The sequence below is a fragment of the Pinus tabuliformis genome, chromosome 3_1 (assembly GCF_031772625.1).
Source record: "Pinus tabuliformis cultivar Carrire ecotype Pingquan chromosome 3_1, CPIR1, whole genome shotgun sequence".
Classification (NCBI taxonomy): Eukaryota; Viridiplantae; Streptophyta; class Pinopsida; order Pinales; family Pinaceae; genus Pinus; species Pinus tabuliformis.
The window spans coordinates 840,235,439-840,307,527 of NC_142301.1; the positions used below are offsets into that span (position 1 = coordinate 840,235,439).

The 72,089-nt window shown below is 33.4% G+C and overlaps 1 protein-coding gene across 1 annotated transcript; it reads right to left on the reverse strand.

The window, feature by feature from the left end:
* Nucleotides 1–21,198: 21,198 nt before the first annotated feature.
* On the reverse strand, nucleotides 21,199–39,731 carry LOC149190136 (serine carboxypeptidase 3-like). Its single transcript, XM_089410435.1, has 9 exons — nucleotides 39,443–39,731; nucleotides 39,237–39,322; nucleotides 29,290–29,318; nucleotides 23,045–23,164; nucleotides 22,696–22,839; nucleotides 22,310–22,460; nucleotides 21,681–21,769; nucleotides 21,308–21,566; nucleotides 21,199–21,233 (listed from the first exon to the last, which is right to left on the reverse strand). Exons 1-9 carry the CDS (start codon nucleotides 39,715–39,717, stop codon nucleotides 21,199–21,201), a joined length of 1,188 nt encoding a protein of 395 aa, XP_089266561.1. The 5' UTR covers nucleotides 39,718–39,731.
* Between the last annotated feature and the right edge of the window lie 32,358 nt (nucleotides 39,732–72,089).

The window sequence follows — 72,089 nt, forward strand, 5'->3', positions numbered from 1 at the left end:
CTTAATGGATAAATGTGTTTTCTACCACACCCAAATGATTCCTACATGCTTCAAATTTTGCCTTTCTAAGAGGCTTTGTAAAGATGTTAGTCACATTTGCATCAGTATTACAATAAATTAAATCAATTTCCTTGGATTGCATCTTTTCACTAGCAAAATATAATATATCAATATTTTTTGATCTTGTGTGGTACATTGGATTATTGGCTAGCTTGATGGTGCCTAGATTATCACACTTTATAATAGTTGGTGTTTTTTGTACTTCTCCTATGTCTTCAAGAAATTTCCTCAGCCTAATTACTTCAAACGTAGCACTGCACAAAGATTTGTACTCAACTTCAGTGGATGAGAAAGAAACAATTGGATGTTTCTTACTACTCCAAGCCACAATCCCAGATCCAAGACCAAATGTATAACCTGAAGTTGATTTTATGTCATTATGATTTCCAACCCAATTTAAATCATAATAGCCTACTAACTCAACATAAAAGTCATTAGTATATTTAATACCAAAGTTAATTGTTCATTTCAAATACTAAAGAACTCATTTCCTTGCTTTCTAATGGATTTCAAGAGGTTTCTCCATAAACTGACTTATAATGCTATAGAATTCACTATGTTTGGCTTGGTTTTAGTGAGATAGTTTAAACTTCCCACCAAATGATGATATATTATACCATCCACCTCTCTTATCCCATCACTACTATAGATTTTGGCATTCTCCTATAATGGTATTAGTGTTGCCTTACATTGGTCCATTTTGAATCTTTTCAGTAACTCCATGGTATAATTACTCTAAGTAACCAATGTATGTCCACATTCTCTCCATATCTCAAGACCTAAGAAATAATGCAATTCACGAAGGTCTTTCATTTCAAATTCCTGTGACAATTGTCATTTAACTTTAGCAATTAACTTAGAAACATTTTTTGTTATAATAATATCATGAACATGTAAAGAAATCATACTAACATTCCACTTTTGATCTGACTTGATATACAAATTAGGGTCACTTTTTCTTTTCATAAAACCTTTCTGAAGAAAGAAAGAATCAATCTTCACATACCATGATCTCGGTGCTTGTTTCAAGGCATACAATGCTTTCTTTAACTTATAAATAAGCTTCTCTTGATCCTTTTTAACAACCCCTTTTGGTTGAACAAGAGATACTTCTTCTTTTAGTTCCTTATTCAAGAAGGAAAAGTTAACATGTAGATGATGTAATTTCCGTTTATGTTTAGTGGCTAAAGTGTTAGGTCCCTATAATACTAGTGATTACCCCATTACTATTGTAGTTGTATCCCTTATTAATATTGTTGTGCCCCTATTGTCCCCATATTGTTATTATTGTGCCCCATAGAATCCCTCTATTGTTATTTTTGTGGCTTTATATTATTATTGTTAGGTCGGTTGGGTTATATTGTGACTCCTTAGACTCCTATATATAGAAAGGAGGTTTTGTCATTTGCATCATCCAAGAATTGTTCATTTATGTAATGTAAAGGAGGTTGCCCCCTCAAAGAGGCTGAATTCTAAGGCGTTGATCTATCTTTTCTATCTTTTTGTGAGCTGGTTTCATAACATTTGGTATTAGAGCTTTAGATTCTAGGGTTTTTCTGCTCCAAATAGGTCATTGTGGCATTTTCGCTATAACTTTGTTTCTGCGACATTTCAGAAGATAAAAAAAAAACCCATTTGAGACGAAATCACACTGAACCTCGGGTCTGAATTTTAGAGCTTTTAACATATATTTATGGAGATATGATCAGAGGAAGTTGGTCTTTGTGCAAACTCCTGAATTACATTCCAAACAGGTGACCTGGGGAAAATCGTCATAACTTTCTCCGAGCATCGGATTGAAATTTCGTAAAAAGGTACAGAAACAGGATGGACTGTAGTTTCTTGTATATATGTTTCAAAGCCAAAGGTCGAAATAGTGACTCGTGGCACGTCGTACAAGTTCGCTCTACTAAACTAGTCTATAATCAGGTCACTGTGGGAGATTTGGCATAACTCTTCCCTGGAGAATCCAATTTGGATCAGACTAGTGGAATTGGAAGGAGGATGCAGAGGGATACTGCAGATCACAATTTTAGAATTAGATGATTTGAAATTACAAAGATACATCAGATTCAATATCAAGCTCCTACAAAGTGAAAAAAGGTGTATAGTTGTTTTTTAATTTTTGCATAAGCTTGGTTTGAAAAATTAGTTTGAAGGAATTCAAAGGGCATAGTAAAGCATTATTATCGGTAATTGATGCCCTGAGGAAAGAAAATGAAAACACCTAGTAGGCAACCTGAAAGCTCTAGCATGACTCATGAAGAAGAGGAAGAAATGCAACATGATATATCAAAATTACGAGACCAAGTGCAACAAGTGTCACTTGCATAAAAAGCAATAGAATCTAAGATGGATGGTTTAAAGAAAGATGTAGAAGCTAAGATGGATGGTTTAAAGAAATGCATAGAAGCTAAGATGGATTGTGTAAAGACAAGCATGGAAGATTTGATGACAGACATGGAAGATTTGAAGACAGATTTGACAAAGTTTCTACAAGAACTGCTTACTAATGGTGAAAGGGTAGTAAAGGAAACTCATGATGAGAACAAAATAAATGTTAATCATGATTTCATAGACTCTAATGTTGGATTGAAGACCCACCATATTCCAAAAATCGATATGAGGAAGTTTGATGGCAAGGATCCCGCAACATGGATATTACAGATGGAGCAATTTTTCGATCTCAATAATGTGCAAAACACACAAAAGGTACGTATTGCAACTTTATATTTGGAACCAAATCAGTTTGTATCATACACTGGCTTTGCTCTCGTAAACAAATTATCACTTGGGCAATTTTTACGGAAGAATTGACAACACATTATGAGGATACAAAAAGCAACACATTTTTTAGCCAATTGATAAGTCTCAAACAAAAGGGTTCAATAATGGAGAACATTTAGGAGTTCCAAAAATTGAACATAAGGGTAAAAAATATTCCAGAGGAGCATAGGATTGATGTTTTTATAGGGACTTTAAAGGATAATATCCAACATGATGTTGCCTTTGGGAACCTGATTCATTAGAGAAGGCATTCAGGTTAGTAAGAAAAATGGAAAGCAAAATTATGGCAACCAGGAAGCATACCACTCACAACTATAAAGATGGAAGTGTTGTTGCCCCTAGTCTTCCAAAACCTATAAGGTTGACACCACAAAAATTGGAAGAAAAATGAGCAAAAGGGATTTGTTATAGTTGTGATAGCAAATACACTAAAGGTCATAAGTGTGATGAGAAGAAATTATTCTACATAGATTGTGAAGAGGAAGAAGGAAAGGAGAAAGAAAGGTAAAAAGAAAAGGATATACTCCAGAAACAAAGCCAGATAAAGAAGAAATGAATCTGACCATATCTTGTAATGCATTGGCTAGAATTACCACTCCTCAAACCATCAATATAGAAGGACAAATCAAGAAGAAAAAGGTAATAGTGTTGATTGATTTAGGAGGTACCCACAATTTTATTCATTGTAAGGTAGCAAAAGAATTGAATTTCTTCCTATATCCAGCACTAGAGTGTCAAGTCATGGTTGCAAATGGAGGAACGATAAATTGCTCTGGAAAGTGCCATAATATTAAGCTATCCATGGGAGAATATGTATTGACTAGCCCAATGCTTTCCATTCCAATGGGAGGTGTTGATGTTGTACTAGGAGTCCAATGGCTACAATCCTTGTGTATAATATCTTTTAATTTTCAAGAACTTTTCATGAAATGTTATGCAGAAGGAAAGGAAGTTGAATTAAGGGGTATTGCAGGGAAACTAGGAAAGATAATAAGCTCTAACGGTATGACAAAGCTTCTAAAAAATGAACAAAGAGGTGTAATTACACAATTGTGTTCACTAGATGTTTCCACATCGGAATCATATATTTCTCCAGATCTCCAAAAAGCCTTGGACAATCATTCCAAGTTATTTGAGACTCCCAAAGGTCTCCCACCTATTCGTGATCATGATCATGTTGTTCATCTGATTCCAGGAAGTGTTCCTCCAAACATCAGGCCGTATAGATATCCCTATGCCCAAAAGAGTGAAATTGAATGTATGGTTGTAGAAATGCTAGACGCTGGTATAATTCAACCTAGTCAAAGTTCTTTCTCTGCTCCAGTAGTATTGGTGCACAAGAAAGATGGATCATGGTGCATGTGTCTGGATTATATGGAGCTCAACAAGCTCATTATTAAAGATAAGTTTCCCATTCCTGTCATTGATGAATTACTGGATGAATTGCATGGATCAATTTACTTCACCAAGTTTGATCTTCGTTCAGGATATCATCGAATCAGAATGAAGAACAACATTTAGAACTCATGAGGGTCATTATGAAGTTTTGGTCATGCCTTTTGGCCTTACCAATGCACCTTCTACATTTCAAGGTTTGATGAATTCCATTTTCAAACCCTTCCTTAGAAAATTTGTGTTAGTATTTTTTGATGATATACTAATCTACAACAAGTCTTGGAAGGATCATGTTGAACATGTTGACAGGGTGCTACAACTATTGGAGGAGAAACAATTATATGCAAAAAGATCCAAATGTTTCTTTGGAGTACAAGAGGTGGAATATTTGGGTCATATTGTATCTCATGAAGGAGTTAGGGTAGACCCTAGCAAAATTAAAGCCAGTAAGGAATGGAAAATCCCCACATCCATAAAGCATCTGCGAGGATTTTTCGGGCTAATAGGGTATTATCGCAAGTTTGTTAAGAATTATGGGAGAATAGTAGCACCTCTAACAACATTATTGAAGAAAGATGCATTTTCATGGACTCTAGAAGCAACAAAGACCTTCGAACATCTTAAAGAGGCAATGTGCCAAGCACCAGTCTTAGCTACACCGGACTTCACAAAAACCTTTATTGTGGAATGTGATGCTTCAGGAAATGGAATTGGTGTTGTTTTAATGCAAGATGAAAGACCCATTGCTTTTGAAAGTCGTCTAATCAAGGGAAAGTTTTTACATAAAGCTATTTATGATAAAGAAATGTTGGCAATACTACATGCACTTAAGAAATGGCGACCCTACCTAATTGGAAGACACTTCAAGGTAAAAACGGATCATGATAGCCTTAAATACTTTTTAGAACAAAGATTATCCTCTGAAGAGCAACAAAAGTGGGTCACAAAGATGTTGGGTTATGACTTTGAAATCATCTACAAAAAAGGGAAGCAAAATGTTGTGGCAGATGCACTCTCAAGAAAGGATGAGGATGTGGAAGCATTGTTGTGCGCCATTTATATTGTCCAACCAGATTGGATAAATGAAGCAAGGGAGGAATGGAAGAATGATGAAGAACTGTGGGCACTTATTCAAAAGTTACAACAAGATTCCAGTACATCTGATACATTTAGTTGTCAAAATGATTCGTTATGGTACAAAGATCGCTTATACCTCTGTAAGAATTCCCAACTCAAACAAAAGATTCTTATGGAATTGCACACTTCTCCCTTAGGAGGGCACTCAAGATTTTTAAAAACTTACCACAGGGTCAAGAAGGAATTTTTTTGGGATGGCCTTAAATTGGACATTCAAAAGTTTGTGGTGGAATGTTTGGTTTTCCAACAAAATAAAGTTGAAAGAATTAATACCCCGGGTCTATTACAACCTTTATCCATTCCAAGCCAACGTTGGGAGGATGTTTCAATGGATTTTATCACAGGTTTACCCAAGTCTGAGGGAAAGAGTTTCATCATGGTGGTAGTTGATAGACTTACCAAGTATGCACACTTTTGTGCATTATTACATCCATTTAAATCCAGTACAGTTTCTACTGCATTTATGGAAACAATTCAAAAGCTACATGGAAATCCAAAGATTATTGTAAGTGACAGAGATCCCATATTCACTGGAAATTTTTGGATAATTTTTTTTTCTTGTCTTGGTACTTAGTTAGCTCATAGCTCATCTTATCATCCTCAATCTAATGGGCAAATTGAGATAGTAAACAAATGTTTGGAATGATATCTTTGTTGCTTTGTCTATGATAAATAGACACAATGGGTCAAATGGTTGCCTCTGGCTGAATGGTGGTATAACACATCATTCCATACATCAACAAAAATGACCCCATTTATGGCACTTTATGGATATCAGACACCATCCATCACATCATATTTAAGAGAAAATTCTAAGGTTCAAGCAGTGGAATATCACATCGAACATCAAAAACAAGTCCTCCAACTCTTAAAGGATAACCTTGTGTTGGCACAGAATAGAATGAAACAACAAGCAGATCAACATCGCAGTGAAAGAAGTTTTGGTGTAGGTGATTGGGTATTCCTATGGCTACAACCATATAAACAAATGTCCCTGAAGCAAGCTAAGAAGGATAATAAATTATCACCAAAGTATTATGGTTCGTACAAGGTGTTGCAAAAGATTGGTACTATGGCATACAAATTGGAGCTTCATGCAGCTTCTCGAGTGACCCAGTTTTCCATGTTTCATGTTTAAAGAAGGTTATAGGCGACAAGCTCCCAGTTCAAACAATATTGGTAGAACTTGACGAGGAAGGAAAAATTATGTTGGAATAGAAAGCAGTCACAGAGACAAGAACTCGACAGCTACGAAATCGATCAATTTCGGAGTATCTCATCAAGTGGAAGAACTTATCCACTAAAGATTCCACATGGGAGGATGCAAATTTCATACAAAAGCATCTAGAACTACTCAAGCGTTGAGGAAAACACTTTTTTGAAGGAGAGGGGCATGTTAGGTCCCTATAATACTAGTGATTACCCCATTACTATTGAATTTGTATCCCTTATTAATATTGTTGTGCCCCTATTGTCCCCATATTGTTATTATTGTGCCCCATAGAATCCCTCTATTGTTATTTTTGTGGCTTTATATTATTATTGTTAGGTCGGCTGGGTTATATTGTGACTCCTTAGACTCCTATATATAGAAAGGAGGTTTTGTCATTTGTATCATCCAAGAATTGTTCATTTATGTAATGTAAAGGAGGTTGCCCACTCGAAGAGGCTAAATTATAAGGCGTTGATATATCTTTTCTATCTTTTTGTGAGTTGGTTTCATAACATAAAGCAATTAATCTCATTGTATTTAGCGTAGCTATAGGTGCAAAAGTTTCTTCATAATTGATCCCCTCTTTTTGTGAGTATCCTTTTGCAACTAACCTGGCCTTATATTTATCTATACTTCCATCAAATTTAAATTTAGGTTTGAATAACCATCTATATCCTATGGGTATCTTATTTTCAGACAATTTTGTCAATTCCCAAGTATCATTCTTAATTATAGAATAATATTCTTCCTTCATTACATGTCTTCGCTCTTTATATTCATTAACTTCTTTGAAATTCTAAGGTATTATGAGATTCATAACTTTAGTCATTAAGGCATAATCTTTAAATCTTACTGGTGGTTGAGTTTGACAATATGACCTTCTAGGTACTTTGATGTTTCCATCTCTTCTTCTTCTTCATTGTGAATCATCTGTTCGTCTTAGTGTGATGCGACGACTAGAGGTGTCCATGCCATTGGATTGTTCCTCCTCTTTCAGTTCATGCTCATCATATACTTCCTCTTTGACATCATCATACTCATAAAGGATATGTCATGCATCATATTTTTCATTCTTATGGCCTTCAATTGTTAGCTCATGGAATAATACATCTCTACTTGCAAATATTTTATGTATGCAGGGATCAAACAACTTATAAGATTAATAATCATAACAGTAACCTATGAAAATACACTTGTGGGTTTTCCATCAAGTTTCCTCTTTTCTTGTTTCAAAACATGAGAGAATTCTTTGCTACCAAAGATTCTTAAAGGACTTATTGTTGCTTTATAACCATAAAATGCTTCAAAAGGAGTACTATGATCTAAACTTTTAGTTGGACTTCTATTTTTCAGGTAAACAATACTATTAGCAACTTCTACCCAAAAAGAATTGGTAATGTTTTTACCTTTTAATATGCTTCATGCACAACTACCAGGGTTATGTTCCTCCTTTCAACTACTCCATTCTATTGTGGAGTATATGGTAGTGTATATTTTTTTACATTACCATGGGATTTGCGGTGTTTCGACATGAATTCATTTTCAACCTCCTCGACATGATCAGAGGATTTTGATGTTTTTTCCTATTTTCTTTTCAACCATAGTTTTGAACTCCTTAAAATATTCAAATACATCAATCTTCTTTCTCATGAAGTATACCCATGTATATTTTATACAATCATCAATAAAGATCAAGAAATAATATGCTCCACCTAATGATCTAGTCTACATAGGACATGACATAGGACCACATGTATATGTATGCACAATTTTTAGAACATGCCTTTGACATATAATACTTAAGACAAAAAAATATTTATAATAATATAAAAACAAGTCATCTTTAAGTGTGACTTTTTGAAAATTTTTCTGGTTTATTTTATGATCTAATTTTTTTAGAATCCGACAAGGATTCATTGAAATCACAAGTTTCAAGAGTGAAGTCTTCACGATCGAGGTGCCCCAATAGTTTTTGAGGGTGCTCAATCCATATATGAAGTCAAAAAACTAGTTTAAAGAACATAAATCAAGATTTGACCACAACTTTTTTCATCAGATTCCCGCTAGAAATCGGTGGAAAACTCCAAAATGTCACATTTAAAGAGTACTCCATGTAAAAATATTTTAATGAGCCCTAAGTAATATATATCAACCATCTGGGTCCAGATGATGAACCACATTATGTGGTTTGAAAGGGTCGATGTGAAAATCATCAATGTAATTTATTTGAAATAACTCATCATAAACACTATAAATCACAGAAGTTTACACTCAAAGATACTTTTATATATTTCAATATCCATATTAAACAACATAATTTTATATTTCAAATATAACTATTACTTATATTTTTATAAATAAAAATATAACTTTCATTTATATAATATGATTTACAATATAATACAATATTATAATATTATATTATATCTTAAATCACATTCCAAAATATACACTTATTTACATAATTAAAGATATTAACAACTTAATTTTATTTAAATTATAATTAATTACTATAATATTACGGTATGTTTGTTTATTTATTTTAATATTATAAATTTTGATAAAAATAATTCAGGATATATGAATATATATATAATTTTTTTTATATTATTCTTAAAAAATTATATATATATATCTACATCTATATATATATATATATATATCTACATCTATATATATATATATATATATAGTTTATATATATTTCCCTTGGAAAAAGTCGTAATTTCTATTAATGATGAGAAATTACATTCTGTAGATGCCGTAGCATATGCATATTGAGGTTGGTTGGCCTCACCATCTGTTTAACAAAAAACAAAAAATCTAGATTCTCCACGCAGGGAGTACATTTGAAAATCTCAAAATTGAACTGTCACTTAACAGTTATAGCTATAAACCGTCAAATTGTCTCTATGGAAAGAGATCTTGCAGGACTATATGTTCAAATTAAAACAACATACATAATACTAGAAAAGACAAAAATATAAACAGTGTGCTTATATCCCCTGTGGCATATGAAGATCTATGAAAGGTCTGTGATAATACTGATGGAAAGTTCCATCAATTTCTTCTTGAATTAACCAGTCCTCTTCCTGCCGGTGCGCTGCCTCCTTTGATAGGAAGTCTGCCCCTGTGTTGCGCTCCCTGAAAATGTGATGACAGACAAAATTATCAAAGGATGATATAAGTCTGTGAGCCTCAGCCAAAATGTGCCTCAAAGAGAATGCAGAGCAATGAGATGTTCTATTTAACCAATTGCAAACTAGTTTGGAATCCCCAAACAGTTGGAGATGAGTGCAATGTTTTTTAAGAGAAAAATGGAGGAGGTGTTTGGCAGTGGCTAGCTCAGCATAGTTGTTTGTGCCTCTTCCCAGATTCATTTGGATTTTGTAGCAATGGGATTCGCTCAGGAATAGAATGGCCCCCCCTACAACCCTCCGCTTGGGCTGATCCATCAAAATAAGCCCAAGGGATTGTTTTATCAATATGCTCAGGTTGAATGTCCCTTGAGGGAGGGTAAGATTCTTCCTCAGGTAATAGATCAAAATCTGCTATCACTCTGGATCTAATAGAGAGCCAATGGGGATCCTTGTGGTAAAAAATGGCTCAGTTTTGAGTTGTCCAGAAAGCCTAGCACATCAATAACGACATATTCCTGTCCTTTCCCCTATGTCCACTGAGCCAGTTGTTCTAAGCCTTAGATAAGTTTCTCCCTCGCCAGGCTTGAAGTGAGGGGTAATGTGCAGAGATGATGTTCCATTGATCTGTGATGATAGGGTAGTCAAGGAAGAGGTGTTCAGTACTTTCCTCATTGCTTCTGCAAAGGTGACACCAAAAAGGTCCGTGGAAGGATTGCTTCATCAAGTTTAGACCTGTCGGGATTTTGTTGAAAAGAATGGACCACATGAGCAAACGCGTTCTAGGAGCAGCTTTTAGTTTCCAGAGAGCTTTCCACCAAGGCTCAATATGCTCTGGTTTTGCATAGTCCATAAGCTTTAGATACCCATCCTTAGGCGAATATCTTCCATTTTTTGCATAAGCCCACACTATTTCATCCTCTCCCTCTGATATCCGAACATGTGCTTGAGTAAGAGCCTCTGTAAAATCATGCCAGGCCTGATGCCATTGTGCCAGAAGATGAATGTCTAGGGCCGATTTCTAGGCCTACTGAAAAAGAGAAGTGTTTATTGAATCAACTATATGACTGAGATGAGTATAGCCTTGATCAGTTAAAAGACCAATCACTTCAGCTGGTAGCCTATGAGCATTTCCGCAACCTATCCAGGGATCAACACTGATACGAACTGCATTACCCTCATGAATCCTCCATGTTAGACCTTCTCGAATGAGGGGGATAGAGTTTAACACCGCCTTCCATATGATGGAGATGTTGTTGTTGTTCCGATGGTCCAGCCGGATCCAATCCATCATATTTGTAGGGGAGATATACTTTGCATGGGTGACCTTTGTCTAGAGACTTTGAGACGTAATTAGCTGCCAACCCAGTTTTGCAGCCAGTGCTTTGGCGAAGATGTCCAGTTTTTTTATGCCCCAACCCCCCATTTCTTGGGTCTTGCAATAGTATCCCATTTTACCCAGGCAAAGAGACTCCCTTGTTTGTTACCTTTCCATAGAAATCTGTTGCAAATATTTTGTAATCTAGCAAGAATTCCCCTAGGGATCCATGCCAAAGTCATCCAGTACACAGGGGTCGCTTCCAGAACTGCTTTAATGAGGATAAGCCTGCCCGCTCGAGAGAGGTATCTATGGTACCATATGTTCAAACGTTTCTCAACCTTTGAGATGAGCCAGGTCCAATCTGCTATTTTGTAGCCTTGGGGTTTCAACCTAAAGCATTATTATAATATTATTATATACATTTTTTAATTTAATATTATATATATTTTTTCAAATATAATTTTAAGATATATATATATATATATATATATATATATATATATATATATATATATATATATATATATATATATATATATATATATATATATATATATATATATATATATATATATATATATATCATTTATATTTTCTTAAATGAAAATATAACTCTTGATTTATACTATAATGTTATATTGTACTATATTATAAATCATAATTCAAAATAAACATCTATTTATGTAATTAAAAAAATTACTATCTAGCCTATGAGACTTACAATAGATGATTACAAGGCGTTATGTTAAGCACTCTATGGTGTAAAGGTCACTGGTTCGTATCTCCATAGGCAAAAATCCAACCATGTTAAGGGTTGGTGTGGCCCAAGTCAAGTGTGATCCCTAGATGATTTTGATGCCTTATATGCCCCTCGGTCGTAGCTACTCAAGCCATAGGTTAGGTGTTCCACTCATCTCAGGACTGACATTACATAACAAGAAAAGAAAATCTGTCTACCTAAATATAATTGAATTACAATTAATTATTCTAATATTTTATATATTTTTATTTTAATATTATTTTTTCCATATATATATATATATATATATATATATATATATATATATATATATATAGATAACTCTCATTTATATAATATGAATGATAATATTATAATATATTTTTGTAAGTCTAAAAATTCTATTGATGAAACATAAATAAAATTACATCATTTCCCATCATGACTAATTTTCTGGCACAATATGCCCTATATTAACGATATCAAAGCAGAGATGAATGATACTGAGAATAAAAAATAGAAATTCCCCCCAGATGGATTCCATTATCTGCTTCTTTATCATCCTTATGCAATGTAGCAGACGTCTTGCCCTCTGTATTGTTAGAAATACGTAGGGGGGTGTTGAATCAGTATTTCATGCTCAATCAATTTTAATTTAATTTATGCTTTTCATTTTCAAATTCATCTGATCCATTATTTCATTACCATCACAATGTGTTATAGATATGAAAATATTTAGCGACATTAAGCATAAGAACATGTAAACAATAGAATGCAACATATCATCAATGCATCAACACATAGGGACACTAGATTTTAGGTGGAAATCCAATTTGGGAGAAAACCACTATTGTTGTCGTTTTGTCTTCTTCTTATTATTATAAAGAAAATATTCTTACATTTAGCACTGACACAAACTCTTACTAGTACGCAGGCTCCTACCTGCTAGAGGCTACCACCTCCTCTTTTCTCCAGCTCCTACTGGAAGGAACCTATTTCTCCCTAATCAAGTTTACCCACTGCTACTGGAAGGAAGCTCCTACTCCCACACTGAAGGATACAAAACTTAGCACCTCTATGGACCACGTTTCAAAATTTTCATACTAGATCCACCTATCACAATCAACCATCAAAACCTCATTGATTAACCAAGCCAAAACTCAACATCACTGTCAAGCCATAACATTGTCAAATACCAAGCCAAATCCTTCTCTAAACAATAATGTTATATACCAAGTCAATATTCATAAAAGCAATTAGCAACAAATACATCATCATTAATTATCCATCACTTCACCGTATTAAGGAGACCTGTCATAAACCCTCAATAGTTCCAAGCCTTTCTTACAATAAATACTATCTCTGAATATGTAACCAGATCTAACTATCGACTCAATCTGACCATAGTTCAATACATCTCAACTGACATGTGTGATACCAATAACAACAAACTCAACACATCAAACTCCTCTAACTAGCATCATCATCATGATCTCAACAAGAGCAACATACATTCATAACATTAGTAGTCATACAGATCTCATGAGAATCATCAACAAAAAACTGCCGCTAGAAATCCTCTTATTCAATCAATGCCAAGCCAAACACATCTACACGACAAACTTAAGGTAGAATGAGTTATGTTTACTGATCTTTTATCTTTGCATCAAGTCATGTCACTATAGTATATGACGATATCTGCCCCAAAAGATCTATTCATTATGTCAACAAATAACAGTAAGCCAAGTTAATCTCTGATAATAAAAAATAAAACCAAGATCTACAAAGAATAAGTAGTTGCAATCATTCTATAATCTTCTTCACCCTATAGTCATCAAGCAAACAAATCCAAATACCAAGCTCATATTCCTCCTATTATCTCAACCACACAACTCCATCACAAGAATAATATTGTTATGACAAAAATAATACTTCAGTCACAGGAATAACGTTGGTGTAACACGAAATTTTTCAACACTCTCCCTCAAACATATTTTTGTAGACTATTCAAATATCATCGTAGAAAAGGACTCATAAAATTTTAACCAAGAGAGACAACAACATCCAAATCATCACTGCGCTGAGGTATGAACAAGTAACAACTTCATAAAGGGTCTATCTTTGTATATCATATAGGCTCCTTCACTAGATCTAACAACTAGTCCTTACTGATGCATCTATAAACAAGATTAGGGTCTTTGTAAAAAGCATCAAATTCATTTGATCCAAGCCATATAGATTTTCTTCCTTGAGCATTCAACCTTTGATATTAATTCAATGACTTCCAATGATAATTTTGCATACCCAATGCACTGAAAAATCAGTGAACAAGACAACAAGAGTTCTCATCAAATTTCTGCAACCAAACAAGAGATATAATGCTCGTAAGACATCAACACCATTGGGTTTATAAGAAAACTCTGTCATATAAACAAGACTCTGCCATAACCAATATTCTTGTAGCTCCATACAAGATGATATGACGAGGATAAACACAATATTCCACATTAAACTTAGTGCATCCAATAATATCAACAACTCACACAAGCATATAAAAATGATCTTAAATGTATGGGACCATTAAGTTTGACCATTAAGCATATAATCATAGAAGAATGTTGAAAACATTAACAAATTGTGTTTAGTAAAATAATTATGTATTAAAATAAAAACTAATTACTCTAAGTTTAAAAAGACAAACATTAATTTATTATATATATTATCAAATTTAATCATAAAATATAAATAAATAAAAATACAAATTATTTACTTAAATAAAAATTAGACAAAGATTATCATTCTCACATAGACTTAGAAAACCTATAAATAAATCTCAACTAATAAAACATCTAAAGGTATATATATATATATATATATATATATATATATATATATCTACTTTACAAACCAAAAAAATAGAGAACAAAATACATGTAACATTATATTGTTTACAAAAAAAAAAACTCAATGCAAATATAAACATCTTTTTGGTTCTCAATCCCATAGAAATTTATTCTATATATCCATAGAGCATATAATGTTTGTCCCACTCCATAATTTTATTTGTGAACATAGACTGATTGGATATTGATAATGCATTTTGCAAGCAAAGTAGAGATGGATTAAAATGTCTATGAGCTATTGCATTTTGGTGTGTAGATGTAATCTTGCAGCTAAAGCAATCCAATTCAAACACTGTTCTTCATCCTCATTCTTCTCATGCCATTCCCTAACTGTAATGTTTATAAACAAAGTCAAGGTGATGCAAGCAAAACAAAAAAAATGCTAGGAAACAACCAAATAAATATTTATTATTATGAAATGTTTTTATTAAAAGGAATGTATATAGAAGCTTGGATGAATGCCAATTCCTTTTTTGCAAACTTTTTTCCTCTACTATGGAATTTTAAAAATTGAATAAAAGAAAAAATAATTTTTAAAATGATATCAAGTTGTTGGTTAACCTAATTAAAAATTTAAAATACTGATTATGATTTTGTCTTTTCATAATAATTTGCTTTTTACTAGAATTTATTTTCACCTCTCATACTGCTTATATCAATTCAAGCTTACAATATAGCTAAATAACATTGAATATATATGTATCTCACAAACTTTGCAAGTATGTTATGAGATACTAGATCCCATTAAAATTATAAAAATTTGGATAAAAAAAAAAGTCATTCAGGAAAAACTTGATAATATATATGTCTTGGTCAATGGCAATGTCTCCAACAACAATATACATTCCTTACCTATCTTTTTATCATTCTAGTTTAGCTTCACAATCCTCACTTCCCATTCACAATTATTCATTAGCAACGACATTTTGATTTTGGCTTCTTTTTTTTTTGTGTTTTCTGGTTGTGTGATCTTGTGTATCACAAGGAAGAGATCCATCTGGTTGTGGAAGGATATGTAAAAAAAACCAAACAAACAGTTTCTAAATTTCATAATTCACTTCTTCCTCTTTATTTCATTATCTTTATAAAAAAAATGTTTGTTTCTAATTCTTATTTATCAATTATATGATGTTTTTTCACAAACATTATTTAATCATTTTATTTATCCTAATAAAAAGTGGATTATTTACTTAATATATTGGACGTTTCGAAAAAACTATCATATAATTAAACACTACTAAGTTTTCACATTTACACTTTATTCCTACATGTTAAAGTATTGAAGAAAACATCGTGGTAGTTATATTTGTATCAACTATTTTCATGGATTTTAATTTTAGGTGGCTTTCTAATGAAGATTAACAATGAAAAAACATTGCACAAATATTTAAAAATCATGACATAAATATTGCAATGTATTCAAAGGTATCATGTATAGTTAAAAGAATTTTTTTATAGATAAATATTTATAAAGGATAAAGCTAAACCTTAGATTAGGTCAAATAAATTAAAGATAGATTTTTTTAAAATGATGTGCAAAATATTTTAGATTTTGAAAACCAACCTAAAAGCATCTAAATTTTCAAAATCATAACATTTTTCTATATTTATTTCAAAAACATTAAAATCTCATTTAAAAAATATATACATTAATTTATTTAACATTTCTTACATATTGTTTGTGTATTACATTAAGTAGACATAAGTACCAAGGTACAAGACAACTCTTGAAAATATGAGCAGTTCTTTAAACAACCAAATGTGAGGACACTAAATATAACTATAGATATGGAAATATTAAAATAAATAGCACCAAAAAACCTTTCATATCACTGTTTGATTGATTTTTAAGGTCAATAACGATGAGGCTAGTCGTTGGATTGAATTTTCAAGTCATTAACCATGATGATGACAAGGATGAAAACATGGTGGAGATGAATGTTAACTCAAGTCTTTTTGGTACTAACTTCAATGCAATATTAGTCAACAAATAGCGAAAGCAAACTCCTCCAAGCAAGGGAAAAGCAAAGATGGTCGAGGAACACATTGGCCCATCCTCCCAACTTGCCTCTTAAGGAAAGATTCTTTGATTTCTTATGAAGTTCTTACATCTCTAGATATTTTGTTTTGTTTCATATATGTTCACTAGATATGTGGACATTATATGTTTTTTTGACAATTGGAAAACTTTCATTTCATATAATCAAGCATTTTCACTATATCAGCTGATAGTTTTTTTTTTTTCTAGGTTAAGACTAAACTAAGTACCCACGGGGAATTGAACCAGTGACCTATCGCAAGGAGTGCCTTAACAGCGCACCCATTCACCGTCAATCCAAAGCCCCGTGGGCTATATCAGCTGATAGTTAGGTGTGGTTTAGTTTCTTATTTTAGCACAACACACCTAGTTCTCTATGTAAGTATTTTGTACAATATTAATATATACATAGTCTCACATATAAAATTGAAATTGTGGAATTCTAATATTGAACTTAGAAGAATAAGTTTTTCATTGATGCCAAACCTAAAAGCTACCCAATGAGGTTTGAATCCTATAGGCTACTCAATTATGCCAACTAGTTTTAAAGATCAGATGGTAACAATAATTGAATCATAGAAAACCATAACCTCAAATTATAAAGACTCAATTGAATAGGTCTAATGAACTAAAGTTTACAAGAGATATGTACTCAATTGATCACAATATGGTAGTCTTGGACTCATGAAACCATTTAAAACCTTGACATTTATATACTTCTCATATCTTTAACTTTAATCAGCAAACTCTCCTTATTTGATATTTAATTGTTTAGATTCATATTGATTACATGAATATATATTTGTAATTAAAATTCATGTACTTTATGTAATATTTTAGTTCTTTGACTAATTCCAATTTGGATTGAATCAAGTACTCACACATCATTATGGGAATTTTGAGGTCTAAAATGGGCCTTCTAAGAAAAATGTACAACCAAAATAAACTTTATAAGAACCAATTGGATTCAACATGATGATGTCAACCATGGGAGATGAATCACCATTTTTGGAGTAAAAAGGTAAAAAGATAAAAAATAAAATAAAATAATAAAACTATTTTTTCAACTCATATTTTCAACATCTCCCTAAGGTTTTACTCCAATTTTGAGTGGGAGTACTTGCTGGATGCAAAATTTAATTCCCCATCCAATGAATACCCATGTTGCATACTTTCGATGGACCCTACTACAAGAAAAATGAGAAATACATGAAAAAACATGATTGCAATAATATTTTTCTTGTATTTCTCATTTTTCGTGTAGTAGGGTTCATTGTAAGTATGCAACATGGCTAATTCTTGGATGAGGAATCAAATTCTGCATCCAACGAGTGTTGCCATTCGAAATTTGAGTAAACCCACAGGGAGATAAGTTGAAAATAAGAGTTGAAAAAATAGTTTTTTCTTTTTTTCCTCTAAAATATGATGATGTAATCTAATCTTATTTTATTATTTCTACTATTATTTTATAATTTCCTTAGGATTCCCATTATCTCCCTCCTTATTTGCACCATATATTTAGTAAACGACTCAACATGTTGCTAAAATATTGTGTGTAATTCATTGCATAAAATCAAAAACTACACCAATATGTTCAACTATAAGACCCTCCACTTTGATTAATCTTATTTTTAAGCAATATCACATTTTAAAAATTGTAATTAATATAACTGAAAAAATATCATTCCATAATTCTATCCTTTTACTTTTTGAATAACATTTTTTTCCACAACTTATTTTCTCTCATTTTTTTAAATAATATTCTTTTTCGACAATCTCTCCCAATATAATATTTTTTTTCCCACAACCTTTGAAGCCTCTCCCAACTGATACCTCAGTATAAGTGAGGTAGTAGTGAACCCCTATTATTAAAAAGGCTTCCCAAATATAAAATGGGTAAAAGTCAACCCCTTATTATTATAAAGGCTCTCTCCCCTTCGTAATGCATAACCAGGTAAAAGTGATCTCCCTAGAAAGGTTCTCTCCCCTTCGTGGACCGCTTAAAAGAAAGCATGAATAAGCTCTCTCCCATTCATAATGCATAAACCTCCCCTTCATAATGTATAACCAAGTAAAATTAATCCCACTGTTATTAGAAATGATCCCCCCTATTATTAGAAGGGCTCTCCCAATATAAAATGGATAAAAGTCAACCCCTTATTATTAGAAAGATTCTCTCCCCTTCATAACCGGTTACCTCTCTCTGCTTCAGAATGGGTAACCAAATTATTAGAAAGGCTCCTTGAGCTACAACAAATTGATAAGATTTCATATAAATTGGAAATCACCCTTTTTCTCATTGCATTTTATTGATAATGCAAGGTCTACTCAAATGACACAAAAGTGCATTTAATGGGATATGTTGAATTTACCAATTAAGCGATCCAAGATTGGATTCTATCAAGTGGAGGAAGAATTCCCAATCATGTTACAACAAGATAAAAGTGGGGACATTGTTTGTTAAAAAGATTCCATAGTAGGCACCCTAGTTACTTATTAGATCACATGCATCAATGATTTAAATGAGTTTAAAAAGAATTGAAGCTGCATACTACATTATAAATAAATTTATATAAAAATCTTTGAAACCTTTACAATGCAAAATTGACATTCAAAACACCTTCAACTCATGTCTTGTCTTGGAAATCCCTCTGAATGTCTGAGAAGAATTTTGAAGTTCAAAAATAAGTGATTAAAGGATTTATATTTTGCCACCAACTATACAAACAATAAAATTAAAGAGGTTACCTTGAAAGGATGAAAGTAAATTTCCTTTGATTCACTTATTCTAAATGACTCACTCGGTTCCTAAATAAGAATAAAATATTTTCATAGGATCATGTTGCACTCTAATACATTACAAAAAGAATTAGCATACATTCATCCAAACCAAGCCGAGGGCATATTTAAAATATATTTGAATTAATTATAAAAAGATTAACACAACAACAAGGAACACTTTTTTTCTCTACTTAGAGATTCAAAATGAAGATGTATCCATGCTTGTGTATTTTAATATATTATATTTTTTTTCATGATAGGAAGAAAATATAACTTTTTCACCTTACAAGATTCAATTTCTTTTATTTTCATTTGTATGAATTATACACACAAATAAACCTTGCACATCTCAATCACCTAAACTGTAAATTGTATCTCACTTAACTCGATGCAACACTATAAACCTGTGCATGAACTTATAAAAAAATGCAATGGATGGGGAAAAGTGAGACCCAAACACAGTTAGAACATATTCCAAACTTTATTGTACATCAAGATAACCTATTCCCCTTGAAATCCTCACATATATATTGCCAATATGTTACAGAGAGTAAGATCCCCTATGGTGTGTACATGTCGATCAAACTCCAAGGTGATTTGAACAACAATTTACAACTATCAAACTAAACTATAAAATAGATAGTCCATCTGATTATGGATATATCTAACTATGGCAAGCACTTAATGTCTCAAAGGCTTTATAAGGGGGTGAGGCAAAAGGAGAAAACAAACATACTCAACAACAAAATAATAAAATAATAGGCCGAATAAGAAGCAAAACACAACCAAACCATAGAGCCTCCAATTCAACTACAAGTAGACAACAATGACATGCAGTGTATATTTGTAAAAAACAAAATATGTCCTCATGTCTTGTTGATGAAAACATCAAATGTAGGTTAAAAGCATCATGCTTTGAAATCCCTTACTCAACCAAATATTTTTGTTTAATTTACATTTCTTTTCAGCCATTCAGACATCAGAACATGTTGGAATAAGAACACAATACATAATATTGATGTTATTTAATATGACTTAAATACAATGTATGATCATGATTCCAAAGGTTTGGTAATCACAATAAGAAACAATATTTTTGTACAGTTAAAAAGAGGCCATAGAAATATTTGAAACAAGTTAATGAGACTGATGGTCCCAATGCATAATTATTTTTCCAAATTAGAAAATACACAACTTTGGGGATGCACACTATTGCAAATCCAAAAATATTTACATTAACCTAGGTGAAGAGAGAAATTCACCTAGTTGACCAGATAAATAATTAACTAACTTTCAAAATTCTTCTCTGGCATCTCTACAGTCATCGTCTTTAGAATTTGAAGTTGTTGTCAGTAATACTTCCTTGTGTCCAGCGTTTTAACATCTCCAAGGCTGCTTTTGGTTGATCCATTGGGACCATATGACCTGCATCATGAACCTGGTGCAACAAAATAGAATATTCCATCCATAAGGAAGAAGTCATGTACTTGCAATAAAGAAATCAAAGATGGTCATCAAGTGCCTTTTACCTTGAGAAAACTGAGTGGTCCATAACTGGTTATTAAACCTGCTTCCTTATCATCTACAAGGAAGGATTTTATAGGTGCCTTCTTGAAATTATCATTTCCAGACCAATCCATGGAATTCACCCATCTTGAATTGCCTGAAAGACACATAATTTGAACAATTAATTCTTCAATTTTGAATTTTTGGCTGACAACACTGAAAAACACAACTGCAAATAAAGTCATTTTCCAAAACAAAATCAATATTTTTTATGTATACAACATCATTACCTAACCAATTGCAAACAAGATCATATTCTCCTGCATAAACTAGCAGCTTGACACCATCCTCCAAGAGTGTTGGAATGCCAACTTCCATATTCCGCATCCAGTCAGCAAGCATATATTTAAAAACCAGGGTGCTACAGAGGACAAATTGTTGGCTACCAACCCCTAGGGCATCCTTAACGGAAGATTGGTTTAAGTAATACTTCATATTTAAGAAACCATAGCACAGGTCACCATTGCACTCCTTCCGAATATCATAGTACTACAAAATATAAAACAAAATTGATGAAAACTACATTTTAAGATGCAAAATGCTAGTAAAATAAATATCATGTCTGACTATCCAGTATTTAGAAGTTAAGAGATAATGTCTTACATTGATATTCCCAGCTAATGCCAAAATGGAATCGAAAATTGATTTGCACGTAAAGTATGATGCAATGCAAGTGTCATTCCCTTTGGTACCTGGCAAGATATCACACCGACTATAATCAGAACCCACATTAGGAACCCTCGATGAAGAATCTAGCATAAGATCACCCTTAACTAGTATCAAATGCATGAGATATATTATCAAAGATGATATATTATCAATTACATGAGATATATTATCAAAGACGATAAAAAGTAAGTTTACCATACTGCTAAATGTTTGTAAAAACACACAATAAACAATAATCAACTAACTAGAAAAGCAAAAAAGCATCACCTTGCCAAATAATTTGAGATACAGATAAGCCTTTACTACTGTTATGGAAAACACTTGGACATTCATCTTAAAAAATACATTGAATATTTCACAAGTCTTCCACTGAGGATAAGTGCTAAAAGCCCTCAACACAAGTTTTATGGATAGTTCACAAGTTGTATTGGTCCAACTGTGGCTGTCCTCCCAATCAGGGAAACAACGTGCAAAAACCCACTGCGGAATATTACCAAAAAAACTACATGATAAACGTAGCTTTCCATTAAGGGTGAGAAATAGATGGTTAAGTTTTAACTCACCACAAAGTTTTATGGACCGTTCACATGATGGATAAATTTTGTTGATTCGATTGTAATCATCTTCCCTAATAAGACCCATCTCGAATGCATAATCTGTGTATGCTTTATACTGGATTGCTGGATCAGTAAGTCCATTACCAATGGCAAATCCCTGCAGGAAGTTTGAAATACGTATAGATGAAAAATGGGCTTTAAAAAGCTTCTTGATAGCATATGACTTGTTTATAAAAGTTTCTATAATTGAAAATTCTGGTAAATAATAAAAATAGAAGGGATGCACATGCCCATCAATTATAGTTTTCTCTTAAAACTCCATATATAGAAGCACAAAGGTGATAAGCCAGATAACACAAAACAACAAAACGAAAGAATGTGACACACTATACCTTCAAATTTATTGGAAGACCCTCATTGTTTTTGTTTCCTTGGTGGACCCTACTTGTAACTGTTGGAACGTAGTGTCCACCATATGACTCTCCAGTGATAAAGAGATCATTCTTTGCATACTTTGGATGTTCTTTAAAAAATTCCTAGCAGATATTGGTGAAACTTATTAGAGTTTAAATCTGCATTCATTGACAAGCAACTACAAGTTTGTTTTACTTACAAATTGACAAGTTGAACTTGTACATGGGCCACCCACAAAATGGTTAAACTGCTAATAAAAAAATAAATTTTCCATCTCTATACTAGGTAGATATCAAATACATCACATGTGGAAGAAATGAAACATACTTGTATAAAGTCATACATATCATTACTAACACCCTTCTCATCATGACGGAGGTCACGTCTGTCAGTGCTGTAACTAAAACCGGTTCCAGTAGGTTGATCCACAAAAATGATATTTGATGCCTGCCAAGTTACTAACATATTATATTCAACATCTTGAGTCTTTAAAACACTAAATGATCCTTTTCAAGTTAGAGGCAAGAGTGCATAAATTAAAAAACGTTATAACAAATTGTTATAGGCAAGTGTGCGTAAATTAAAAGAAAAGTTATTAGAAAATTATTTATACAAAATAACACATAAATACAATGATTGCTTAGGCACTCTACAACCCAGTATGAGGTATATGTTGTCACATAACTTTACATTTAAAAATTATAAAATAATACTTACATTAACAAAATAAAAAATAGTAATAACAACAAATAAAGAGCTAAATAAGAGAAATTAAAACTTTTTCTTATATTTTCACTTTTCATTGTGAGGGAGGTGTAAATAATTACATTCTTAATATGGAGTTGATATATAATACTCAAAAATATTAATACCCAAAGAAAATAATGTGGGTAGTAAATCAAATATTTCCATATGCATGTTGAGTAAAATATTTTAACATCAAATGCAGTGAGAGAAAGTGTGGGCGAGTTCTTATTCCATTAATAGGTTCTTTCTAATTCAAGGTATGAAATATTTGTAATTCCTTCAATGTTTAAGATTGAGTTACAAATAAAATATTTCAATCTAAGCTAAGAAACAACGTAGATCCATCTTAATCCCAAATTTAGAAAGATATGAGAGGAATCAAATCTTTCCAAGTGCAATCCTTTCTTCAAGTTTTGCACTCAAAAAGGGGTTTGCATCTTGAGAGATTTGATACCTCTCGGCATTTGGTAGATTTGGGGCTAAGATGGGTATATGTTGGTAATACAAGACAATTTAGGCTAGTAGATGTGCCACTACATACATCATCAATGAGTGATAATAAGATAGAGATCAAAATATTCTACAATTCAGGAAAACACAATTCTATAATAGAGTTTAGAAAAACCTTTAAAAAGCATGAAGTACAATATATCATTCCCAAGTCAGTATCATTTGAGACACTCATAACATAATCTCATTATGTATGAACAAACACATCAACCTTGACCTCACTGCATTAAGGTTGTTAAAGTATGAGAAACATGACTTCTTCCCTCCTTCAAGATAATTAAAAAGTCAACAAAATTTTGCATTTAAAATTTCAACAGTACTCAGTTACAAAACTTTTTCTTTAAAAATTTCAACATTACTCAGTTACAAAAAAATTTCATTTAAAATTTTAAACAAATTTAGTAGGTAATTTTTTTTACCTTAATTTTCCCTACGTACATATTATAAATTTAGCATAGGTGCCATTACTTTTTACTATCCATCTTCATATATAAATTGCGTTTTTCCATTGAAACTCACCACAATGACAGGCATTACCATAATATTATAGCAAGCATAAAGAGAGTTGACCTAATAACCAAGTCAAAAGTGTCTCTCTTTAAAACCATGACACATTCTGCCAACGTCTAATGTTAAGGCCATTCATTAGGAACTAGTTGTTATGCACAAAATCTGCAATGGTAGGGAGTAGAATTTCCCATGCATAATCACAATATAGAATATTCAACAACATTTGATAGCCTTCAGAATAAAATATGAATATATCCTACAAAGTTACAAACATAATATTATAATATCTTGAAGCACATATGTCTAGACTCACTTCTAAAAGTTAAAACACTGCATTTTCAAGTGCAAATGTTCAAATTTAATAAAATAGTGAATTGTACTCATAATAGTCCATTTTCAAGAATGCAAAAACTAGAACATGATGAATCACAAAATCCATATGAAGAGATTGAAAGCCATGACTAATTTTCTCAATGGAAACTTGTTGATTGGATTAGAGAAGAAGGGTTCCATTTTCAAGAATGCAAAAACTAGAACATGATGAATCAAAAAATCCATATGAAGAGATTGAAAGCCATGACTAATTTTCTCAATGGAAACTTGTTGATTGGATTAGAGAAGAAGGGTTTTTCTTGCCTAGGTACTAAAGCTAGCAGAAGAACCCATGAGACAACCACTTAAGCGGTTTATTAATTTAATTTAACTATTTCCTAAAACTTAAATTTATGGAAAATTAAAAATACCTAAGTTAACTTATGATTTAATCTTTGACCATTGATCACGATTTAATCTCAATCATTGAGCCTAAGGGATTAAAGTTGAGATCAAAATTATAAGAGATAGAGTGAGTTGGCGGCAAGTTATTTGAGCACAAGCAAATGTGAGAGGTTAGCTAAGGAAGAGTGAAGGTTTCAATAGATCGAATGACTCAACATCCAAGCAAAATAAATTGAGAGAGGGCCATTCTCTTATAGCCCAACGTAGTAATCTATTCACACATGCACGCGGGAGAGAAGAAGAGCGCTAGAACATATCGTCCAAGTAGATAATATGCACATGAGTTTCGCAAATCTAGTGCCCATGAAGGGATATTGATTTAGTTGAAATTGATTGAGTGTTTTCTTGAGATAAAAAGGAAGTTTCTCCCTTGTTGTAATTTTAAGAAGAAAATCCTTCACTGAAAGAAAAAATAAAACACGCAGTGTTGCAAGTTTTCCATAGAGTTGGGGTTTCCTAGGTATATCTTGTGTTCTATGGTTGATGTGTTTGTCTTCTAATTTATTTTCATTGTGCATGATAAGTTAGAAAACTCAATGTATTTGCAATTTAAGATTCCACTATAGCAATTGTTTGTATTTCTAGTTTTTATACTTAGAAAATTGTAAATCAATTGTCGTGTTTTAAGGAAATCTAACAAAACTGCTTAGGCAAATTGCAAGTAAGTATTGCCATAAGTTCTATCATGTTTAGAATGGAAGTTTCACTCTCAAACTAGTCTTTGCATCCATTCACATTCATGACATCAATAGTAGCAAAGACCAGTGATTTGGCTAAAAAGTGTTTTTCAATTTTTCTCCTTTCCCATTAACATTATTATTTCTTTGACCATAGATTCCACATATTGTAAATTTTAAATAAAATTTAAAATAGTCTCTTGAATGCTTTCCCTAGGCATTCTCAACAGATTGAGTGGTTTCCTCTGCTAAGATTCAAATTTTAATTTTATGACAAATTTCTAAATTTTTCCTTTATTGCTATAATCTATATTTGCAACCAATTATGTTGTTCTAGATTTGAACCAGAAATACCATACTCTTTTTAACCACTCATCAAAACATTATTTTAAAGTTAATTTCAAATACATTAAAATAATATCTACTCATTAATTTGTAAGAAATCGTGACTGGCAGATAAAATACTCAAGTGGATCCAATCTTACATTCAGGAATAGCTCACTAAGGGTTGAAAACAGAATCGATATTGTGCACAGAAAATACTCAAGTGGATCCAATCTTACATTTAGGAAGAGCTCACTAAGGGTTGAAAATAGAATTGATCTTGTGCACAGAAACGTTTAAAACTTGTTACGCCGTAAGGCGTTCCCTCTGAAATCAACTCTCCTTTGAGGTTACGTGTCCATTTGCGAGCGCTTGATTTAGTTGTTAGACGATTAAAATTGTTTGAGCCATTGGATTGATTCCACCGAAATGTTATAAGAATTGCAACTGGTATATCTCCATTGTTGAGTTGAGAGTTTGGTAACAATTCATAGAAGACGGTTCAACTATCGGGACTCTGTAATGTCGATCAAAGCGGCGGCTTCACCACAACATCAACTGCTTCCTTCCCCAAGCACTTGCTCGAATGTATCGGTCCCAATCTTGCTCAAATCCTCGTATTTGTTTCATGGCAAACACAGAGGTTTCAGGTTCAATTCTCTACGATGTCAATCCTTGCAATCCACGACTGTTTCGAAGGACCTCTCGACGCAGGCGGGGAACGGATTCCTAGAGCTGAATGTTATTGAGTGCAATGTGGTTCGTCTAAGGTTGCCAAGCAAGGGTCGAATGGCAACTGATACACTTGATCTACTCAAGGTATTTACATATTTGTTTTCTTTTCCTGTTCTTTGTAGAGATGGTCGATAAATTAGGGCCTTTTGATTACATTTTTAGATTGATGTATTAACAGTATTTGCAAAATCTAGGTAATAAGAAATAGTTTATTGCCAGGAACACAACTTTATGCTGAATATTGTCCATTCATTAGTTTTGTCCCAATGGCGTATATACACATTTCTCTATGTTTTCCAGCCCACACGAGGGATCCTTGTTCGGCTTTCTAGTTGATATATGCTTCATTTTTTAACTCTATTTTGCTACACACCTGTATACATTTATGAATTTTGTGGTTCATATCCATTTTTTGATATCAGAGCAGAGAATCCGATCTCATGCCTCGCCCACATGCATATCACGAGCACTCTCAGTTTGCCATTATGGCACCAAGAGCAAGCTCTATTTTGTCATTATGGTGGTTCGGGGCCCATCTGTGTGGGCTCTGTGGCAGATTTTGCTGCGGTTCAGTCTCTTTTGTAGGGCTGAACAAATTTATAAATAATTCAGTAACGAGACATTACAACTTTTCACTTTTGGCCTTCTATGAATGAAATAGATTGATTAGAATCACTATCTGCAATATACAAATACTGGAGTAGCTTTTAACAAATAGTCCGTGTTCACAAAGTTGTGTTGTAGACAGTGGGGCCAGTTTGGAGTGTGGAGATTTCAAGCTGTAGAGAGGCAATAATAAGTACGGGAGTTACATTTAAGTCCCAAGTCTAACCAGGTCAAAGTTATTGCATTATATCCTTCCAATCTCGAATCATAAAATTTCAAAAATCTAAAGTTCAAATGCCTTATCCTAAATTGGATCACTAACCCATATTAGTTACTTTATACATTGAGGTTAACAAGATGAGCGATGAAACAAAGGATCAAATGATCCATATGTTCATGACGACAATACTCATTGAATTTGCTCAGGACTTTCAAAACCATATTGTGACCCATCTGAATGTTCCAAAACCTTGTCTTTGTTGGAATAAGGTGGTTATGCTGCATGTAGTATTGTAAGAAAGTGCCCATTTTGAAGGGAAAGTTGCCCAGGGCAGTTGTTCATTCAGTTGGCTATTTGTGTAGAATAGGTACGTTTACAAGGAAATCATCCATTCGGTGAGTATTAATGTTAAGTAGGTGGGTAAGCTATTTTTTTTTGTTTGCTAGTTACGCCGTAAGGCGTTCCCCTCTGAAATCAACTCTCCTTTGAGGTTACGTGTCCATTTGTGAGCGCTTGATTTAGTTGTTAGACGATTAAAATTGTTTGAGCCATCGGATTGATTCCACCGGTACTAAACGTTATAAGAATCACAACTGGCCACACAGAGCAACGACCTCTCCTTGCTTGGCACTACCTTGATCGCCCCTGCTCAGCAATATTGGATCGCTCTTGCTGGGTATATTAAGGTGGAAAACGTAGACCGGCATGAGTTGCAGGCAGGAACATAAAAATCCCGCACGAGAGAAAACCAAATAAAGTGCAGGACCTTACCTCACTTAGAAGGCATTGAATTCTTTGAGCTCAGGTGAAATACCGAGTAAAGCTTTTCAGGATAAAATGAAGCTGGCACATGAACTTATCTTAGAAGGTTAGAGTTTCCATGACCAATCTATGAAAAATTGCAATTCACATGTACAAACCTCTGTTTGAATGCAAGGCCTCTCTTCAATCTCATTATTTCAACTGTATTATAGAAATTTCATAAGTTATTGATCCAGACAGACCTTCCAATTCATGGAGTTATCTTTGAGCTTTTATCTTTTCATAGCCTTATAAATTACTTATAAAAGAGGCTGTTGCATCCATAAAATTGTCTCATCTGGTCAACAGTGACCGACCCAACATATCTATGGAATTCCACAAGAATACCCAAACAAGGCCAAATTTCATAAGTTATTGATCCAGACAGACCTTCCAATTCATGGAGTTATCTTTGAGCTTTTATCTTTTCATAGCCTTATAAATTACTTATAAAAGAGGCTGCTGCATCCATAAAATTGTCTCATCTGGTCAACAGTGACCGACCCAACATATCTATGGAATTCCACAGGAATACCCAAACAAGGTCTACACATGCCTGGAGGGAAATGTGCAAGTAATACAAAAATTCATAAAACACAGTACCCAAGAAGCCCACTAAACCACTGAATGCATCCTGAATCAACCTCATATACCCAATATGGAACTCGTAAATCACTTAAATAATTTTGGCTGCCTTGCTGATCGGAAGGATTTTTGCTTACATAGAGTAGGTCAATTTGATCGTTTAACCTATAATGATAGAACAGGTCTCTTTGTTGTTTATTTTGGCTCAGGTGGATCGTTTAACCTATAATGATAGAACAGGTCTCTTTGTTGTTTATTTTGGCTCAGGTGGAAATATAATTTTCTTATTTCTTTTAAAATTTTATTGTGTTGGTCTTAATATGTGTTTCCCAAGTGTATTTAAAAATGAAAATCAGGAAAATAGAAACAATTGTGAAAATGGAAGATTGGAAAGCCAAAAAACCAGGATTTTGGAGAGTTGGAAAGCCAAGAAAACAACGTAAAAGGATTAAAATAGATTATTACTCATTTTGTAAATATATTTTTATTTTCTAAGAGTTTACATAAATAAAAGCTATTAGCTCATGACAGTAATCTGACAGGGTATAGCAGTCCTTGTGGTAAGCAAGAAACAGACAACCATGTTCCATTACTTTTAGTCTATGCATTGCATCAAGATTTTAACCAAGAAATTATGTATTATTAACAGGAATTAACCAATCCATTTTCTCAACAAAAACAAGAAATATGCCCTTTTCTAATTGCCAAATTCACATGTACAAACCTCTGTTTGAATGCAAGGCCTCTCTTCAATCTCATTCTTTCAACTTTATTATAGAAATTGCTTGAATGTAGACAATGCCGTATGCCAGCATGCATTAGTGTGACAGAGGCTGCTGCATCCATAAAATTGTCTCATCTGGTCAACAGTGACCGACCCAACATATCTATGGAATTCCACAGGAATACCCAAACAAGGTCAAATTTCATAAGTTATTGATCCAGACAGACCTTCCAATTCATGGAGTTATCTTTGAGCTTTTATCTTTTCATAGCCTTATGAATTACTTATAAAAGAGGCTGCTGCATCCATAAAATTGTCTCATCTGGTCAATAGTGACCGACCCAACATATCTATGGAATTCCAAAGGAATACCCAAACAAGGTCTACACATGCCTGGAGGGAAATGTGCAAGTAATACAAAAATTCATAAAACACAGTACCCAAGAAGCCCACTAAACCACTGAATGCATCTTGAATCAACCTCATATACCCAATATGGAACTTGTAAATCACTTAAATAATTTTGGCTGCCTTGCTGATCGGAAGGATTTTTGCTTACATAGAGTAGGTCAATTTGATCGTTTAACCTATAATGATAGAACAGGTCTCTTTGTTGTTTATTTTGGCTCAGGTGGATCGTTTAACCTATAATGATAGAACATGTCTCTTTGTTGTTTATTTTGGCTCAAGTGGAAATATAATTTTCTTATTTCTTTTAAAATTTTACTGTGTTGGTCTTAATATGTGTTTCCCAAGTGTATTTAAAAATGAAAATCAGGAAAATAGAAACAATTGTGAAAATGGAAGATTGGAAAGCCAAAAAACCAGGATTTTGGAGAGTTGGAAAGCCAAGAAAACAACGTAAAAGGATTAAAATAGATTATTACTCATTTTGTAAATATATTTTTATTTTCTAAGAGTTTACATAAATAAAAGCTATTAGCTCATGACAATAATCTGACAGGGTATAGCAGTCCTTGTGGTAAGCAAGAAACAGACAACCATGTTCCATTACTTTTAGTCTATGCATTCCATCAGGATTTTAACCAAGAAATTATGTATTATTAAAAGGAATTAACCAATCCATTTTCTCAACAAAAACAAGAAATATGCCCTTTTCTAATTGCCAAATTCACATGTACAAACCTCTGTTTGAATGCAAGGCCTCTCTTCAATCTCATTCTTTCAACTTTATTATAGAAATTGCTTGAATGTAGACAATGTCGTATGCTAGCATGCATTAGTGTGACAGAAAATAGCAGGTAAGAAGAAACTTGACAGGTACAGGTAACAATTTTCTGAACAGTATAATGGAAGTGAAAAGACCCTACTTCAGATACAGGTTATAAACTTCATAGTTTCCTGAATTCTGGGTCACTCCTAACTTATTGTTGAACTCCACCTGCAAATGAGATAAAATATCTCACACTATCCATCACACACTCCCTCTGTATGATAAAAGTGATCTCAGTATCAATTTCCATACATGAATTGGTGGATTTCATTTCATTTCATAGTGTATGTAGAGGACAGAGGAAACAGATTGAGGTTCTTTGTCAACTCGCAGAAGCTTGCAGAGAGAGAGAAAACATTGCCAAACAATTGGATGAAGTATCTAGGGAAAGGAATGACGTACTCCATCAAAATGAAGAAACTTGGGAAGAAAATAAAGGGATTGCCAAACAATTAGCTGAGGTTTTGAGATTGAATGAAAATGCAGTTAAGCAGAAAGATGCAAGACTTTTGGAGGCTCTGTCAGAACTTGAATTTGAAAGGAAAGCACAAAATTCTACTGAAGCAAAGAAAACATATTTGAAGATGGCATTAAACCAAATGAGGGTATTTGCCCACAAGGAACTTGGAAAGAATCATGCACTAAAGAGGTAGAGAGACGTAGCAGGGAGCATTGACAGTTTATAGTTGCATGCATATTTTGTAGCTTTGCTATTTTCAATGTTAAAATATATGCATTAGCTGTGTTTAGGCTATTAGAGCTATGGGATACCTCTTAATTTTCATTTTGCAGTGCGTAGTGTGTCCATGGCTGGGACTTAAGATGCTTGAACTAAACGAACTTGTTATAGCTCAGCTTAAAGTGAGAGGTCCAGCTTTTCCTGATGTAACAGAGGGTGTTCTTGTGCCACAGGTGAGCTACCTTGGGATAAAACTTGTGCATCTGTGGATTCGTTTTTTCTTTTTATTGCACTGGTTATGATAAAATGTTTATGCGATAAATCTATAGTGGAAGTTAGTCTAAACATTCATAATACATGGGAGGATTTTACTTGGATGGTTGCTAATAAGATCTTTGTGTTTTATTTCCTAATTCCATTCTTGCATTAATAATTGAATTTTAACTCACTTTACCTCTGTCTAATGTTGTTTTTTGCATATGGCAATTCAAAGGAGCGTATACTATATTTGATACCTTTTTGGCCTACCAAATTGATGGTACAAATTATGTTTTACATTTAAACATATGTTTTTGATTGAAACATCATAGGTGACTCCTGGATCACCTTCTTATCGAGTTGGATTCTGTCCTAGAGATGTCATCATTCAGTTTGATGGGAAACCAACTAAAAGCATCAAGGAGGTGAGTTGGAGCATGTTTTTTATAATCAGCAGCACACAACAATAGAGAAATGTCATGATTTCTAATTTCTTATATAAATGGGCTACAACAGATTGTTGAGATAATGGGTGACAAAGTTGGAATGGATTTTCATTCCCGGTTTACTACGTTTGGGTCCCCCAAATTCATCTGGGTAATGTGGGGTTGTTCAGACCCCGTTTACTGCACTTAGGTACCCCCAAATTCTTTCAGGTGATGTGGTGGGTGTTGTTTCATACCTGATTCACTGCATTTGGGTACCCACAGATTCTTGCCGTACGTGAGTGGGTATATGTACCCTGGCACAAAGTGGCAAGCAATTCATTGTTCTAAGGTTCCAAGAAGCGTTCCTGCTTGTGTAGCATTGATTGAAGAAGGGGTTTATACAATTGATGGAAGCAGGGGGTTTTGATACAAGGGGAGGTTGTTTTAGTGTTTAAGGGGATTGTTTTGTTTTATAGAGAAAAAATTGGTGTCTGTGAGTAGTTTTGGGGTAGAATTGAAGGATGTTTTGTATACTTGGTGTCCTGGTACTGGAGTAGAATGATATTGGGGAAAGTTTTCTAGAATTTTTCTGATTGTCAGTGTTGATCAGACACAAGCCTGAGACATTATGGAATGATTTTAGGCCTTGCCAACAATAAGTTTGGAAAATACTCGTTTGAATTGAGGGAGTAGTCATGACTCAGGAGCTTTGAAGATTTTTTATCTTGGTTTTGCAACCAATTTTGTCTTTATAAAACACTCATTTCAGGTTTATCTTAGGATCAGTATATGCTCACTACATCCAGGGAGGTTTAGGCCAGGCTTGTGGTGTGAGGTTTTCTTTATTGCAGTATATCTGTCACTAGTTCCAAGGAATCCTACACTTTTTGTGGAAGAGAGTACCCGAAGTTGTAAGGGATTGTGCATGTGAATAGTGTACAAGGAATTTTTGGGTTTGAACATCATTTTATTTTTCTGCTAAGCAAGTTTAAGAACAAGGATTGAGGGGTGACTCCTCAGTAGCATCAAGAAAAACTGGAGAGAAAAGATGATGCCTCATCTGATGCCCGATTACCCATATGATTCATCACTTACCAGAGTCTGTCCCGAAGAAAAGCACAGGTTCTGCAATGCTCCTGGGATCTCAATAGGTTTTAATCCATAGGGGTCCTCAGATTCAGAGGGGGCCAAAAGCCCAATTTCTCCATTAGATTTGAAGACATTTTCTGGAGTCGGGATCACTTATTGGCCTGAAAACAACTTTGATTTCCAGTTGAGTTCTTCCAAGCAGCAAAGCGAGACAATACCGATTTGTTCTCCCCATGGATTTATAGAATCCACCCATCAAACAGGAATGGAGCATTCAAAGAGCTATACTTGTGTTATATCCCGTGATTCAAATGTGAGCACAAACAACGCACATACTCATTGCCGTATATAGTGTGAAATTGTGCAATACCCTGTTCAAAAGCAAGATGAACATGAAATATGGGATGTGGCATCACCAGCTCAGAGCTATTAAAATGTTCCAGTGTTTCCTGTTGCCCATTTTCTTAGGGCTTGCTATCTTTGCAAACGGCAATTAAACCATGGGAAGGACATCTACATGTACAGGTCTATTGTAATGATCACACGATTGCTTTAAACCTCTGAGAATCGATTGAATTGATTAAAATTTCCCATTCTTAAGAGTTAGTCACATTCTCTGTTTGCTGATTATTGCAGGGGTGACATGGCATTCTGCAGTGAGGAATGCTGCTACCAACAGATTTTGATGGATGATGAAATGCCTTTAACGACAAATTTTGATGGTTGAATGAATGGAGGCATTTGCTGCTTCTCCATCTTCATCGAGTGCTGCTTCATAAGATTAGAGGCATGAGAATTGTCCATCATCAGAGCGGAAAAAAGAGGCGTTTCAATGTATGTATTTTTTGCATCAGAGTAGCTGTAGAAAAATACATTGCTATAGATGATATAAAAATGTATCTCTATTTTATTCAGAGGAAAAGGGATTGAATGGGGTAGGCTTTTTTTAAGCATATTAATATGGAGAGAGTTTTTATCTAATTTTCAAGTGTCAAATGCAAGAATAAGCTAATTGAATTTTTATTTCCAATCCTTCAAATTATTCCCTTGGTAGGAGAATCATTTTAAACAAATTCGTAGTTTTCTCTCCAAGAATCTGTTTAAAAATCGCTACTTCATCTGAATTTAATGAAGTTCTTTCCCCTTCGAGTGAATGCTATTTCTATGGATCTTTATCATGTCATTGTTACTTCACACAGCAACTATTATAACTGCAGATGCTTAGTATATTTCCAGATTGGCTGCAAGGGACTTCTATGTGGTTTTCAAGCTTTATATACAAATTCTGTCAATCTGCAATCAGAGTTATGCATTACACTGAAATTGTATGTCAGAGCAAGATAAAGATGATGTCAAAGAAATTTTGATATATTGGGAATCATATTCATTTTTTACATTGTATCCATCTGCTGAGTGTACAGACAAGCACAGGTTCTGCAATGCTCCTGGGATCTCAATAGGTTTTAATCCATAGGGGTCCTCAGATTCAGAGGGGGCCAAAAGCCCAATTTCTCCATTGGATTTGAAGACATTTTCTGGAGCTGGGATCACTTATTGGCCTGAAAACAACTTTGATTGCCAGTTGAGTTCTTCCAAGCAGCAAAGCGAGACAATACCGATTTGTTCTCCCCATGGATTTACAGAATCCACCCATCAAACAGGAATGGAGCATTCAGAGAGCTATACTTGTGTTATATCCCGTGATTCAAATGTGAGCACAAACAACCCGCATACTCATTGCCGTATAGAGTGTGAAATTGTGCAATACCCTGTTCAAAAGCAAGATGAACATGAAATATGGGATGTGGCATCGCCAGCTCGGAGCTATTCAAATGTTCCAGCATTTCCTGTTGCCCATTTTCTCAGGGCTTGCTATCTTTGCAAACGGAAATTAAACCATGGAAAGGACATCTACATGTACAGATCTATTATAATGATCACATGATTGCTTTAAACCTCTGAGAATCGATTGAATTGATTAAAATTTCCCATTCTTAAGAGTTAGTCACATTCTCTGTTTGCTGATTATTGCAAGGGTGACATGGCATTCTACAGCGAGGAATGCTGCTACCAACAGATTTTGATGGATGATGAAATGCCTTTAACGACATATTTTGATGGTTGAATGAATGGAGGCATTTGCTGTGTCTCCATCTTCATCGAGTGCTGATTCATAAGATCAGCGGCATGAGAATTGTCCATCATCAGAGTGGCAAAAAGAGGCGTTTCAATGTATGTATTTTTTGCATTAGAGTAGCTGTAGAAAAATACATTGCTACAAATGATATAAAAATGTATCTCTGTTTTATTTAGAGGAAACAGGATTGAATGGGGTAGGATTTTCTGAGGCATATTAATACAGAGAGAGTATTTATCCAATTTTCAAGTGTCAAATGCAAGAATAAGCTAATTGAATTTTTATTTCCAATCCTTCAAATTATTCCTTTGGTAGGAGAATCATTTTAAACAGATTCGTATTTTTATCTCCAAGAATCTGTTTAAAAATCGCTACTTCATCTGAATTGAATGAAGTTCTTTCCCCTTCGAGTGAATGCTATTTCTATGGATCTTTATCATGTCATTGTTACTTCACACAACAACTATTATAACTGCAGATGCTTAGTATATTTCCAGATTGGCTGCAAGGGACTTCTATGTGGTTTTCAAGCTTTATATACAAATTCTGTCAATCTGCAATCAGAGTTATGCATTACACTGAAATTGTATTTCAGAGCAACATAAAGATGATGTCAAAGAAATTTTGATATATTTGGAATCATATTCATTTTTTACATTGTATCCATCTGCTAAGTGTACACGGTGTACAATCTGGACCTTTGTGCTTTGCTTGGTTAAGGTGTGGTGTCCCCTTTGTATGTCAGTGAAGAGAAGAATCTAAGGGATTGGTGGTTGCCATCAGTATTGTGTATTAAATTTTTTGGGTTAAGTGCACTAGTTTATCCTAATGACATTATTAGGGATAGCATTTAGGGAGATGGAGAAACATTTCCTACATTTTCCTATAAAATTTTCATGGCTTATAAATAATATTAAAATAACAGACCTCTTTATACATTTATCAACAGACCTCTTTATACATTTATGAATTATTTTGTCGAGCCTTACATCATATAACGTGGATGCTCTCTCAGATAACTGACTTGCCAAACTTTCAATCATTATAAATAAACTGTTTTTTACCATTATCCTTTGAACACTAACATATAGGTATTGAACACTAATATATAGTTTAGTCTGAACTGTCATAGTAATGTTAGAAGGATAAGTGTCTTATTGGTGTTTGAATGTCAGGTTTAATGTTTTTTTAGTTGTCTTGGTCTTACGCTGAATTATAAATTTCTGATAAATTTGACTTGTTAACTATGATATATATCTTGAGAGATTGCTAATTCCCTATCAAAAGTTTTTCTTTGGAAAAATATTACTTTTTATTTTTCTAGGACATTTTTCGATTAATTTTGTTTGAAATTGGTGGGGGGTTTTTTGAAATAAGAAATTTAATCAAGATAATCGTTTCACCCTTTAGGGGCTCGCTGAACCATAGTCGCCTCCCGTATTTTCGTGCCTCACCCATACTCATACGCCTATAGTGTAAGAGGATACAAGCAATATGAAAGCAAGTCACATCACCAACTCCTACCTCTAGATGAAGCCCAAAACTGTTAAAAAGAAAATGATTTTTTGACTTGGAGTGAATTAAAAGAAAAAATGATTACCCAATGATAAGGAATTAATGAGTCTACAAACTTTTGTGAAAATGAGCCAAAACCTGAAGTGAAGTCAGATTTTTATTGATTAACCAGACTTATAATTTCTTAATTATGTTTTAAAAATTCTTATTGGAGTTGAAAAATATTTAAAATTGTAACTTATGGAATGATTCTTTTTAACATTTGTAAATGATAAAATATAAAAATTAAATTAAATATATTTAATAGTCTTGGATTCATTTTTATATTAAAAATAAATAATTTAATTTCTTCAAATCATAACTTTAGTAATGATTGAATAATATACTTCTAACCATAATAAATTAAAAGAATTATTTAATTATTAAATAATGCATTTACAAATCTTCAATACAGAAATTATATTTGTCCTCGTTATATTCTTCAATTAGTTGTAGTGGGGTCTAGATATAGATATGGATGACACACTGATCCCAACAAAAATTACCTATTAATTAATAGTTAATAATGTTCTTATTCCATCATCATGTTAAAATCCAAACTTTATATTAAAGCCCAAACCCATCACGGAATTTTCTAAACATTGAAAAATGATCGGTGATTTTTTATGGTAAGTTCGTTTATGAGTACTGTTAAATTTATTTAAAATTTGTAATTGTATAGCTAATAATTAGTTTATAATTTGAATAGACCATAGGCTATATTAGATCTATAATTTAATTCTTTCTCGTTTTACTTGTCACTTATGATTGATTTTAAATTTTATTAATTTATACAATACATGCAATAAAGCCACTTGGATACAAGAAACAAGATGCCCAAACATGTGCATTATAGGTAATTTGATGTCAGTACATTTTATCACCTTCTTGATAGATTTTTGTTGCATCATGCAATCACTACAATACAAGGAATTGATCATCTAAAATATGATAACTGCTATAAGCGTGGCACAAATCCCCGGTATACATACATGGATATAGACTTCTATATCAACCTTATATAAAAACAATACAAGTACTCAAAAACTAGTGAAGCTCTTAGCAAGGCATACCACCCTATATTCTATTCACTGGGTGAAGGGTAAGAAGCATTTATAAACAATAATCTATCTTTAATCAAAGAAGCAAATACATACATGGATATAGACTTCTATATCGGCCTCATATAAAAACAATACAAGTACTCAAAAACTAGTGAAGCTCTTAGCAAGGCATACCACCCTATATTGTATTCATTGGGTGAAGGGTAAGAAGCATTTATAAACAATAATCTATCTTTAATCAAAGAAGCAATGCTTTGACTACAAAAACGTTTTGATTCTGCACGGGTGACCAGAGTCTTCGAACTTGGGCACCCAAGATTGCAAACAACTAAAGAACTACATGAGACATTAGACAAATGGAAAAGGTAATGGACTGCATAGCTTCATTGAGAGGGTATATTGTCTTTTAAAGGCTGAAATTGAACACTATATATTCCTTTGTCTAATATAACTTAAATGACCTTGAAATAATATTATGACTATAAATTGTTTCTCCCAACATCACATCTAGAGCTGACCAGGATGACCAGTGGGCACCTTATCTAAGGACTAGTGGATGAAAGGATAAATTCACAACTCTATCGATTTCATATAAATTATCATGATGCTGCTACCAACATTTGATGATAATTTGCAATATCAAGTGCCATTCTTCTCAAATTTATGCCTTACGGCGTTTCCTTTGCAACATGTGGTGCAAATGCTAATAATAGTACTATATCAAGAATGAAAAAAAACTCTTGAAACTAATGCAAAAGATAAAAGAGAGAATACCTTGTCCCATCCATACTCATTCCAGACCATAGTTAAATTGTCTGTAATCTTGAAAGGCCCATTTTCATAGAAGACAGCAATCTCACTGCCACAACCAGGACCTCCAGTCATCCAAAGAACAACAGGGTCATCCGCTTTGCTCCCCCGTGACTCAAAAAAGAAGTAGAAGATCCTAGGCATGACAATTAAGTGTCAGTGTAACCATTTGTCACAAAACTAATACCTTTCTTGACAGACCCCAATCTAAATAAATGCCTCTATACATTCTCTCAAAAATCTCCCGAACACTTACCTCGCAGCGTGCGTGTCTTTGAGGCGAAAATACCCGGCATGATGACCCAGTTCTTCGAGGCTGGCGTTCTTTTCTGAGTCCCCATTAATATCCAAATTGATACTCCTTTCGACCAAACGACGGCCGACGTCGTTTTCCTCTTCCGGTTCTGCGATTCCCGGAATCAAATTCAGCTCTTTAATCACCCGTTCGGTCGTCGGGAGCCATAAATAAGAAAATGACGGAGATATGCAGAAGCACAGCAACACCAACAGAACAAAGGCTTTCATCTTCATTTCCTTTTGCAACTTTGTTCTCTACAACAAGATCGGCGGAAAGTGGGGCTTTATATAGATCGGCGTTCGACTCTCTGCCCGGGATAGAATTTGACAGGCAAACTGCCCTTCAAATGCCTAGGAGCTGACGGCGTCAGACGTGATCACGGAGTCGGAGTTTAGTGGGAGCAGTGTTAGAAGTCAAACCATCCTGGAGGGAAAGGAATTGTTTTTTTAGATTTTTTGGTATTGGAATATTGCATAAATATCTGAGTGAAATTTTGATTTATGTTATTTAAATTGTTTTTTTGATTGTATAAATGGATTCAGCATCTGAAAAACCTAGGGCACTTTGGTTGTGTGGGGTTACCCAGCATGTGATTTCGATAAATTCTGGGGGGATTTTAGAGAAATCAGACTGGAAAAACCCACCCGGAAGGCTTCCAAAAAATCTCACTAAATAACAGTGGGGAGGGAAAGGCATTGTTCACTAATGTTAGAAATTCCTTTGGAAAGTTGTTTTTTTAGAATTTGATGATTTTTAAAATTTAATAATAAAATTACTTGAATTGTTATTAAAGATAGAAATCTATGTAACACCACTAACCCTGATCCAGATTTCCCAAAATTTCTATCAAATTTTAACAAAAATCATACCAGAATTTTCACTATTTTCCAAACTAATTAATACCAACTAAAAAAAATTGTGAACCAAGACCCGATATAATTTAATGAACACCAAAGTGATTTGTTCACACTAAAATTTTGAATATTAAAATTAAAATGATTAAAATAGACATTAAAGCTATTAAAATTAAAATGATTAAAACAGACATTAAAGCTGCAGAAACCTGTAAATTTAACCTATGCTTGGAATTTGAAATTCCTAACTCCTACGTAGAACCTATATCTTTGGCGTTCTCTAACGAGGCTGAGGAATTTCCGGATGGCTAAAAGTGGCCTAATCCGGGTAAAAAGTTTCAAAAAATCTTGTAGGCACAATGTTTGAATCGTGTTTTTGATGGTGGAAATAAATTCAGCACCATCGAAAACGTTTAAGACACCTAAAATTTTGAAATTTAACAACTATAACTTGGATTTACAAAAATCCTTACCAAATTTTCTCTAAATATGACCAAAATTTCTATAACTTTCCGGACAACTCGACATTATAGCATAAAACTAAAACTTTAGAAGGCGATCCCTTATTTGGAGGGAGGGTTGGTAGCGTAGTTACAAAGGATGGAGCTGTGAATAAAGTGATTATAGGTAAGTTAGTTCTTTCTTGGTAGAGTATAAATCGATTAAACCATATATATTTATGAGAGATAACATCAATATATCATTAAGTTTACTTATTCTAATTTTATGATCAAATATATAATGTTTTATGATATCATATAGATTTAGGAATGTTTTAATAGAATATATTATTTATTTGTCTCTCTATCATTCAACGACTTAAACTTAGAAAATTTAAGTGATTTGGCCTCTCACTCCAAATACCTTTAGCTCTCCAAAGGTTAAATATGCATGTGATATGACAAAGACATTTACCCTAAACTTAGAAAATTTAAATGATTTGGCCTCTCACTCCAAATACCTTTACGTATCCAAAGGTTAAACATGCATGTGATATGACAAAGACATTTACCCTAAGCAAATGGGTTTGCCCATAGATTTTTTCCTCAGAATTTTTTCCCCAAAAAAATTAATATGTTAAAAGTGATTTAAAATAATGGTATATTTTAATTATTTTTCAAATTACATCAATAAAAAATTGTGGAGTGTAATTGTTTTAAGTTTTAGATGTGTTTGGTTGGATTTTAGCCATATAAATTTTAATAATATTAGGGTTTTAAATTTATGATTTCAATTTTAATTTAAAATTGATTAAAAAATATATAGAATGATCAAAATGTAAAATTCTTGAACTATGATAATTAAAAAGAAAATATTTTTAGAAAAGATAAAAGTGTAAAAATTAAGTTACAACAATTACATATAGTTTTGAGGGTTAGTTTAATTGGTCTAGTTCTTTTGTTAAAGTATCTTTGTTATTGAGAGGTCACAGGTTCAATTCTCTAGATACTCTTGAAGTTAGGCTTTGTGGTTGAGTTGACAATAACTCTGGATCTACCAAGCATAGAGAGGGAACAAATCTCTTGACATGCAAACCTCTATGAAAAGAGATTTGATCTACTAAGCATAGAGAGGGAACAAATTTCTTGACATGCAAACCTCTGTGAAAAGAGATTTGATCCCTCTTTGCGCTTGGAGGTGAACAAATCTCTTGACATGCAAACCTTTGTGAAAGGAGAGTTGATCCCTCTTTGCACTTGGAGGTAGATCCCTAGTTAAGATGGATCCCCTTGTTAAAGTATCTTTTCTATTGAGAGGTAACAAGTTCAATTCTCTAAATACTCTTGGAGTTAGGCTTTGTGGTTGAGTTGACAATAACTCTAGATCTACCAAGCATAGAGAGGGAACAAATCTCTTGAGATGCAAACCTTTGTGAAAAGAGATTTGATCCCTCTTAGCGCTTGGAGGTAGATCCCTAGTTAAGATGGATCAATTATTTTTAATTTTATTTTAACCTTAAAATATTTACATTGCATTAATCTTTTTTTTTTTTTTTTTTTATGTAATTTGACTCAGTCAAAATGTTAAACAAGACATTATGCTACAACATCTCTACCATACTAGGATGGAGAGCACCTCTCACTACAATTAGAGATGTCATATAAATAAAATGGTTTGTAAACATCAATTGGCATCAATCCATAAAAAAAATCAAAACACTTAATTCATGATATGTCTCAAGTTGTTAAAATTAAACAAATCATAAAATTAACTAAACTAGCAATTGCACCAGATGTTGCAAAGGAAACGCCGTAAGGCAATGGAATAGGAAGTAGTATCATAGAAGAAAGAAGATGTGACCAAAGTACTCTATAGGGAAATGGGAGATAGGGGCACCCTACCTACCTAAGTAAATGTCTAAACCAAATGGTGGACAATTATGCGAGGCAGGAAAGGAAGTAGTATCATAGAAGAAAGAAGATGTGATGAAAGAGATGGGAGATAGGGGAACTCTACCTACCTAAGTAAATGTCTAAACTAAATGGTGGATGATTATGCGAGGTAAGGATTTTATGAGGAGGCACTGGCTTTTTATTGTGATATCAAAAAAACAGGTACCCAACCTAACAATTTCACCTTTACCAGTGTTCTCTTGACATGTACTAATTTGGTAGATCTGGAACATGGCAAAGGAGTTCACCATGACATAATTGCTAGTGGACTATAGTGTAATGCCATTGTGGGTAGTTCTATTGTAAATATGTATGCTAAATGTGGTTGCATAGAGACTGCATAGCAAGTGTTTGACAAAATGCCTGAATGAAATGTAGTATCTTGGAAAGTTATGATATCAAGGTATGTGGAGGATGGGAACGTAGATGAGGCCATGAAACTTTTTCTTCAAATTCTTGAATGGGACATGGTTTCATGTACTGCAATACTTGTTGGATATGAGCGTAAGGGGTATCTTGATAAGGCTATGGAACTCCTTCTGCAGATGTTGATGCACATAAAATGTTCAATAAAATTTCTAAATGAGATGTTGTCTCTTGGACTTCTATTATTGTAGGATATTGTTTTCACAAACTTGACTTTTTAAATGACCTAAAATATCATAATCATAGAAACTCTTCTCTTAGCACTTTAATCTCTTACATTCTTAAAATTTTACAGTTAATCATAATTTTAAAAATATTAACTTCACTTATATGAATCACATCATTTATCTAAAATTAACATAATAATAAACACAAATATAAACCAAAGTTATCTTAACTAATTAAAAAAATAACAAACAAAACAAAAACAAACAGACTTCAAGAAAAGTTATCTTAACTAATTAAAAAAAATACAAACAAAAAAAACAAACATACTTCAAGAAAATTTATCTTAACTAATTAAAAAAAATAACAAACAAAACAAAAACAAACATACTTCAAGAAATTTGATTTAATGTTATTGTTTTTGATAAATCTAAACTTATGATCCATCTTAAAAGCATTTAACCATATAGAATACTTATCAAATAGACGTAAATACATAAAGGCAATTTTTTTTGGGAAACCGAAATAGAAGACAAAAGTAGAAGAAATATAATATGTTGAGCAGCCAGAATATGACATTGTATTCCGTGAAACAAGTTAAACATCATAAGTGGATGTTATGAGTAACAGGCAATTTTCTAATGCAGTGAACTCATCTATGTGAGTGATGATATCTCTAATAATAACTCTTCTAACTCTTGATTTATTTCTTCCAGTTGTTGTATATGGTTGTTTAGCTCAATCACATAATATTTCATTGTAAGAGCATTGTAGATCTTGCCTTCTATATCACACAACAGTGAACAATTAATGAAAAATTAGAACCACTTGTAACCAGTCACAATGCCAAGATCTAACCAGTTCTAGCACCACGATCTCAAGGAGGGAAAAAACATTGGGTTTCACTAACACTATTTCCTGTAGAGAAGAGAATATATCACTCACCTGTCCTCGTCTGTTCTGTTCAGATACAACATGGTGGATTGCAAGATTGTCGTAAATGTTGTGAGCGATCATCAATAATGGTCCAATTTTATGGTTGTTGATGTCATGCAGAAAACAAATCCAGCGTTTCTGCAAGGATGGATATTTTATGGGATGGCAGGAACGTGATAGATTAGGGTTTCTTTCCTTCTACACCACAAAGGTGTTGTTTGTTTTTTGATTAAATGGTAAACCCTGCCAATTAGGGTTGGTCCCTTCACTGGAAACTGTAATAATGGAATCCTCCCATTGCACTAAGGGCTGGAAATTATCAAAGGCCATTTGGTCATGTATAAGGAGATCCGAGGAAGATAAATCATTACATGTCTGAGAAGGAAAACACCATAAGGAATAATTAGTAGCAACAGATTCAAACGACTCTCCTTTGCCAGTTAGTCATTGGATTGACGAAATCAAGTTCACAAACTTCATAATCATCAATTGCGGTGAAATCTATGGTCTCCATAGATGTTTCGTAGGTGTTGTAGAATAAACACTTTGAAGAAGAAGTTGGAAAGCTCATGTTATCTGCAACTTCAGACAATTGTAGAAGACCAAAATTGGATTTTTCTACCCTATTGTTATTATTATCCCTAATTATATCTACTGTATCTGTAAAGTAGGTTATATCAGGTTTATTTTTATCACACCATTATCGACAGACCCATAGAGAAATTAATGACCTTTGACAGGCCCAAATAATTTGGATGGCATGAAAGATGGGACTCACAGGTGAGTTGTCAACTAGTTCGTTATATACCGCATGCCCATTGATGATCACCAGTATGTTATAATAATAGAATTGTCAAAACCTAAACAATGTGCTACTATATCGATTTTTGAATGAAAGCCATGATAAATATAAGAGTCTGTTTGCAAATCTGAACAACCATGGGTCAATACCCTATAAAAAAATTAAATTGCGATTGTTCATGGTCATAAATATTTGCTAAAAATATTCCCAACATGCTTCAATTCTCAAAAGACCTGGACAATCACAGAAAAGATGCCAACGTGCTTCAATTCCTGTACCATCAAAACATAGATGCCAAACATGCCTGAATACTGAAGTTGCGACCAACTACACAAAACAAAACAAAAGTATTCTCCTCAATTTGACATGTTTTCCAAAATTTAGAATGAAAGTAGCTAGACTCTCAAGTCCACAAAAGACATATCCAAATAAAACAACGAGTAGTGCATTAGCAGCCACAATAAATGAGTAATACATTTTGCCAATGAATGAATCAAGATCATTACAACAAACCCTCCTAATGCTCCCTCAGATCCCTGAGGGAGTAATCCCAACAAAAGAAACTTTATGGAGCGGGAAGGAGGGTTTAATTTACAACAATTGTAAATATATTATAACAAAATAATGAAAAATTGATGAAAAGAATACTGACCTAGGGATCCATGGCCAGAAATAGGGGTACGAGCTTGGAGATATTGTTTGAAGGAGAAAAGGAGGTGTAACACAATCTTTTCGCAACAATGGGAGGATATCCATGGACGTCCTCGAAAGGTGGCAAACGCTTCCTGCATACTGCTGCAGACATGGCAACTGCCCAAAATCGAACCCTCAACCTCCTTCAATGCCTCCCTGCCATCCCAATCCATCTCTACAAACCTCCAATCCAGAGGGTATTAATCTCGTCGTCTGAGCTCACATGTTGTGGGTATAAAATCATGATGTTTCTCCTACTGGAGATTAGCCGATGGTGCTACCATGGACTTGCTGCATCGCTCTAAAATATTTAAAAGGCAAAAAAATCCACCAAAAAAAAGAGGTAAAAAAAAGCATGCAATAACAGTGAGCCCGCGGGAAATGTATGGAAACACTATGGAAAAGCTAAAAATATGTCAAGCCTAGGAAAATTTTGATCGAGAATCTAAAATGTTGCAACTTCTTTGGCTCTTTTTCACAAGATTCCGATGATGTAGGAGCTGAAAAGAAACAATAGGAAAGGCTTTGTCGTAAGGGTAGATGTATAGTTAGTTAGTCATTAGGGTAGATGTATAGTTAGTTGATGGTGTAAAAGAAGGAGTTCAGTAGTCCAGTAATAGTTCATATAGGTTGTCGATCGAATGATGTAAAATATTTGAATCATCTAACATTGAATCAAATGGAGCATAGCAAAGACAACGAGGACAAGTGGGGAGTTCTTCTCAGAGGGAACACCTTACGACGTAAATATATAAATTTAAGAAGGATTAATTATTAATGTGTAAATTTCTAATTATTTAATTTGGTCAATTTAATTTTAAATTTTCTTAGTTACCCTAGTTTGTTGAGATGAGAGAATGTTAGTAACTTGAATGGTGAAAAAAAAATTGAATGCAAAGTGACAATGTACCAATGTTGACTGATAGAAAATGTGAATAATAAGAATGTAGTCAATTACATTCAATATTCATTGTGATCAATCTCAAATTATTTTCTTCTACTGTTCTTATTGTCACACCTATTAGTTTTTCCATCTTCCTTATTAGTATTAGTTCTTATTTTCCACCTTTCTCTCTCTATGTTTTTAGTCATCCCTCCCTCTCTCACCCCTCCAACTCCATCTCTCTCTCAAGTCCTCTTTCTCTTCCTTCCTCCCTCTCCCTTTCTCTCCCACCTCCCTTTGTCTCTCCCCCCATCACATTCTCTCTCTCCACCATCCAAAACTGTCACTATCTCCCTTCCCCTCTTCCCCCTCCATATCTATGTCTCCCCTCCTCTCTCTCTCTCTCCCTGCTTCTTTCCCTATCTCTATTCTCTAATTTTCTCTTTATTCCCTCGTCTCATCTCTTCCTCATTCTGTCTTCATCTCTCCCTTGTCACTCCCTCTCTCTCTCCACCTCTCCCACTCGTGTCTTCTTCTTAAATTCTATCCCATTGTATTGTATTTAAGAAAATATCTAAATTAAAAAACATAATTGATTGTAAAATATTAAACCTATATTTTGGATCAATCATGTAAAAGAAAATACAATAATAAAAAACTTAAAAGAATCATGCACTATCTTTCCTCTATCATTGTTAGTCACTTTTCTCTCTCTTCCCTTGGATCCTTGGTTAAGATGCATCTATCCCGGTTCTTTATAATATTATTTATATTATATAAATTTCACATATGTATGTATAAAAAGTATTCTAATTTTTAATTTTATTAAAACCTCAATTTAATCTCAATGAGAATATTTTTGGAGGATGGAGGGTTAAGATACATCTCAAAATTAATTATAACATTTTTGATTTTAGATTTAATTAAAAAATATCATATATATATATCTATATATATATATATATATATATATATATATATATATATATATATTGATTGTGAAATAAGTTATGGTTTTAGAGCATGTGGTATTGATAAGCCATGGTATTGGCCCATGCTATGGTATTGACCCATGGTATGGTAACATGATAATTAAAATCTTAGATCCATAACATGTTAATCAAAAGCATAGATGACCCATGGTATTGATAAACCATGGTATTGGCACATGGTATTCTGATTTTCTTTTATTTGAAAAATTGTTATATTACTTGGCTCAAACTAGTTTATTGCACTAAGAAAGAATAAAAAGAACATAGAAGTTTGTGTTGGTTTTTTAAGTTGTTATTATTATTATTAGTTATAATATAGCCAACATTAAAATTGTTGACATACAATCTTTCTTACATTACATCTAAAGCCTACACATCTACCCTATATTAAGTTGTAGAGAGCGTACAATAATATACATATAAACAATTTGATTTATATAGCTATACTAATTATTAATAATATCAAAATAATTATTAATATATAACAAATATTTTACAACCTTTAAAATACTATAGATAATATAACTACTTATTCATTAAATGTCACATTATAAATTGTTTCATATAACTTTCATGTACTATAATAAAAACTAACCAAGCTAATTTAAAATAAATTCTCTTTTTGGATTATATCAAAATTTATATTAACATTTTCTTTTAATTGCTATAATCAATATTTTTTTAAAAGGTACAATTAGCAATTATGTTAAGTTTTTGGATTTTTAATACATATCCATGTTGCTCCACATATAAGGTTAGTTGAGGTTCCCACCTGACACACACACAGAGTTAGTAGAGGTTTGAATCAACGTTTCAATTAATCTACACCATAAGAGTTTAAATTAAAAAAAAATGATATGTAGACGGGTTTTGATTCCAAAATCTAATGCTGTAAAACTACTCATTTTTTACCATAAGTTCTACCACTTGGAGTATTATAAAGTATAGTGAAATTAGAATTTTTTTTTATTTTTATTTTTTATTATTAATTAAATTTATTTTAATTTAAATTTATTGCCATCTAAAATATTAAATTTTATAGTTATAAAAATTAAAAAAAATTAATTTATTTTAACATTAAATAAATGTAAATATTTATTATAAATTAAATAAAAATTAAAAAAAAATTATATTATTAAATTTCAAGTAAATCTATAATTTTGGAATTCAAGTTTTTGTGATCCATAATGAATTAAGAAAATTCTTTTAGTAGAAATTACAAGAGAAATTTTTGGCCCAAGTGTTTGGAACCAACTTTCATCATCTAGCCCTCATGATGAACTACACTTGTTTTCTCTTATATGATTTCTACATAAAGACTTTTCTTAACTCTATAATTAATAAAAAATATATATTAAAACTTTCAAATAAAACTTTGTTGATAAAATTTATTTAGAAATTTGATAATTTAAAATAATTATAAAAATAAACTCAACGATAAATGACCCAAAATAAAACCATATGAATATGTTATAAACAACATCATATAAAATTATATCAACCTTTAACATTTTATTTTCAAAACCCAATTGAACATCTCACTTCCGTTTTAAATATTGATTTAATAAAAAATATGATTTGATTATAAGATCCTATTTGAACGTCTCACTGCAAATCACCTTTCGTCCCATTGGTCATTGAGGTTGCAACAACTGGCTTACCACTTTTGGCCCATTTGGCCCATTGCTCCAACTCCGTCATTGAGACAACTCGCTTACTACTCACTGACGTTAGATGAACATGTTGCTCAATCTAATTTCTTTTGGCATGTCGCGTGGAAAAGAAAATGCAATAGAGTGTCTACATCTCAAGATGAGAAAATGTGTTAGAGGATTGGAAAAGTAGAAGAATTTTCGCTACATCTTTGTAGAGCAGTCTTGAAAGCACACAGTGAAACAACCGATCTTTCCGAAATTTACCCACTTTAACGCTTTGGAGTCGGAGAAGAGAAAAGTGAAACAAAAACAAATTCATGCTTCTACAGATTGCTCTTCTTGGTTTTACCGTAGAACGATTTTCACCACACTCTGAGATTTTCCATGCAAGCAATGCTTGAAAAGACTTAAGGAGACGCTCATTTTTTTTCAGAGGAAAAATCTGATGATATTATATTGAGAAAATATAAACAGTGAATACATATGATGCCATTTGAAGCTGTTCAGCAAAACGGCCAAAAGGAACGTGCTGGAGCGTTCATATACAATAAAACCAGAACATAAAGAAACGGCCGGCAGACAGGCCAAAGAGGATAAGAGCTATATAGGACAGAATCGCTACATCCAAAAGAGAATAATAGATCTATATGAGACCATAACAAGTTAAACATAGAGGAGCTGTCCATGAAAAGAAACAGGACAGACGAAGAGCATATGGCGAACGAAGGATCGAGGTCAAGGTGGGTTGATCATAGCATAAATATGGGGCAGAGCGGAGGAAATAGGAGTCTTTGAACCTTGAAATATGCATGCATTCCGCCATTTCCACAGGGTCCAGCATGTGAGAATAAATAAGGATCTCCATGTGATCTGCTGGTCCGCCCACCACCTGAAAGCATCCTGAACAGAGAAAAATACCTGGTAAGGAAAACCATATGAAGAGGAAAGATCGTACCAGATTTGTAACGAAGCCGGGCATTGAAAAAACATATGAATGTTTGTCTCGGGCGCATGACAGCACATGCAGCATCTACCGGGTCCCGACCAGCCTTTCCTCTGAAGAACCTCCCATGTGAAGTTTCTGTTATAGAAAACAAACCAAGAAAATAAAAGAGCCTTGAGCTGAACAGAAGACTTCCAAAATTTGGTAGGAAAAGGGGAATCAAGCAACAACCGGAGAGAGGATGAAAGAGATGCAGTGATGACTCCTTGGGGTTATGTGGAGGTATGAGCATCTCCTCCTGGGTTTAAGGAGACGCTCATACCTCCACATAACCCCAAGGAGTCATCACTGCCGCCATCATGAATTAATCAGAAAATAAGCAGAGAAAATGTTTGTGGAAATGTTAAAAATCAAGAAGATATAGCTATGAATAATTTCAATTCAAATGTTGATGAGAGTCGACTAGGATGAAATGGAGGTACCTGAGCTCCATTGAAAACCACCGCAATAGCGCTAACGTCGAAGGTTGGAGCCGAGCTTTCGCCCGTCGAAACTGATTTTTGAATATTAGACTTCCCTTTATTTCTTGGCCAGTACATGTTTGAAACAATTGTTTACTAATTCTTAAAACAACTATTCATTGGAAGATTCAGAGAGTGGCATTAGAAATATTTTTCTAAGCCAGGACAGTCGAACCCCTATTGTCACAGAGTGCTAGGGTTTGGTTCGCTTCGCTTCTACTAACTTGCCATGACATAATCCTGTTGCAGAATCATATTCCCAAGGTGATTGCAACAGCAATCCTGTTGCAGAATCATATTCCCAAGGCGATTGCAACAGCTACACATGCAGTGGATGGAAATTGCCCCTTCACAGTGTAAATCCAACAAAATTTACACTGTCATCTTATGTAGTTACCCTGCTTGAATAACAAATGTTGAGTTATTACTTCATGCATAATCTCCTTCTTACTCATTTGTAATCACTCAATCTTTTGGTACCGGATGATGGGTGGAGTGTCTACTCGAAAAGTTGGGCAAGATAAAAAAATCTTCCACAAAGTTTCATCTGAAAATTTCTCTCAATATAAACAACTATGAGAATCTACACTCTCAAATTAAAAAATAAAAATAACAAAAAAAATCAATGTTAGTCATAAATAAAATCTTCAATTTCTAGCTTAATTCTAAATCAATTCTATATAAAGAGATAAAATAAAAATAAAAATAAAATAATTTACTTTTAATATGAGGAAATATGTAATTCCTTCATTGAACTTGACAAATAACATATCAAAATATAAAAATAATAATAATAATATTACATGATATCTAATTCATTCTATATTTGATTTACATATAATATTTAAAACAAAAATATATTAATAATAATATAAAAATATATTAATGAGTCATAAATAAAATATATCAATCTTCTTATTAAATAATATAATTTTATATTTCATTCGTCACTATCTCTTATATTTTCATAAATCAAAATATAACTTTAATTTTATATAATATAATACAATATTCTATTTTAAATCACATTCCAAAATATACACTCACTTAATTAAAAATATTACAAATTTAAATATAATTAAATTATAATTAATTACTATAATATTATATCTTTATTTATTTCAATATTATGATTCTTTTTCAAATATAATACATATATAAATAACTATCATTCACATTCACATTTTAATAAATGACAATATAACAGGCCTTCATATTTTAATAGTACTTGTTTGTTTTTATATATATATATACACAATAAATTTTGTTAAAATTAAATTTTCATCTTATAAATAAATTATATATTTTTTTGTTTTTCTTCCTATAAATAAATTATATATATATTCTTTTGTTTATATTAATAATAATATAAAAATATTTTAATGAATCATATATAAAATATATTAATATTTATATTAAATAATGTAATTTTATATTTCATATATAATTATTTTTATATTTTCATAAATTTTTAAAATATAATTTTGGTTTATATAATATAATACAATTTTATAGTATTATATTATATTTTAAATCACATTTCAAAATATACATCTATTTACTTAATTAAAATATTACGAATTAAAATATAATTAATTACTATATATATATATATATATATCAAATAAAACACATAAATAACTCTCATTTACAGCTTTTCAATCAAGCTGTTAAGCAAGGGTTCCCTAAACCTTGGACTGAGAGCCTCATTATCCCTATTTTTAAAAGTGGAGATTCAAATAACCCCTCTAATTATGGAACAATTATGATCAGCCCTCTCTTAGCCAAATTATATGGTAGTATTCTGGAAAAAAAGTTAAGCATATGGCTTGAAAGTGAAGGTAAGCGGGCTAAAGGCCAAGAAGGTTTCAGAAGGCATCACTCAACAACATACCACCTTGTTACGCTAAGGATCATTGCGGAGGAATGTCGTAATGATAAATCCAATTTATTCTGCTGCTTTGTAGACTTTAGAAAGGCTTTCGATACGGTTCCTAGATACAACCTTTGGAATAGGTTAGAAGAGCTAAAGGTTCCTCTTGAGTTTAGAGCTGCTGCTATAAGGCTATACGAGAATGTAATTGCCAAGTTAAAGAACAATGAGGGGTGGTCAAAAGATATTAAGTGTAACATCGGAGTTAAACAAGGTTGCCCCCTCTCCCCTACTCTATTTGGCATTTACATCGATAAGCTCGAAGGTTATTTAGAAGAAGTAGGATGTGGTGGCACAATCTTAGCTGGGATAGTCATTATCCTTCTTCTCTATGCTGACGATATTGTTCTTCTGGCAAGGTGCCCTTCTGATCTTGATAAGCAACTCAAGCTTCTTAAGGATTTCTGCTCTACCATGGGTATGACTGTTAACACAGACAAAACAAAAGTTATGATTGGATTTCAGAGATCTGTGGTTTGTGTTATTTGAATTTCTGATCGGAGAACCCACAGTAATGGAATTTTTACACCAACGTTTCGAATCCCAAATGGGATCCATCATCAGGGAAAAGAGAAAGATGAAGAGAAAGATGATAAAAAGAAGAGCCAGATGGAGGGAATAAATACTTATGAGGGCAGAATAATAGAGGCAAAGCACAGGTCGGCTGGAAAAATAATGAAACCTAATTTTAATTTTAATTTTATTTATTGATTTTAATTTTAATAAATTAATTTTATTTATTTAGTAACTTTAAAACAAAATCATTAAACTAAACATTTTAAAATAATTTTAAAATCATATAATTATCTAGATACTAAAATAAATAATGATAATAATATCAAAAAATATATTTTTAAAAACCCGAAACCCTAATGGTAATAATATCTAGAAACTAGAATATAAATATTTAATATTTTAATATTTAAATCAAAAACCTAATAACATTAATATTTATATAACCTAAAGACATAACTAAGTATTTATCTAAATATTTATCTAACCTAAGGTCTAAACAAATTCATATATATATATATTAGAATTAATAACAATCAAGCCTACAACTTCATATATATATATTAGATTTAATCAAAATCAACCCTAAAGCCTATATCAATCAAAAAGCTAAAATAAATATTTTAATATCATAGCCTTTATAAGACATAATCTTTATATAAAATTATTATCTAAAACTAATGTAAATATATTAATAATAATAAATATGATACTATAAGTTAATGACACTATATGACAAAATAATGTTAATATATAAGACATATAACTTAATAATAATAATAATATATATGGCTATATAACTCTAATATTAATCTAAATATGAATAAATAACCTAATGACTATATAACCTAATAATTTTATAAACCAGATCACTATATGACTTAAAACTTTTTTATTTATATAACATAAAGTCTTAAATAGCTTAAAATATGAAAAATTAATAAAAACCTAACCACTATCTAAATAAATTCAAATTAATACCAATTAATAAAACCTAAATTCTATATTAATTCAATATTAAAGACTAGACTATAATAAGAACATGCATTAATGCCTAAATATTATTAAAAACAAACAATGAGGTTATATTAATAATTAGGGTTTTAATATAATATAATATAAATAACCTAAAGATAATATTACTATGAAAATCAAAACACTGCCATTGTCTATAATTACTATGGAAACTTAAATTCATATCTATCTTGATAACTATCTTACCTGTTAGACAACTTACCTGCTTGGACAACTTACCTGTTAGACAACTTCCCTGGGGCCGAGCTGACGTTTCTTGATTTCACTGATCAGGGGAAGCCAGCTTCCGCTAATCTCCAAACCGCCGTCTCTGTTCAAATTACAAGGATGCTTCAAGATTTCGAGGGCTTCTCTGATTTTCCGTTTCTGATGCTGCTCCTCTCTTGCGATGATTGAGGCGTTTTCTAAGCAGATGTGGTGTTTAGTCTTCAAGGAGTGTTCTGCCAAGGCTGAGGTACGAGATCTTCCTTTCCTGATGTCAGCGCCATGTTCTTTCAGTCTTGTCTGGAGGGAGCGACCAGTTTCACCTATGTAGCTTTTCCCACACGAACAGTCTATTTTATAGACTCCTTTGAGCTGCAGTTTATCAATATCATCCTTAACAGATTTTAAACTTTGTCTGATGGTACCGGGAGCTGAGAATTGCGTTAGAATGTTTCTCTTTCTTAGGATCTTTGCCATTTTATCTGTGACCCCATGGATATAAGGTAGAAAAACCCTACCATCATGAGGTTGATCCTCCTCTTTAGGTTTGGGAGAGGACAACCTTTTTTCGGCTTTCTTTATGGCTTTTTTTGATATTATTATCATTATTTATTTTAGTATCTAGATAATTATATGATTTTAAAATTATTTTAAAATGTTTAGTTTAATGATTTTGTTTTAAAGTTACTAAATAAATAAAATTAATTTATTAAAATTAAAATCAATAAATAAAATTAAAATTAAAATTAAAATTAAAATTAGGTTTCATTATTTTTCCAGCCGACCTGTGCTTTACCTCTATTATTCTGCCCTCATAAGTATTTATTCCCTCCATCTGGCTCTTCTTTTTATCATCTTTCTCTTCATCTTTCTCTTTTCCCTGATGATGGATCCCATTTAGGATTCGAAACGTTGGTGTAAAAACTCCATTACTGTGGGTTCTCCGATCAGAAATTCAAAAAAGTTATGATTATCAAATCTAAGAAGGACACTTGCGCTAATTTTACGTATGACAATAATAACTTGGAGGAAGTGTATTCTTACAAGTACCTAGGAATTGATATCCATCACAAGCTCAACTGGAACCATAGCATTGAGAAAAGGATCAATGGGGGATGGAAAGCTTATTTTGGTCTTGAAAATAATTGTAAAACGGCAAACCTCGTAATGTGGGATAAAAAGAAGTTCCTCTTTGAAACTTTAGTCACTCATGTTATCTTATATGGCTGTGAAGTTTGGGGCTGCAGCATCTCCAGAGAATCATGGAGGAAGATTGAGCAAATCCAGAAGCGTTTTATAACTTATAACCTGAAAATTAAAAGTAATACACCCTATCCTATTCTCCTTATAGAAGCAGGTCTTTCTTCTATTGAGAGCCTAGCTATGCTCAGGTTTCTTATGTACAAGCACAAGCTCAATAACATAGACAATCATAGACTTCCTAAGCTAGCTTTAAATTCTAGCCAAAATCACCTAAGGCTTAACCGAGGATGGCATAAGGACACAAGGGCCTGGTTAAACTATTGGGAGATCAATGAGAATGATGCTTTGCAAAAAATAAATAACATTAAAGATATTGTTACTTCTAAGTTCAAAGAAAAATTGTGGTGTGAGAAATATTTAGCGTCTAAAAGAAAATTAAGTTATTATAAGAAGGTCATCAACCCCACCCTTGAAGATCAAAAGTATCTCTCTATTCTAACTAGCTCAAAAAAGAAAATTAATATAGCAAAGATTAGAACGAATTCTCATGAGCTCCATAGTGAAACTGACCGCTGGGTAGTTCCTAAAACGCCATGGATGGAAAGGATCTGCCATATTTGTGAGAATAGGAGCATCGAGGATGAAAACCACTTCCTCTTAGAGTGCCCTGCATACAACCACATTAGATCTCAATTTCACAACCTTTGTTACAATACTGACCTTCCTAGCCTTTTACAATGCCAAAGTTATAATGAGCTCGGGAGGCTTCTCTCCAAGCTTTTTGAGCATAGGAATAAAATCTTAAATCAAAATAAATAATTTGTCTTTTTAGGTCCGATAGATCATTATTTGGTCTCAGTGGACGTTAACGATCATCATCATCATCATCATCATCATCAATAAACGTAATATAACCCTCATTCATATTTTAATGGTACTTATTTTAATGATTATATATATAATTGCATTATTTTTATTTTAATATTATAAATTTTGTTCAAATAAAATTCTCTACCTATCAATAAATCATATATATATATATATATATATATTGATAAATTATAATTAGTTATTATAATTATATAATTATATATATATCTATATATCTCTATATATAGTAATTGTTTTTCAAATATAACTGGCTTTTAGATTTGTATGACAATAAATTATATAAATAATTTTCAAATATAATTCAACACTTTCATATATAATTATCATTTATATTTTCTTAAATGAAAATATAATGCTTTTTTTAAAGTAAGAGAGAGTTGTATTATATTATTAAAATCAGAGGATTACATTTGACATCAGATGTGTACGGTTGATTAGATTGCAAGATTGATCACCGGCAGTAGAGTGTTTTTTTGGGCCTTCTATAGCGATTTACAATATTTTCCATATTAGCCTTAGATAGACTAACATTAACCGAATCAGTAACAACAAAAGTGACTACAAGCCCCACATCATAAACAAATTCGATGACACAATAGGTGATTGTAAGCCTTTCCTCGAGGTAGCCATGACTCTTACATGTAGTTTGACATTTAACACCTTGGACAAAAAGACAAAAATAACAGGCCCATAGGGCGTGAAGCCAAGATTGCATCCTCATAGGTTGCATAAGACAGATCAGACAAAAATGTCCTCTTCCAGTGTGATGGGTGTCTCTGGATAACCTCCTGCAAGAGCGCCCTCACTGGTTGATTGGCTAGCCGAGGTGCCTCCAAGTTCTCGCTTAATTTTGGGCATGATTTCTTTCCCTTTCTCAGAAGTCGGGCATCTGACGCTTGAGCAGAGCGAAGTGTGGGGAGTCTTTGGTGACAAATCACATGTGGTGGATAGTTTCGACATAAACTATGAACATGTCATTAAGCTTGTCCAACTTTTCCTCCATGGTTTTGCTTCCCTGAATGTTTTCCTGCATTGCCAAACCAAGAATTATTTTCATATTCCAGGAAATCTCTATAGTTCTATTCTACACAATTTCTCTGGCCCTTGTGAGCCCTGGGTCGGGAGCACACTCGAACTAGCCATCAATTTCTTCAGTGATGGTTCTTCTTCTAATGTATCTGGCTTGATTCTCTAGCTCATTTATCCAGTCTCTAGTCTCTTGGGGGACAATGTTGTGGTAGTTGAGGGCGACTTTCCATGCAATTGACTCGGCTCTAGTCCTCAGACGTAGGTTGGGGTGGCTCCAACGGTCCATGTTCCGAATTCTGCACCATTTGGTGGAAGGGCCATTGTCGGGGTCAGGGGAACGGGTGAAATTGGAATGAAATGAGTGAGGTCTGCTACTGATGGAGTGATGCAGAGGGCGATAGCCAAAGGGGTAGGAAAGGATGGGAAGAAGAGACTAAGAGCATGGGGAAATATAACTCTTGATTTATACTATAATATTAAATATTATATTATATTATAAATCATAATTAAAAATAAACTTCTATCTATATAATTAAAAGTACTACTACCTAGCCCATGGGGTTTATAGTAGATGGTGGCAAGGTATTCTATTAAGACACTCCGTGGTGTAAAGGTTATTGGTTCGAAACTCTGTGGGCAAAAATCCAACCATGCTAAGGTTTGGTGTGGCCCAGTTCGGGTATGATCCCCGTGTGACTTTGATAGCTTATATACCCCTCAATCATGTCTACTCAAGTCATAGGTTAGGCATGCCAGTCATCTCAGAACTTACATTATGTAGCAAGAAAAAAAATAATATCTACCTAAATATAATTAAATTAAAGTTAATTATCCTTATATTTTATATATTTTATTTTAATATTAATTGTTTTTTTAAATATAACTCATATATATATATATATATATATATATATATATATATATATATATATATATATATATATATATATATATATATATATAATATGAATTATAATATTATAATATTTGTTGATAAGTCTAAAAATTCTATTGATGAAACATAAATAAAATTACATCATTTCCCATCATGACTATTTTTCTGGCACAATGTGCCCTATACTAAAGATATCAAAGCAGAGATGAATGATACTAAGAATAACAAAATGGACCTTGCCCCCTGGATGGATTCAATTATATGCTTCTTCATCATCCTTATTCGATGTAGTGGACGCCTTGCCCTCCATATGAGGAGGGTTGCAAGGCTTCCAACTTTGAGATCTGGAATTATGGATGTTCCACTTCTGTTGAGAATTAAACACCAGGAAATAATTTTGTAAATGACATGTTTGATGACAGAAGCAACAACAAAAAGTAGTATTCTCATAGTCCAAACCCTGAGTCCAATGAAAATCATGGATTTTTAAATTGATTTGGTTTGTCATCCCTTTACAAATATCGATTTCAACACAAATTATGTCATAAATGTATAGACCAAGCTACCCACAAGAGGCATCAATAGTAAGGTAATGACCCAAAGAGTCTCCAATGCCCTGAAAAATTGTGTAAATTCATTAGTGAGCTAGCATATTAAGAAGCTCGACCCATATTGGGAGCTTAGTAATGACAATTGTGGAAGGGTCAAAATATGGGAACCAAGGGGTTAAAAACAGTCCAACATTGCCCCAAAACCAAGACCCTATAGATAAAACTATCTTTTGATTCCCCAAATAACACAATGAAGAATCCTTTTGAGCAGAAAATAACCTTGCAATTCTTAGTCCATATGGAATGGATCTATTGGTGGAGATCGCTCGTGCAGGACCATAAGTCATTAAAACAATACATTAAGGTTGCCTTTGAATATAGTCGATTGTCATGTATCAGTTTATTAGTCTCATTATGTCATGAGAAAACTGTTGAAAATAACAACAATAAATGTTAAAAATAACATCAAGAAAATCCTAATTTAATTTGTCCTTGAATTAAGTTAGGAAATAAATTGTAATTCTATTCTCATTGTTGGCATTATGATACAGGTGTTGTCCTTGATGGCAACTCACTCAGATGACAGATCATATTGTAGCAGGTCAATAGTAAATAATTGATGATCAAAGAGAGGTATACGCAGGTTCACCTTGATAAAGAAGCGTATACACGTAGGTTAACAGACCAAAAGGAGCATATAACATACACACGCACCTTCACAGAAGGAAAGGCATGTATATCTTGGAAAACTAAGTTTTGGTCCAAGGTATTTGGCGATGGTATTTTGATCCATGGTATTGGTCCAAGGTATCTGGTCCGAAGTATTGACCCTAGGTATTTGGTCCAAGGTATTAGTACTTAGTGGTTTTGGTCCATGGTATTGAGAAAGGCCTAAAACTACAAAAGGAGGAGAAGGTCATTAGGTCAAGTGTGCAAGTGTTGAATATCTAATGAAGTGTGAGATCTAGTATGTAGGTTATGGGTTTGTGATGCTTTGCTTGATCTGAACCAAGGATGCACCTATGTGGATGATGATGGATGATGGATCGGGATCTTAAGGCTTGGAATGTATTATCATTATGTGATTTGATCATTGATAGACTAGATTTGAATACTGACGCATGTTTTATTCTGCAAATGTTATGATCTGGGTATGACTGAATTTTGAAATAGCTGTGAAGTGTTTAAGTTAGTATTTGCAGATTTGTATATGGGTTCGCTTTGATAAAAGCGCGTATACATGCTGGTTTGGCTCATCAGAGTAGCGTATACATTATGAAATATGATATCTAAATTTGCAGTTGGTTCTAGTGGTTGTTGCAGAGTTCTGGGTTCTTCTCTGTGTTCTAGTGACTGTGTTTTGATGACAGGGCTTTAGTGATTCAGTTGTTGGGTGATTCAGAGATTGATGATTGAGTGCAAAGGTTGTGTTACAGTGGTGATTTATTTTGAGCTTCAATGTTGTTGATGGGTCCAATATGAAAATTGGATGAAATGTGGCCTTCATATATTGGTGTTGTGTTCCAGGAGTATCTAGTCTGAAAGTTTATGAAACGTGGTCCTGGGGGAAGAGAGAAGGTCGTAGCCTTCTGTAGGCCGATGCCTACATACTAGTAAACATATCGGCTAGTACAAGAGCCAGGGGGTTGGAGTTCCCTTCCAGTAGCAACTGGAAAATGAGAGAGGGTTGTAGCCTTCTGTAGGTCGGTGCCTATGTACTAGTAAATATATCGGCTAGTACAAGAGCTAGGGGGTTGTAGCTCCCTTCCAGTAGTAGCTGGAGAATGAGAGAAGGTTGTAGCCTTCTGCAGGTGGGTGCCTGCGTACTGGTATGAGTCTGCACCAGTACAAGATTGTAAACAGGTTTTTCTTATATTAAAAGAAGACAATAACAGGTGGTTTTTGTCCTGCATTGGGTTTCCACCTTATATCTTGGTGTTCATGTGTGTGATGATCTGTTCTATTTTTACTGCACCTAGTTACTGTTTATTTGGTTAATGAAGTTCTGATGCACTGATTACAGATCAACATATGAAGAATTAACTGAATCATGAGTTTGCTGGATATATGCTAGTTGCATAAAACACAGTTGCGTGTACACGCGAGTTCCCTTAACTGAAGTAGCGTATATAAATTTGAGTATGAAAAGAAAATGTTATTAACTTGCTAATACCAATTCACCCTCCCCTCTCAGTATTATTTCCAACAATTGGTATCAGAGCAGGTCCTTCAGAAGAAGCTTGATCGCTTGAAGGGAGATCCATCAAAATGAATAATCAAGAGAGTATGGGATCCATCAAACCACCAATCTTCGATGGGAGAAATTTGTTGTATTGGAAAATAAGAACCACAACCTATATATAATCGCTTGGAACAGATGTTTGGGAAATTGTGGAAAAAGGATATACATTTCCAACAGCAATTCCTACAGATACGAAAAATAAAAAGGATTATGAAACCAATGCCAAAGTTGTCACTATTTTATTGGGAATTTTGTCAAAATTAGAGTTTGTCAAGGTCATGCAGCTCAAATAAGCCAAAGAAATATGGGACAAAATCGTTCAGAGCTACGAAGGAGACTCTCAAGTAAAACGTGCTAAGCTTCAAACTCTTAGAATTCAGTATGAAACTCTTAATATGCACAGTGATGAAAGCATAGCTAGTTACTTCCTACGTATAGATGAGGTTGTCAATTGTATGAAGAATTTGGGTGAAGAAATTAAGGAATTTGTCTTAGTTAAGAAATATTTTAGATCCTTGTCTGCTAAATTTGAACCCAAAGTGTTTGCCATAGAAGAAAAATAGGATCTGTAGAATATCACTATGGCGCAGCTTCACAAAATCTTAACTGCCTTTGAGATGAGAAAAGGAGGACCATCAAATAAGAGAGAAGTTGCATTTAAAGCATCAACAAAGGGAAAAGAAAAATCAATGAATTAGGACACATTTCAGAAGAATAAGATGAGGTAAATTTTGTTAAGAAGCTTCAATGGGGTTCTGGAAGATTCAAAGGTAAGCTACCTTTCAAATGGTTTCCTTGTGGTAGAGTTGGTCATTACACTGCTAGATGCCCTCATAACAAAGGAAAGATGTTTGAAGAAGGTAACAAAAGTTATTATACTCATGATGATAGTGACGGCTTGTCCAATAGTGATGAAGATGATTAAGAAATTAAACTACTCATGGTATATGAAAATAATGGCTCAGTAAAGGAAGATTTCCTTAAAGAAATCAGTCAACTTAAAATCAGTTTGGCAGAAAAGGATACAATCATAAACACAATGACACATCAACTCACTAAAAAGGACAAACATAATGAAGTGTTAGAATATGAAGTGGTAAGTCTAAGAAAAGAACTTGAAAAGACAAAGACTCTGAATCTTAGATTTGCTAAAGGATCATAAACGTTATATGAAATCCTCAAAGTTCAACATTCACCCATTATAAAGATTGGTCTTGGTTTTCATGAAGGTGAATCTAGTTCAAAAGGTAAGACAAGAAACTCCAATGAAAAATCTGAGATGCTCAACAAGGAAATAGAAAGTCAACCCCATCAACAACCAAGGAAAGAGATTCTTCAAAGAAAATCTTTTACTCCTAACTATGGAAGTAATAGTCAGTTATTTCCTTCAAAGAATGATGTTGAATGTTTTATATGTCATAATTTTGGACATGTTACAGCTAAATGCAGAAGTAGAATGGTTCAAGACCATCACACAGAAAAATCATCAAAATCCAGGAGCAAAATTTAGACACCAAACCAAAAGGAGCATACATCATCTCAATCCTAGGTATTGAAGAAGACATAATTATTGTCAGAAAGATGTGGCATAGCTCAGTTTGCAGACATAACAGACCCAGGGGAAGCTGAAAGTATAAAACTTCAGTATTCCAATTTGCATATGCACCTATTATGAAGAGAAGTCACGTATATATGCGAGTTAGACGCTGCATAGTCGCGTATATGGTGTTCTGAGGAAAAAGCAACAATACAAACTACGAAAAATGAGTCTGATATGGTTCAGTTGCTTATCTGCTATGTTTGATGATGGTATGGCACAAGTTTAGGGGTAGCATATGCTTCTAATAATGCATTGTTGGCATTATCTTAGAAGATCTTGGTACAGATCCGCATAATTGTCTTGATTCAGGTGACTCTTTTGATGATGGAAATATACAGGTTGTTGATGTTGCTAACAGATGCTTATGGTGCAGATAATATATGGTGTATGATAGTTGATGACTATCATGGTCTTGTTTAGGTCTTTGGTCTAAATGTCATGTATATATTTTAAAGACCCATGAGTCATATGATGTAATTTGTACTCCAACTACGCATGGGAAGGATGATGTAATAATTTATATTTCAAGTCATGTATAAGCATTTGGTATATCCCCACTTGGTTGGGAGATGGATGTATGAGTCATTGGTGATAGGAAGGTCATTAGTGATGTATGTATAGAGTCATGTTATTCTTTTGAAAAATATTTCTGTAGACTCTGCATGTGCTCAGGGGGAGCAAGGATGGTTTAGTACATCTTAGCATGTACAAAGGGGGAGCTCAATCAGAGATTTCAGCATGTACTCAGGGGGAGTATGGACAACATAATGTATATCAAGGGAGAGAATATCTTGGTCCACCCTTTGCCCTTGATGTCAAAGGGGGAGAGTGACTTGGTGTTGTTGTTGCCATCAAGTCCAAAGGGGGAGATTGTTGGCATTATGATACAAGTGTTGTCCTTGATGGCAACTCACTTAGATGATAGATCATAGTGCAGCAGGTCAATAGCAAAGAATTAATGATCAAAGAGAGGTATATGCAGGTTCACCTTGACAAAGAAGCATATACATGCGGGTTAATAGACCAAAAGGAGCGTATAATGTACACACGCACTTTCACAGAAGGAAAGGCATGTATATCTTGGAAAACTAAGTTTTGGTCCAAGGCATTTGGTTCGTGGTATTTTGATCCATGGTATTGGTCCAAGGTATCTGGTTCAAAGTATTGACCCTAGGTATTTGGTCCAAGGTATTGGTACTAAGTGGTTTTGGTCCATGGTATTGAGAAAGGCCTAAAACTATAAAAGGAGGAGAAGATCATTAGGCCAAGTGTGCAAGTGTTGAATATCTGATGAAGTGTGAGATCCAGTATGAGGGTTATGGGTTTGTGATGCTTTGCTTGATCTGAACCAAGGATGCACCTATGTGGATGATGATGTATGATGGATTCAGATCTTAAGGCTTGGAATGTATTATCATTATGTGATTTGATCATTGATAGACTAGATTTGAATACTAACACATGTTTTATTCTGCAAATGTTATGATCTGGGTGTGACTGAATTTTGAAATAGCTGTGAAGTGTTTAAGTTAGTATTTGTAGATCTGTATGCGGGTTTGCTTTGATAAAAGTGCGCATACATGCTGGTTCGGCTCACCAGAGTAGCATATACATTATGAAATATGATATCTAAATTTCCAGTTGGTTCTAGTGGTTGTTGCAGAGTTCTGGGTTCTGCTTTGTGTTCTAGTGACTGTGTTTTGATGACAGGGCTTTAGTGATTCAGTTGTTGGGTGATTCAGAAATTGATGATTGAGTGCAAAGGTTGTGTTATAGTGGTGGTTGATTTTAAGCTTCAATGTTGTTGATGGGTCTAGTATGAAAATTGGATGAAACGTGGCCTTCATATATTGGTGTTGTGTTCTAAGAGTATCTAGTCTGAAAATTTATGAAACGTGGTCCCTGGGGGAAGAGAGAAGGTCATAGCCTTCTGTAGGCTGACGCCTACATACTGGTAAACATATCAGCTAGTACAAGAGCGAGGTGGTTGGAGCTCCCTTCCAGTAGCAGCTGGAAAACAAGAGAGGGTTGTAGCCTTCTGTAGGCCGACGCCTATGTACTAGTAAATATATCGGCTAGTACAAGAGCCAGCAGGTTGTATCTCCCTTCCAGTAGTCGCTGGAGAACGAGATAAGGTTATAGCCTTCTACAGGTGGTTGCCTGTGTACTGGTATGAGTCTGCACTAGTACAAGATTGTAAATAGGTTTTTCTTACATTAAAAGAAGACAGTAGCAGGTGGTTTTTGTCCTGCATTGGGTTTCCACCTTATATCTTGGTGTTCATGTGTGTGATGATCTATTCTGTTTTTACTGCACCTGGTTACTGTTTATCTTATTAATGAAGTTTTGATGCACTGATTAAAGATCAACATATGATGAATTAACTGAATCATAAGTTTGCTAGATATATGCTAGTTGCATTAAGCACAGTTGCGTGTACACGCGAGTTCCCTTAACTAAAGTAGCGTATATAAATTTGAGTATGAAAAGAAAATGTTATTAACTTGCTAATATTGATTCACCCTCCCCTCTCAGTATTATTTCCAACACTCATATCAACTTGTAAGAGTTAACTAAGTTAACTTAACTTAGTTGGCACGATAAATTCAAGTTGGAAGTTTATCTAGAGTCATGTAGAGTGGTCCCTAAATTTTAGGGGCCTAGGTTGAGTTCTTATTGAGTTGTAATTATTTAATTTAGTTTAACTGAGTTAAATTCAGTTAAACTAGTTCTAATTATTGGAGGAACTAGTGAGTGATAAAGTGAATTAAATTGGATTTAGTTTCATGCTGTGATCAATCAGATAATTGATAATTCACTCAAAAATAACTCACGCATGTCAATTCAGAGGAAGACCCAGTTGAGATTAGAGTTCAAGGAAAGTGTACTATCAGTTGTAAACTCATCTAAATTCAACCGATGTGCATGCAATTAGAGGAAGGCCTATGGATGGATTGTGCAGTTATAAGTGAGGAATTTCCCAATTAAATATAGGCTAATTCCTAAGGGAATAGTGTAAGGAAGTAGTATCTTGGCAGAAAACAAATTTGGCTAAGTATTGGCTTGAGCTGGTTTGTGAAGCAATGAGATAGATTGTACTTGTGCAAAGATTGTTTAGGTTGAACAAGAATTGTATTTTCTTCTTAGATCTTCTGATTAATGCAATAGACAGATAGCAGGGGTTTTTAGCTGAGGCTTTCCCCAAAAATTATTATGTTATGTGTGATTGAAATTCTTCCTTTTTTGCTTCGTGATTTCATCGATCAATTTTTGTTTCCATTGATGAGTGGAGTAGATTCAAGTCAATTGTTTTAGCATATCACAATCTACAGTTTGAATCTATAATAAAAATCTATATGGTATAAGAACTGAAATCACTATAGAAGAGGAGAATATTATTTTTTGTGTAGGTGAAATCAAATTTGCAGTTTCATACTTAAGAGCTAGCAGGATGTCATTCTACGGTTTGAGACTTGAGTATGCTCGAATTAAATATCTTGGAAGGACGGGATGGAGGCAGTGGTTGAGGACAATGGGCTGAAGGAATTCATAGATAAGGATATCACGAAGCCTCCAACATTTGATGCTAAAGATCTGGCAGAGTGGAGAAAGTGTGTGGCAAAGGCGAGAAGGATTATCCTAGAAGGAGTTCGAGATCATATTGTCTCGAATCTCCATGGTAAGAAAACTCCATTTGCAATGTGGAAGGAATTGACGGACCTATTTCAAAATAGTAGTGACCACATGAAGCTGGCACTAAAGGACAAACTCAGAAAGATCAAGATGGAGAAGGGTGACTCAATTCCGAAGTACTTGACCAAGTTCACCCAATGTCGGGATGAGCTTGGAAGTGTTGGGGTTACTGTTGCAGAAGATGATCTAGTGAGCCTAGCACTTCTAGGACTTCCCAAGAGGTAGCACAGCTACCAAGACTCAGTTAGTGGGAGGGAGAAGCTACCAGAGTGGGAGCAATTTTGGTTTGACTTGGTACAGGAAGCGATTTTACGGAACACCAGAGATGGGACCTCATCCAAAGAAGTGGAAGAGGACTTTGCATTAGTCAACAAAGAAAAGAAAGCCAAAGGAAAGAAGTATTAAGGAAAGGAGGGTGGAAAAAAGAATGACTTCTCAAACATCAAGTGGTTTCATTGTCACAAGTTTGGGCACTATGCCACGAAATGCCCACAAAAGAAAGCAAGCAAGAAGGAGCCTGTAGTAGCAGCAACAGGTGAAGCTCTAGCTTCACAATTCGAACTTGATTTCACTCTCATTACATGAATGGAAAGCACTGTAATGGGAAGCATGTGGTATCTCGACATCGGTGACACATTCCATATGACGAGGAATAGAAATATCTTCAGTGACTTGGAGGAGAAAGACCTCAAGCAGAACATAGAGTTTAATTCTTGCGTCCATTGGGTTTTTTTTAACAAAACTAAGTTTTCAATTCACAACCACTTTTTCTCAACTAAGGCCGAGTAGAGTTTATCATCAATCTTGATATGAAAATAATTTCTATCTTCTTGTGATATAAAAGAAATGCTTAGTTTCGAAAGGTTTTTGGAATTGTACCATTCTTGTATAGTTCTTATTTTTTTTAAAATTACTTTCATATATATCCATATAAAAAGATAGATGATATTTTACTAGCAACTTAGTGTTCATTATAAAAAGAGGATAGATGTTTGGATACCTATTAATATCATTAGATTTTTATTAAGCTCTTAATATTATTATTTGTTTAAATAAAATACTATGCATGTCTTATTTCCATTGTCTTACTTTCTCTTATATTTTTTCCTCACATAACTATGCCTCAATGTATTATTCCAATTATTTATATAGAGCACTCTAGCACACATATTTGTACTTACTCATTTACATACAAATACCAAACCTCTTATTAAGTTATTTGCCAGGAAAGAACCCTATTGCACAAGGAACTAAATTGCATGACTCCTAGCTTTTGAGTTTCTACAACTTTTGTCCCTTGAAGGTTCTTTTACATAAGCAGGAACTGCATGCTGTTGAGGATTAACCCGAATGTCTATTCTTGGGTGTTATCCTGTAACCTTGCTAATCCTACTTTATATGTGTGTGTGTGTGTGTTAAAACCATAATCAAAATAACTACTACTTTAACTAGATTATTTATATAGAATTAATTCAAAACATAATTTAAGCCTTTTTGTTAAGACCAAATATCAACTAAATACTTATTACTCATTCCCATATTGTGCATAAACATAAATGGTCCTGGTACACAAATTATTAAAAGATCCTAAACAACCAATCTAGTCAATTATCTGAGTGTTTGAAAATACAATAGGAGCAACCACACTCCTCGCAACTAGTGAATGGTTTCCTCGACAATTCCCACTAAGCCTTAGGAAGCCCTTCTGTTAGGAACCGAACTAGTATTTTTCAAAAATTTCCTCCTCAAGCCCTAGCAATGTCCTACTAGATCTGGGTTGATTATATTTTGTTCATTCAGGTCCAGTCTTTCTCTCCCATTGGAATCTCAATTCTCAGATTTCATTTTTCTCCCATGGTCTCTTTTACTATGGTTGCACCCATGACCTTTGTCTCCCATCATGTTGCTTATGGTGTTAGGAATATTTTTAAAGATGGAGGATTTCTTTTTTTTAATTGTGACAATCATTACTTCAAAATTATCCTTTATTGTACTACAATTGATTCATAACCACTTCCTGACAACTGGGAGCCTGATTACTCATGTGGTGGCTCCTTTATATTTTCAGATAAATAATAAGTAGAATAACAATATTCATTTATAAAAATATATTAATATTTACATCCGTTAATCAACTTTAGATTTGGCCTCACAACCAATATTTTTATAATATTTACAAGTAAATATACATAATAATATCTACAAACATAATTGCATTAGGGATACTACATCTCCCCCCCTTGAATTAAACACTATCCTCGGTGTTTCCTCTACCTTTATCACTTCCGAAAATGAAGGAGATGCTTCTTGCATTTTTCTTTTATTTCTCAGGTAGCCTCCTTAGGGATGAAATGTGTCCATTGCACTTTAATCTGGTGATGGTTTGATTCTAGATTAAAACTCACTCTTGTTTCAATATCATATTCAATTCTAGCATGTCTTCATTCATGTTAAGTAGACACTGCCAATTTTTCATTCATGCACCCAACAAAGGTCAGGAATACAAATATAAGCACACCATCAATATTAATTAACAACAATAGGTAGACAAAAAATAGAAATACAAAATTGAAGAAGGATGCAACTCTTTGGTGAGATAATCACTCACTTAGAAGATTTCACCACAACAATCACTTGCATTCACCAGGCCATCAAACAATTACATATATATAGGATTATATTATTGTTGAACAACTTCCTAGAATATAGGAACTGCCAACCAACAAAGTATAAATAAGGAAAACAGTTCAACAACACATAAATGGTTCTAATTATAGGAGAATCTTCTAAATATTTCTCCATTACATACCCCCTTAAATTATGGAGAAATGTGTTTTCTACCACAACCAATTGATTCCAACATACTTCAACTTTTCCTTTCTAAGAGGCTTTGTAAAAATGTCAGTCACATTTGCATCAGTATTACAACATATTAAATCAATTTCCTTGGATTGCATCTTTTCTCTAACAAAATGATAATGTGTCTCAATATGTTTTGATCTTACTTGGTACACAGGATTGTTGGCTAGCTTGATGGTGCTTTGATTATTACACTAGATAATATTTAGCATTTTGTGTACTTCTCCAATGTCTTCAAGAACTTGCCTCAGCCAAATTACTTCAAATGTAGCACTGTACAAATCTTTGTACTCAACTTTAGTGGATTAGAAAGAAACAATTGGATGTTTCTTAATACTCCAAGCCACAAGCCCATATCCAAGACCAAATGCATAACCTGAAGTTGATTTTTTGTCATTAAGATTTTGAACCCGATTTGAATCATAATAGCCTACCAAATCAACAAAAAAGCATTAGTATATTTAATACCAAAGTTAATTGTTCCTTTCAAATACTGAGGAACTCATTTCCTTGCTTTCTAATGGATTTCAAGAGGTTTCGCCATAACTGAATTAGAATACTATAACATATGCTATGTTTGGATTGGTTGTAGTGATATAGTTTAAACTTCCCACCAGTTGAAAATACATTATACCACCCACCTCTCTTATCCCATCACTACCGTAGAGTTTTACATTCTTCTCTAATGGTATTGATGTTGCCTTACATTGGTCCATTTTGAATCTTTTTAGTAGCTCCCTGGTATGCTTACTCTATGTAACCAATGTTTGTCCACCTTCTCTCCATGTCTCAAGAACTAAGAAATAATGCAATTCACGAAGGTATTTCATTTCAAATTCCTGTGAAAATTGTCCTTTAATTTCATCAATTAACTTAGAAGCATTTCCTGTTATAATAAGATCATGAACATACAAAGAAATCATAATAACATGCCCCTTTTGATCTACCTTGATATACCAATTAGGGTCACTTTTTATTTTCATAAAACCTTTCTAAAGAGAGAAAGAATCAATCTTCACATACCATGATCTCGGGGCTTGTTTCAAGGCATATAATGCTTTCTTTAACTTATAAATAAGCTTCTCTTAATCCTTTTCAACAACCCCTTCTAGATGAACAAGATATACTTCTTTTAGTTCCTCATTCAAGAAGGTAGACTAAACATCTATCTGATGTAATTTCCATTTATGTTTACTAGCTAAAGCAATCAATCTCATTGTATTTAGCTTAGCTACAAGTGCAAAAGTTTCTTCATAATCAATCCCCTCTTTTTGTGAGTATCCTTTTGCAACTAACCTGACCTTATATTTTACTATACTTCCATCAAATTTAAATTTAGGTTTGAATAAAAATCTATATCCTATGGGTATCTTATTTTTCAGGAAATTCTGTCAATTCCCAAGTATCATTCTTAATTATAGAATCATATTCTTCCTTCATTACATCTCTCCACTCTTTATGTTCATTAGCTTCTATGAAATCCTAAGGTATTATGACATTCATAACTTTAGCCATTAAGGCATAATCTTTAAATCTTACTGGTGGTTGAGTTTAACGATATGATCTTCTAGGTACTTTGATGTTTTTATCTCTTATCCTTCTTCATCGTGAATAATCTCTTCCTCTTGGTGTGATGTGGCGGCTAGAGGTGTCCATGCCATTGGATTCTTCCTCTTTCTGTTCCTTCTTATCATCTACTTCCTCTTTGACATCATCACACTTATAAGGATATGCCATTCATCATATTTTCCATTCTTATGACCTTAATTTGTAATCTCATGAAATAATACATCTCTACTTACAAATATTTTATGTATTCAGGGATCAAAGAACTTATAAGCTTTATGATTAGAATAGTAACCTATGAAAATACACTTGTGGTTTTTGCATCAATTTTCCTCTTGTATTCTTTTGAAACATGAGAGAATGCTTTGCTACCAAATATTATTAGATAACTTATTGTTGGTTTATAACCATAAAATGCTTCAAAAGAAGTATTATGATCTAAACTTTTTTTTGGAATTATATTTCTTTAGGTAAACAATAGTATTAATAACTTCCACACAAAAAAAACTGGTAAGATTTTTACCTTTTAACATGCTCCGTGCACAACTACTAGGGTTATGTTCCTCCTTTCAACTACTCCATTATGTTGTGGAGTATATGGTATTGTATATTGTTGTACAAATGCATGGGATTTGTAGTGTTTCATGAATTTATTTGAAATATATTCTCCTCCTTAATATGATTAGAGGATCTTGATGTATTTTCCTATTTGCTTTTCAACCATAGTTATGAACTCTTTAGGATATTTAAATACATCAATATTCTTTCTCATGAAGTATACCCATGTATATTTCATACAATCATCAATAAAGATGAAGAAATAATATGCTCCACCTAATGGTCTAGTCTACATAGGACCACATATATATGTATGCACAAGTTGTAGAACATCCCTTTTCCTCTTATATATATGAGTAGGGAACTCTTCCCTATGCATTTTCCCTAACACACACCCTTCACATGTAGAATACTCATTCTTAAGTATTGGAAGCCCTTCTACCATTTCACATTTTTTCAATAGTAATAAATAATGAAAATTAAAGTGGCCATACCTTTGATGCCAAAGAGTTTATGTTGACATTATCATGGATTCCAATGCTTGATGGATTTTGGTTGTCACATTGAGCT

Bases quoted from the DNA above. Each gene is read 5' to 3' on its own strand.
- LOC149190136 (XM_089410435.1), bottom strand. From the start codon at position 39,717: ATGAAGATGAAAGCCTTTGTTCTGTTGGTGTTGCTGTGCTTCTGCATA. The intron at 21,770-22,309 runs GTGAGTTAAAAC...ATATCTTGCCAG, and splicing joins ACGGTCCATAAAACTTTGTG to GTACCAAAGGGAATGACACT. The intron at 21,234-21,307 runs GTAATGATGTTG...TGTGTTTTTCAG, and splicing joins TCTTGTTTGCAATTGGTTAG to TGTTGTCAGCCAAAAATTCA.